Source organism: Lactuca serriola, chromosome 3, assembly GCF_051521515.1.
Source record: "Lactuca serriola cultivar US96UC23 chromosome 3, Lser_US96UC23_V15, whole genome shotgun sequence".
Classification (NCBI taxonomy): Eukaryota; Viridiplantae; Streptophyta; class Magnoliopsida; order Asterales; family Asteraceae; genus Lactuca; species Lactuca serriola.
In genome coordinates this window covers 77,569,133-77,641,221 of record NC_136410.1, presented here as the reverse complement: position 1 = coordinate 77,641,221, position 72,089 = coordinate 77,569,133, and positions in this window count along the sequence as shown.

Sequence of the window (72,089 nt, the reverse complement as noted above, 5' to 3'; positions counted from 1 at the left end):
GACTAAGGGAGTCATTTGACACGTTTAGACTCGCCGAGTCGCCTTAGTGCAATCGACGAGTCGGGTCAATGTTTGACCGTTGACTTTTGTTGACTTTTAGGGTTTGGTCAACAGTGAGGCCCTTAAGCCAAGAAAGGGGTAAAATGGTCTTTTACCCTTCTGAGGGTGTTAAGAAAGGTGAGTATAGTTATATTTACGAGAGTATTTACTTTATGTGATTAGGCAGAGGCTAGATCACATTTCTACCGAGTCAGAGACTTACCGAGACACCTGAGGTGAGTCTTCTCACTATACGTTACCTAGAGTGGTATTATGTGTTGACCAGAGGGTCTTATGTGTTATATATGAGATTATATGCTATGTGATATATGCATGTTATATGATGTTATAGACCGGACCGGAGGGTCCAACGAGCTATGACCAGACCAGCGGGTCCAACGAGCTACGGGACTAGAGGGTCCCGCTGAGACACATCGACCAGAGGGTCGTATTATAGCCTCGAGTGGCGTATGTATTGTATGCGGTATTTTGGGGGAACTCACTAAGAATTTATGCTTATAGTTGTTGTGTTTTGTGTTTCATGTACTAGCGAGGGCCGTGGGAAGGCACCGACGTGACTCATACACACTGGAGAGAGAGCTTGATTTTATGATCTTGGGATATGTTGTGTTTCAAAAACTAAATATTGGAAATATTTGAAAATGTTTTTTATGTGAACTTGGTTAATGAAAAATGAAAATTTTGTTTTTAAATTTACGTTGTTACACAAAGCACTCAAAAACACCTTCTTTTAGTATACAAGGCTTAACTAGGGTTAGGGTGTCATGGAAGCGGTGTTGGAGGGATGGAGGCTGAGAATGGAGTGCATTTGGGGGAGTTGAAGGACCTTAAATAGGGCTCAAACCACGAAAATAAGATTTGGGCACTGATCGCGTATGCCTAATGTACTCTTGGTACACCCATTGTACTCAGTGTGGCTCAAATACGCCTAGCGTACACCCCTCTGTATGCTCAACGTACTCAACATAACCCAAAACCGACCAAACTTCAAACGGGCATAAGTTCTTCGTTCAAACTCTGATTTTGACATTATTTATATCCACGGAAAGGTATTGAGGAGCTCTACGGTATTATTTAAATATCTTGGACTAAAAAATTCTTGAACAGAAATCCATATTTCATACAAGAACCCGACCTGTGACTTTTCATGTTTTACCTTTTGACTCCAAAACACAATTCAAAGGTTTAGATCTCTTAACCATCTTTACCACATTCTAAAACTCTAAGCATCGCCTCCTTAAGGCCTAAAGCCTTTACACAACCAACTTCCGGCCCACGACCCTAAATTACAAAATGATCCCGAACAGGGTGTTACACTATGTACTCACCAGGTTTCCCAACCTAACCCACTCAATTTATTGTATCACAGGTAGTGGTATTAAAGATATATTTTGCAGAAAGATTGAAGGGGTATTAGTCCACTAGTTTAACTACTATAATGCTTGTAATATTTCATTATGCGTATGTTTATGTATTGACGATGACATCCCAATGTTTTAATCTAAATAAAATATGTTTCTTCAGAAATGCTTTGATAATATCATTATCATGTTTTCTGTGAATAAATTCCACAATAATATTCTTCAAAAGGATACTCTAATTTTTAAATGAACATAAACAAAACGGTCTTTTATGGCTGTGAAATTAGGGATGTCATAGGTTCTGTAGCAATATAAAGCAACCTTGAGGGTGATATAGTACCCAAATGAACATCTTTTCTTTTTCGTAGAAAAGTATGATCATTAACACCCCCAATTGGTGTTCCACCGGACTACCTAGAATATTTAGTGATTGTCATCTATACTTTGTTAGATGACTTGTCCCGTTAATATAGATAGACAATGCATGGCCTCTCACCATTATTTTATTCCATAAAACCTTCACTACCCCAATGCAATTTAAATATGATAAAGTAACTTATATGAGTAAAATCATATTATAGCACAAATAATAAATACATAGATAGCAAGCACATATAACATTCAATATACAATCTTAGTCTAATGATCCTGGTGACAAATAGTAGTCTAGATTCCTCACCGATCCCAATGCCTACATAAAAATCTATCAAGTAAGGATTAGTCATGCAGGACAGTTAGGAGGCAGAATCATTTCAACATATAGCCTTTCTAAAATCCAACAACCAAGCCAACGCGACCATTCTAGACACTTCTCCCGTAAGTAGATCAGTCGTATAACGACTTGGAATTACTCATAAATCTTATTTATAGGTTCATAATAACGACTTATGACCGTAAATTTAAGTTACACTGAAAGCATAATAGTGTAGCTTCACTTATAGAAGTTTTAGCGAAAACCGGGAAAAACACGCAGACATAACTTCGAAACCGAAAGCTTCTATTTGTCGAATCCCTAGAGTTCCCGAGAATCTACTAAAATGTTCTTAGATGTTGCGAAAAACCGAATTCAAGGTGGGGAAGGGTTATATAGAGTTTTAGAATGAGTTGTGAGGAAATGAGAAGGAAATTCAAAAGTCATATATAGAGATTTGGGAGGCGCACTGTGCATGTGGGAGTGATGTGGCTCCTTTAATGGCCTGATATGTGTCATTGCTCGGTTCCTCCGCCTCTTATTCTTCTAGAATGTAACAAGTGTCACAAAATTGTGGTGCCACGTCACCTTGTATTGTGGGAGAGTCCAACCACAGACTATACCATGTATCGCCCCCAGAACCTACAACGTCATCGTGCACGCCGCGCACTCCATGCGTGCGATTTTCAAGATTTTCAAAATGGTGTAACTTCGTCAAACGAGCTCTAATTTTTATGTTATTTATATCCCCAGAAAGGTCTCGATGATATCTACAACTTTACTTTAGGCCCCAACAGCTAGTTCTTACTTTATCAAAAAATTATATTTTTGATAGGCTTGAGTTGTTAGAAATCGCTGCAGAAAGTATAAATCCTATATACGAACTCCATTCTTGATTGTCTTTATATCGTTGGGCTCCAACTAACGAGATCTTCAATTCTCATTTATATTGTTTTGGCTAACAATCAACCGATTAGCATTTCGATTTTTGTGTCCGCACTGCTATGCTAAAACTTCGAAAAATCATAACTTCCTCTTACGAAGTCGGATTTTGACGTTCCCTATAAGCATGCTCTCGGTTTAACGACTATTATGACTTTCGTTTGCATCACTTAGGCTAAAAAATATTTTATAAAAAAATCACTTTTTATGACACTTAGAGGCGTGCTGGTTAATCGAGAAACTTCAAAGAAGCATAACTTCTTCATATGAAGTCGGATTTCAACATTCCTTATATGTATGAAATCTTTGGCACATATACTATAACTTTTGTTAATATTATTTTTCCTAAATAATATTTTTTCAAAAAGTCATTTTTAATGCTTATTATCTCTAAATTAACTAGCCCGAATTCGCGGGCTTTACAATTATCTCCCCCTTAGAATGATTACGTCCCAGAATCATCAACAAAACAGGACTTGTATAATGACTCCACATGTTACCTTTCCATCCTAGGTAACAACCGTAACTCTTATGTATTTTTTATTGAGTTTCTAACTCCTTAGACTTCTTGACTGTTGACGATGCTCAATCTTGCATCCTCTCTTTCTAGAATAGACTTAACCTAAATTAAGGTCTTTACTTCGAATACCATAACAGACCGATGGGTCATGTTCTAATGACCTCTCATCGTATGATGCAATGGTTAGACACAGGTCTCTTTGAGTCAGACTCTAACACGAAGGCTAACTTCCTTCATGCTTTAATGTGATGTAATCACATTCTAGCATGTAGTACTTATAGCTACATGCTTCTTAAGTTTAGCGGCGATTATGATACTTCTATTGATTTCTTTGATTACTTTTTCCTTCGATCTTTTCACTAAAGTTGGATGCTACGTCGAACTTAATTTGTAGATTAGTCAGACTCGATTCGATATGACCACTAGGGTTGGAATAATATTTATGTTCATAGTCATTATCAAAACAAAGGTAATGATGGAAATGAACAAAATAGCTCAACTACTTAGAGACTTCGTAACCTTGCGACTTTCTCTGATCCAAGTGCGAGTCTCGTGCTTCCGGTAGTATAGGAATCTTCTACCTTTCACACCTACTCATACTTGTCCCAAGTATTGTCTCGTAGTCCACTAAGTTACCATTTCCTAAATTCACAAAAACAATTTAACACATACGAATGTGTCCAAATTTTTTCCCTAGACTCCACTAGGGTTTCTTCCATGCACATCTTCGAGCACAATTTTATTTCCCAACCTTTTGTATAAATTCGTTCTCATGTAGTGTCCTGCCTACAAGGCACACTATACCAGAATTTAACCAGTCAATTATGTCGAAAGCATAATTACTTATTGTCACACAATGAACAATGTAACATAATTAGGGGTTTCATTACTTCCTAAAAAGCGATTACAATAATTATTCATGTTATATGCATATCACATCAGAGTACACAATCTTATCCTATCTATATAGGATGTATGCTTCTTATCTTGGATCTTAGAGAAGTGATGTTTCTTCTCTTTTCCACAAGTATCTCCTTCTTCACCCTTTACTGCACCCAAGATCATATGGTATGCCCTCGCCTTTGGCTTTGGCGGGACATTTGGCCTTGCAGCTTCTTTCTTCTTTGGGCAATCATCTTTGAAATGCCTGGCTTCCCCACATTCAAAACATGCCTTTTGAGCATCAATACATTTGTTAGCATAGTGACCAGTTTTTCCATATCTGTAGCAGGTCAAGACCTCGTTGCAATGCCTTGCGTACTTCACCTTACATTTTTTGCACCACCTTGCCTCTTTTTATCTTCAGACTTATTGTTGGGGATGGACTTTTCTTCCCTTTGTTGTTTTCATTTTCTAAAGACCCATCAATTTTCCTCTTTTCTAAGACTTCATTCTTGTTGGTAGCCCTTACTCTAATCATGCTTTCAACAACGTTTTCAACCCAAACAACTGCCTCAAACGTAGAAGATTGTGTTAACTGGTGCATTGTACTCCCATCCCTTGGTGTACCTATCAATTTTGGCTAGTTCATCCGGGATAATGTGATGGGAAAACTCCATCTTTTCGGTGAAAGTATCGGTGTACTCATCAACGGTCATATTCCCCTTCTTCAAAGTTAGGAATTGGTTCTCCGGTTCTAGTACGTTCTGAGCAGAGAAATGCTTCCACTTGAAATGCACTAGTAACTCTTCCTATGTTAGATGCAATGGCTCATTTGGGCATGTTATTTTTGTTGGAATAGTGTCTAAGGCTGCAACTATATTAGGCACGTATTTGACCCGGTTGTGCATGGTCCTTTTGGGTTGCCTTCACCATAGCAACTTGATAGGATGATTTATTAAGAGAGAGTAAATATTATTAATATATTATGAGAATAATATAAAGAATAATATATTGTTATTTGATTAATATAAGTCATAGAATTAATTGGAATTAATTTGGTGACTTAAAGAGATTAATTAAATAAGAGGGTATAAACTGTCAATTGTTTGATAGTTAAACTTTAGACTGTAAATCCATATAGATATGCAATGGACGGATTCTAGAAGCTAGGATAGCTTCAAATCGTCCAAGCGGATATCTATGGAAAGGATTTGGATAGCCTTAAGAGAAGATTATCCAATTAGGGTTTAGGTTGTAACCCTTAAGGAGTCTACAAGTATAAATAGACCCTATGGCTAAGGGAAATCGACACTTCATCTAAAGTAAGAGAACCCTGGCCGATTTCCTCCCCTCTCCTCTCTCCCAAATCATCCTCCTTGCTATTTGGTGTTTGTAAGCCATTAGAGGAGTGACAATTGTGACTCTAGAAGCTCCAAGACAATAAGATCAACAAGGAATTCAAAGGTATGATTCTAGATCTGTTTCAATATTGTTATTATACCTAATTAGTCATTAGAAGTCTTGGATTCAAAGCATATTTAATTAGAAAGCCTAGATCCAAGCATTAGGGTTTTGCATGTGCACATAGGAAAGTTCTTATGGCTAAAACCCATCAGTGGTATCAGAGCGTAGCTTGGTTTTCATTAAATTGTTGCTTAATTGTATGAAACATAACTGCAAAATTCGATTTTTGTGTTTCTGAGTCATGGACTCGGCGAGTTCCAAAGTGGACTCGGCGAGTTGGCCTGACTCGGCGAGTCCCTTTGTGCACTCGGCGAGTCCAAGCGTCAGGAATGGCCATATTCGGGATTTCTTCATGATTATCTTATGGAAACTTACCTTAATCATATTAGATCAACCCTAATCCAATTTTTTGATATATATGACTATAATCTTGATCTAATTAAAGATATTTATCAACTAATAAAATATTTAATTTCCTTATATGATAATTAATTAATTATTTTGATTACTTTGGTAATTATCTAGAAATCTTGAATAAAATCAAATATAGATAATTAGGATATTAATTATTAATTGGAATTATTTGTTATTTGATCCTCCATGTTTTAAATGTTTAAAACTTGCCCTCAAGTTTTGAAATTTATATTTTGTGATTAAAAGTTTTAATTTAGATAATTTAAATTTCAAACCCTAAATTTTAAAAGGTTTAAAATACAACCCTATACTAATATGATATTACTAGAATAATATATATATATATATATATATATATATATATATATATATATATATATATATATGTATAACTAAATTCTAGTCTTACCGTTAGTAGGCCTCATTCACGAAGCCGATTTATAAGGTGGGTATAAGGTTGCGGCCTATAAAATGGCGCTTAATGGGTGTACACTCACACCCACCACTTGCTTGATTGGTGGAGGGTCGTTAGCCGAACGGGTAGGATAGGGGAACCTCATCCTCTCATTAAAAGTATAATAAGTAATACAAAGTAACTACACATATTTTAAAATTTTCCCAATCTTAGTTACTTTAGGAAAAGTGAATTGATGCAATCCCATGAAATTACACTTTGCATGCTTGCTAAGAAGTTAGTGGAGCGTGTGTGGTTTACCGGCACACTAATTGGTTCTAAGCAAAGGTGGCAAAGGGTGATTCATTGTTTATCATAGTTCGATGGAGCGTGTGTGGTTTACCGGCACATCGAATAGGTGATCGTTACAATGAAGGCTCCATGTGAATTTGCATGGTAATTCACACCCGCTTTGTGATCCTTGGTATCCCAGTCACAAACAAGAGGGGCATATCGAGATTTAAACATGCCATTGAATAGTTTCAATGAATCTCATCCGAACCTAGGAATTCTCAATATATTTAGGACTAATAGTTAGGTTTTGTGATGGAGAATTAGTGAATCGTCATTCACTTACCTTCAATTTATTTGCATATTAGATTACGGCATCCCTTTTCTAGTATGTAAATGTTATTGTTGGATCCTAGCCCTAATTTTTCTTATTGGGTGATAATTAGGGATTCTTATTCTAATCTATCTTTGTCCTTTCTTCCTTTTGTAGATGTCGAACGCAAACAACACTGCTGCTAGTTCTTTCACGTTGATGAGCCTTTGCCAAAAGGTCACTTTCGATGGAACGAACTTTAGCGAATGGATAAGATACATTCGCACCATTGCTCGCTATGAGGATAAGGAGTATGTCCTCGATGAGAAGCTCGAGAAGATCAACCCTGAAATCGCTACTCCGGCTGAAATCACCACTTTTGAAACTTATGAGCGAGATGCAACGAAGGTGCATTGCATCATGACTGCCACCATGAACTCCGAATTCCAAAAGTCCTACGAGGACATGTACCCGTACGAGATACATCAAGACTTATTGGAGAGATACCACCAAAACGCGAGACAAGAGCGTTATGAGATTTTCACCAACATGATTTCCGCTAAGATGGGTCATGGAGAATCTCTTACCGTGCACCTGCAAAAGATGCAAAGGTATGTCGACCGCCTTCGCAAGTTAAATGTTGACTTTGGGGAAGACTTGGCAATCGACATGGTGCTTCATTCTTTGCCTCCGATGTACAATCAATTTAGGATGACCTACCACATGAACAAAGAGGAGGTCACCCTAAGCAAACTCCAAGGTCTCTTGAGGGTCGCTGAGAGCAACTTCAAAGACAAGTCTGTTGCACCAACTCCCAATCCACCCGCTGCTCCTGTCTTGGTTATTGGTCAAGGAAAGGGAAAGAAGAGGAAGGCTTCGTCTAAGAACTATCGCAAGGTTAAAGCCCGAGATGGTGCCTCTTCTAGTGGGACCAAAGTTGATCCCGCTAAGCCCTGCCCTAACCCGAAGGAGGCAGAGTGCCACCACTGCCACAAGATAGGACATTGGAAGAGAAGCTGCTCAGAGTACCTGCAAGCCATCAAGGAAGGAAAGATCAAGCCATCTTTCGCAAGTATATACACAATTAAATATAACGATTCTAATCATGCTATTTCTTGGGTTCTTGATACCGGTTGTGGTTACCACATTTGTTCTAATGTGCAGGGACTAAGAAGAAGTAGGGATGTGGAGCAAGGAAGAATCAATCTAATCATGGGGAACAGAAGATCGTCGTCTGTGACCAAGATTGGAGTGTATTCTTTAGTGCTTAGGAATAATTTGTGTTTAGATTTGAACAATTGTTGTTATTCGCCAGAAATGGCTAGAAACATCATTTCATTTCATGGTTTATATAGACAAGGTTTTAGATTTTCTTTTAATAATGAGAATGGTTCTATTTTGGCTTATCTAAATGGTGTCTTTTACTTTGAAGCTATACCATGTAATGGAATTTATGAAACTGTTATGATTGTTGATAACTTAGGAAATGATGTTTTGAACATAGGTTCTTCCACTAGTATGGATAAAGCATCCTTGTGGCATTGTCGCCTTGGACATGTCAACAAGAAACGCATAGCCCAACTCCAAAAGGATGGAGTGTTGGAGTCATTCGACCTTAGGGAAGATGACACGTGCGAATCTTGTTTACTTGGAAAGATGACTAAGTCACCCTTCACAAGTACGTGTGAAAGGGGTGAGGGTCTATTGGACCTAATACATACCGATGTATGTGGGCCATTTAGATCAACCACGAAGGATGGGAACCGCTTCTACGTGACCTTTACCGATGATTATAGTAGATATGGGTACATCTATTTAATCAAGCAAAAGTCAGAAACCTTTGAAAAGTTCAAAGAGTTCAAGAATGAAGTGGAGAATCAATTGGGCAGGAAAATCAAGATGCTTCGATCCGATCGAGGAGGAGAGTACCTAAGTCTTGAATTTCACGATTATCTTAAGGAGTGTGGAATAGTTTCGCAATTGACGCCTCCTAGGACACCGCAGTTAAATGGTGTGGCAGAAAGGCGTAATCGAACCTTATTGGATATGGTTCGCTCTATGATGAGTCGTGCTTCACTACCTATCTCTTTCTGGGGGTATGCCTTAGAGACTGCCGCCCATATCCTTAACCGATTCCCTACTAAGAAGGTTGCCAAAACACCTCACGAGATGTGGACAGGGAAAGCTCCCTCGTTGGCACATATCAAGGTTTGGGGTTGCGAGGCTTTCGTAAGACGAGATACTCACGACAAGCTCGAACCTCGAAGTGAGCGATGTATTTTCATCGGCTACCCGCAAACATCCTTTGGATATCTCTTCTATAGACCGAAGGACAATGTTGTCTTCGTTGCGAGGAGAGGAGTTTTCCGAGAGCGAGAACTCATAGGCCAAGGAGACAGTGGGAGGAAAATCGAGCTTGAAGAGATTCAAGAGTCGATAGATGAAGGAACCTCTACCACTGGCGCTCAACCCGAGGAGGAAACTCCGGTTGAACCGATTGACGAGTCCTTACCTCTTAGACGTTCCGATAGAGTTAGAGTTCATCCCCAGTTTTATGGTTTTCATATTACTACCGAAGGGGACACGTATATTAGTGATGGTACACTAATAAATCTTGATGAACCTAATAGCTATAATGAAGCCATGGCAGGCCCGGAGTCTGCGAAATGGAAAGAGGCAATGGATAGCGAGATCCAATCCATGTATGATAACCAAGTTTGGAATTTGGTTGATTATGTGCCCGGACGTAAGACCGTTGGGTGCAAATGGATCTTCAAGAAGAAGACCGACGTGGATGGAAAAGTACACACATATAAAGTGCGATTGGTTGCGAAGGGCTTTACTCAAACTCCCGGAGTTGACTATGATGAGACCTTCTCACCAGTTGCAAAGATAAAATCTATTAGAGTGATGCTAGCAATTGCCGCATTTCATGATTATGAGATTTGGTAAATGGATGTCAAGACCGCTTTCCTTAACGGAAAGTTGGCTGAGGATGTTTACATGGCTCAGCCAAAGGGGTTTGTGGACCCGAAACATCCAAATAGAGTGTGTAAGCTTGAGAAGTCCATTTATGGACTTAAACAAGCGTCTCGCAGATGGAATCTTTGCTTCGATGAGAAAGTCAAAGAGTTTGGATTTGTACGAAGCGAAGACGAATCATGTGTATATGTCAAAGCCAGTGGGAGTATAGTAAGCTTCCTCGTTCTATATGTCGATGACATATTACTCATAGGAAACGACATACCGACTCTGCAGGAGGTTAAGTCCTGGCTCGGGATGTGCTTCGCTATGAAGGACCTCGGAGAGGCTTCCTACATTTTGGGAATAAGGATAGTAAGAGAAAGAAGTAAGAGACTAATTGGACTTAGTCAGAATACTTACTTAGAGAAGGTACTAAAACGTTTTAGCATGGAAAACTCGAAGAAGGGAGAATTACCGATACAAAGTAATGCCAAGTTGAGTAAGACTCAAAGTCCGAGTACCGAAGCTGAGATAGCAGAAATGAGCCAAGTACCATACGTTTCCGCAGTTGGCTCAATCATGTACGCTATGACTTGTACTCGCCCTGATGTAGCCTTCGCTTTGAGCATGGTTAGCAGATATTAAGGGAATCCTGGCAGAGCACATTGGATTGCGATGAAGAATATCCTTAAGTACCTTCGGAGGACGAAGGAATGGTTCTTAGTCCTCGGAGGGAGTGATGACTTGAAGGTGCGAGGGTATAGTGATGCCAGTTTTCAGACCGACAGGGACAACTACCGTTCGTAGTCGGGCTGGGTCTTTACCCTGAATGGAGGAGCAGTGACATGGAAGAGTTCCAAGCAGGAAACCGTAGCTGATTCAACGTGCGAATCAAATTACATTGCAGCGAGCGAAGCGTCGAAGGAGGCAATATGGCTGAAGAACTTCATCGGTGATCTTGGAGTTGTACCTGTCATAAAGGAGCCTATGGAGATTTTCTGTGATAACGAAGGAGCGGTTGCCTTGACCAAGGAACCGAGGGATCATGGTAGATCACAACATATCGACAGAAAATATCACTTCATCAGACATCGTGTAGAAGAAGGAAAACTCGTAGTGAAGAGGATATCATCGGAAGATAACCCAGCAGATCCGCTTACGAAGGGACTGAGTAGGGTTAAGCACTTGCAGCATGCTAGGAGTATTGGGCTGAAGGATGATATTAGCATAGATTAGATAGTATTAGAAACGTGTAATAGATAAATGTAATTAACATTTGATGATTAAATAAAGGAGTTTTATTTATGAGTAATGTTACTATCTTATGTTAATTGTTTAGCTATTGTTTCACTTTGCATGTTTTGACTTCCAGAATAATTGAATTTATTAGGAATAATCGAATTGTTCAAATTGTCCACAATCGTTCATATGTTGGAAGTAGATATGAATGAAGATTGTCATGAATTGGTGTGTAGATTGTCTAAATGGTGTTAGACATAACAAAGGGTTGCTGCAACATTCATGAGTGCTTATGAACTAGTTTTAAGCATTGGAAAAAACCCGCGCTTGCTGGAATCACCTTATGGAATATGATATAAAAGGGTGATCACAAGACGATAATATCATATAGTCTTAAAACCTAGATATATGGTTTATTATTTGTTAATTGATTGTACATTGATAATGCGAAAACGCATCAGTAACTCGGTGTTATAAAACGCATTGTTGTGTATAGTTGGTTAATGAATAAGTAAATGCATATAAGTCGAAGTTTATCTGTAACTTTTATCTAAGAAGGTAAAAACGATATCTCGGCCGCTCGATGATTTGATTTGACTTATGTGTCGGGCCCGATCAGAACTGAATTGATGTGTTCGATTAAGTTCTATGTCGAATAAATTAAAGATCGAGAAACCTAAATGCTTGACTAACTATTCCATAGGATTGTCAGCATGATATCTAACAGAGGATTGTACGATCCCTTATCTAAAGGACAAGATTGATTAGATCAGAGTTTGACAGCGTCTTTGAGAGCTACGATTGCAAACAAAATTGTACTTGTGGATATAGTTACTAGACTTATCCAAGTGGGAGACTGTTGGAATAGTGTCTAAGGCTGCAACTATATTAGGCACGTATTTGACCCGGTTGTGCATGGTCCTTTTGGGTTGCCTTCACCATAGCAACATGATAGGATGATTTATTAAGAGAGAGTAAATATTATTAATATATTATGAGAATAATATAAAGAATAATATATTGTTATTTGATTAATATAAGTCATAGAATTAATTGGAATTCATTTGGTGACTTAAAGAGATTAATTAAATAAGAGGGTATAAACTGTCAATTGTTTGATAGTTAAACTTTAGACTTTAAATCCATATAGATATGCTATGGACGGATTCTAGAAGCTAGGATAGCTTCAAATCGTCCAAGGGGATATCTATAGAAAGGATTTGGATAGCCTTAAGAGAAGATTATCCAATTAGGGTTTAGGTTGTAACCCTTAAGGTGTCTACAAGTATAAATAGACCCTATGGCTAAGGGAAATCGACACTTCATCTAAAGTAAGAGAACCCTGGCCGATTTCCTCCCCTCTCCTCTCTCCCAAATCATCCTCCTTGCTATTTGGTGTTTGTAAGCCATTAGATGTAACGCCTATGTTTCTGGGCTTGCCATTTTTAGCAATGTAATAGTCTAGGTTAACCTTTGTAACCCGTTTTGAAATAATAAGAATGTATTATTTGAGTATTATGTGTTTTGTGCTTAATTGCTTAATTATGTGGTTTGATTAATTAAGAATAAAAATAAGCGTCAAAATTTAAGTGTAAAATGAACTTAATATCTTTGAATAATGTTGTAGTAATTGAAACGAGGTTTCCGAATATATATACAACGCCCAAATCTGACTTCATATAAGGAAGTTATGATTTATCGAAGTTTCGACTTAGCGGTGTGCAGCCTGAAATACTCGATTTGAGATCGAGCGGTTTTTAGCCGAAGCAATCTAAATGAGAATCGAAGATCTCATTGTTGGTATTGAAGCGATACAAAGTTAGGCGAGAACGGACGTCAAACGAAGAAGTTATGAATTTATAACGAAGTTTTTCTGTCGCGGCCTATTAAAAATAAATAATAAAAATAAATTCAAAATTAGCCGACAGAGTATAAACGAAAGTTGTAGAGCGTAGTTTCACCTTTCCGTGGATATAAAGAACGTCGAAAACGGAGTTCGTATGAAGAAGATATGAATTTCCGAAGTTTATTAATTATTTTGGAATTAAATTAAATCATTAATTTGGAAGCCTTATCCGAAGAGTAGTCACCGATCCGATCCGAGGTACGCGCCGCGTACTCGTGTACGCCCCGCGTACTCCGAAGGTGTCGACATCGCAGCAAGTGGCTTCGAATACGTAAGTAGTGACGTTTCTCGGACCAGTACGCCCCGCGTACGTGCGAGGCTCAGCCTCTATAAAAGGCTTGCGAGGGCAGCCGAGAGTTTTGTTCATTTCTTCTCTTCTCTCTCCCATTTTGCATCGTTTTGCGTGCCAGAAATACCCCGAAGCCCCGGTATCATACTCTAGCCCCGAGGCAAGTCCCGAGATCCCGAAGATCCCAAGAAGTGCGGTTCCCGAGCCGAAGCTCTACCCGCGAGAAGTTCGATTTTTGTGGAGATCTTCCAGATCTGCTGTGGAATTACTACTTCTCCAAGTCGTAGTGCTGTCCGATCATCTTCTGATGAAGTGAGTGTATACTACCTTCCATAAACACGATAATAATACAAGTGCGGTTTGAGTGTATTAAGTAAATTGTGGTTTATATGTGTGAGGGTGCAGTTACTTTCTTCTAACAAGTAACTATGAAGTATTTTATGCGATATACTTGTTATGTGTATATTTTGTGATTGTATGAGTGAATGGATATTCACTTTATTCTATCTCATAGATTTGAATTGTTTTCTATGGAATATGTATTATGTGGTATGCCTCATCTGTTATGTGGAATATATATTGAATGAAAATGATATGCAGGTTTTAACTATGTATGAAAATATATATTCTTATCTACTAATATGTTGGGTAGAACATGGGTAGATAGTTGGTGTGTAACAAACAGATGAGAGGCCTCGATGTTGTTGTTGTTGTTGATCTAGTTATTCAGCGGAGTATGGATAACGACCACGGACTCCTTCTAGACAGTCCAGTGGGACGCTAGCAGGTTCATAACCTGTAGGTGTTGTGAACGATGTGTTCACCGGTGTACTCTATCCCCCTCATGGTTGCCTTTAGGATATCTATTGTTGAGGAAACCCCTTAGCAGTGATGTCCGTCCCGATGAAAATCCTAGATTAGGTCCCTTGAGATAGATGTTGTTTTAGGGACATAAAGTGAGGATAACGGGAATGGGTAATCGGGATAGTGATTGGTTGGTGAAATTAAATATAACTTATTTATTGTGGGTTGAAAACCCTATATGCTCACCAGGCTCCCAAGCCTGACCCACTCAGTTTTATTTGTATTACAGGAAGTGGCACAAGGGCGTAAGATGGATGGATCATCTTGTTGTTTTGTTTACAAGTCTGTATATGTATATATTTGTTGAATGACTTGTAATGTTATCGTTTATGCTTTATGGTCTGTATCGGAACATGACATCCCGAGTTTTGATTATATAATGAAAATGCATCTCTTGATGAAATGCTTTGATAAATATTATTTTATCATGTTTTGTTTGGGAACAAATTCCGCAACTCTTTCAAATCAAAAGGATTTACTCTGAAATTATTTAAAAGCATAAATGAAAATCGGTCTTTTCTGACCGAGATTTTGGGGATGTCACAGTTGGTATCAGAGTATTAGTTTATGCGAACTAGGAATTTGTAGGATTTCTAGACTTAAACTTAGAATGCTAAGTAGAATTTTAAGATGTGTGTCTGTTGGATTTTAGACACGAGCACTAGTTTATTTTAGGAAAGTTGCCTAAAATGCTTTTTGTGCTAAATGTTATATGTTGCCATATATGATATTATTTGTTCGGATCTACGGTCTGTTGCCGACCGGATCTAGAAACCTTATGTGTGTAGGATTCTAAGCGTGCGTCTACGTTATTAGAACTAGCATGTAATCGTTTGGAGTAATAAGGTGAAATTATTTGGTGTGTAGATCAAAATGGTGAGAACAAGGAGTGGCGTTGGAAACGCGGATGAAAACAGGAATCAACCGCCAGTGATTGAGCAGATACCTGTTGTAGCAGCAGCACCAGAACCAATAACAATGGATGCGGTGCAAGCCATGATTCGGGCTATGCTAGCCGAACAAAGGGAGGAGATGCGACAAATGTTGCATAATAATAGGGATGAACCTATCATACCTATTGAGGAACCCGAATTGATTCCCGAGCAATCGGAGGAAGGGAACAATAGTCGCATCATGAGTCAAGTTGGGACTCAAGGAGAACGAAGGAACGATCTAGAAAGGAGAAACAACAAGGATGGGCGAATGTACAAGAACTTCTTGGGCGCCAAACCGCCAAGTCTTTCTGGAAGCCCAAAGCCTGTTGAAATAATGGATTGGATCTCCGAAATGGAGATGGTATTTGAAAGTTGCGACTGTAGCAACAAACAGAAGACTGTCTTTGCAGTCAGACAACTGAAGACTGGAGTCTTAAGTTGGTGGAAGTTGTTGGCAGATACTATGCCACGAGGAGAAGCCCTGAAAATGTCATGGGAGGAGTTCTTGGAACAACTAAGGGTGCAATATTGTTCAGAGATAGATCTGATTGATCTGAACAATGAGTTCCAAAACTTGAAGAAGGTGAGGATGAGCATAGACGACTATGCTACTGCATTCACTGAGAAAATGAAGTTATTTCCGTACCTAGTGCCAACGGAACTCTCCAAGATTGAGAGGTTTGCTAATGGACTGCCTGCCGACTTTGGTCCGACAGTCAAAATGGCAACCACTCTGAAAAAGGTTGTTTGTGCAGCTAAGAATGTGGAGGCCCAGCAGAAGGAAAAGGGTCTGGAAAGAATAGATGTTGGTGAAAAGAGGAAGTTCGATGGAACTTCAGGGTCCAACAAGAACAACAAGTTCTCGAAGTCTGGTTCGAGGGGAAGTGGAGGTGAAGCGAAATGGTGCGACAAATGTAAGAAGAAGCATCATGGAAAATGTGAGGTGGCGAACACATGCTACAAGTGTGGAAAGCCAGGGCACTATGCCAATGAGTGTACCCTCACAAAGAAAGTTTGCTATGGTTGTGGTGAGGAGGGTCATATGTCGAGGGACTGCCCGAAGAAGAAGGAGGCAGCTAGACCCAACATTCCGCCAAAGCCAAAGGCAAGAGCATTCCAGATGACACTGGAAGCTGCTAAAGATGAAGCTGATGTCGCTTCAGGTACCTTTCTCGTTAACGAATTGCCTACCCAAATTTTATTTGATTCTGGAGTCAACTACTCCTTTATATCGCATGAATTTGGTAGAAAGCTAGCTTTGCCTGTTGTTAGACTAGATAATGCCTTATTAGTCGAAGTTGCTAGTGGCAAGTTTGTACCTGTTAGCTATCGCATGAAAAACATCTTAATTGATCTGAATGAGAATAAGTTCCACGAGGAATTATTGCCTATCGAACTTAATGGTTTCGACATCGTATTGGGAATGGATTGGCTTAGCGCCAACGACGCCGAAATTTTATGCAAGAAGAAAATAGTCAAAGTAAACCCGCCTGGGAAAGATTCGTTTATGGTGTATGGAGATAAACGCAGAGTGAATTCTGGAATCATTTCATTGATGAAAGCCAGAAAATGTTTGATCAAGGGGTGTACATCATATTTAGCATTCATGATTGATGCTAAGAAGGAAAAGAAGGTGATGCATAATATTCCAGTGGTGTGTGATTATCCGGAAGTATTTCCCGAAGATCTTCCTGGATTACCGCCTGATCGACAAGTGGAATTCCGTATTGACTTGTTGCCAGGAACGAAGCCAATTGCAAAAGCACCTTATCGATTAGCACCGACGGAGATGAAGGAGCTAATGATGCAACTTCAAGAGTTATTGGACAAAGGTTTCATTAGACCTAGTTCATCACCCTGGGGAGCTCCGGTGTTATTCGTGAAGAAGAAAGATGGAAGTATGAGAATGTGCATTGATTACCGAGAGCTGAACAAGGCAACAATAAAGAATAGATATCCGTTGTCGAGGATAGATGACCTGTTTGATCAATTGCAAGGTTCGAGCTATTTCTCGAAGATCGATCTAAGGTCAGGATATCATCAGCTAAAAGTAAGAGAGCAAGATATCAAGAAGACTGCATTCAGAACTAGATATGGACACTACGAGTTCTTGGTTATGTCGTTTGGACTAACCAATGCTCCGGCAGCGTTCATGGATTTGATGAATAGGATTTGCAATCCTTTCCTTGATAAATCCGTGATAGTGTTCATAGACGACATTCTGATTTACTCGAAAAGCCAGGAGGAGCATGGCAGACACTTGCGAGAAGTGTTAGAAGTTTTGAAGAAGGAGAAGTTGTATGTAAAGTTCTCAAAATGTGATTTTTGGATTCATGAAGTCCAATTCTTGGGTCACGTGGTCAACCAAGAAGGGATAATGGTTGATCCAGCAAAGATTGAAGCTGTAACGAAGTGGGAACAACCGAAAAGTCCCACGGAGATTCGATGCTTTTTAGGATTAGCTGGATATTACCGATGGTTTATCCAAGGCTTTTCTTCGATCGCTACTCCGTTGAAAGCTTTGACCCACAAAGGAGCTACTTATGCTTGGAGTGAGAAGCATAAGGAAGCATTTGGGAAGCTAAAGGAGAAGCTATGCGAGGCACCGATACTTTCTCTACCCGATGGAGTTGAAGACTTCGCTATTTATAGCGATGCGTCTGGGGTTGGATTGGGTTGTGTTTTGACCCAAAGAGAAAAGGTGATAGCATATGCGTCTCGACAGCTGAAAGAGCATGAAAAGAACTACCCAACTCATGATTTGGAGTTGGAAGCGGTAGTTTTCGCTTTGAAAATATGGAGGCATTACCTCTATGGCACGAAGTGCAAACTTTTCACTGATCATAAGAGTCTCCAATATCTCTTTAATCAGAAAGAATTGAATATGAGGCAACGACGCTGGCTAGAATTACTTAAGGACTACGACTGCGAGATACTTTACCACCCCGGTAAAGCTAATGTTGTTGCTGATGCTCTCAGTCGGAAAGTCAATCTTGAAAGGAAAAGGCCAAGAGCATTGAGAATTGAAGTTGTCTCGACTATTGTGGAAAGTATAAAGAAAGCTCAGAGCGAAGCTTCTGAGAAGAATGATAGAAAGGAGGAACGTTTGGGCAAAACGTTGGTGTTCGGTGTAAACAGTCATGGACTGAAGGTGTTCCAAGATCGGATTTGGATACCTAAGACAGGAGGAGTCAGAGATCTTCTGATGGAAGAAGCTCACAAGACCATGTACTCGATTCATCCGGGTAGCACTAAAATGTATAGGGACCTGAAACCCTACTACTGGTGGCCGACGATGAAGCTTGATGTTGCAAAGTATGTGGCCGAGTGTGTGACTTGTGCAAGAGTCAAGACACAACATCAGAAACCGTACGGGAGTTTAGAACCTTTACCTGTACCTATGGGTAAGTGGGAAGACATTGCTATGGATTTTGTCACTAAACTGCCCAGAACAAAGAATGGTCACGACATGATTTGGGTGGTCGTTGATCGATTCACTAAGAGTGCGCATTTCATAGCGGCCAAGGAGAAATGGTCTATGGAGAAGCTTGCGAATTCTTACGTGAAGGAAATTGTGAGGCTTCACGGTGTTCCGTTAACGATTGTGTCGGATCGTGATAGCCGTTTCACATCGAGGTTTTGGAAAAGTCTACAAGAGGAATTGGGTACCAAGTTGTGTTTAAGTACAGCTTACCATCCGCAGACTGATGGTCAGAGCGAACGAACGATACAAACACTTGAAGATATGCTGAGAGCATGTACTCTGGAATTCCTGGGTAATTGGGATGAACATTTACCGTTGGTAGAATTTTCCTATAATAATAGTTTCCACTCGAGCATTAAGATGGAACCTTACCAAGCTTTGTATGGACAGAAGTGTCGTACGCCGTCTTGTTGGCTTGAGGCTGGGGAAAAGCAGTTTATGGGACCGGAGATGGTTCATCAAACTGCTGAAAAGTTGAAAATAATTAGGGAAAGAATGTTAGCAGCTCAGGATCGTCAAAAGAGCTATGCTGACAAGAAGCGAAGACCGATGACTTTTGAGGTTGGGGATTCGGTTTTGCTTAAAGTCTCGCCGTGGAAGGGACTTATAAGATTTGGTAAAAGGGGAAAGTTGAGTCCAAGGTTTATTGGACCGTTTAAAGTTCTTCAGAGGATTGGGAACCAAGCTTACAAGCTCGAATTACCAGAAGAACTGAATGGAATTCATAACACTTTTCATGTGTGTTATTTGAGGAAGTTCACGGGAGAAGTTCCCGACATAATTCCAATCTCTGAATTGAGAATTGATGAGAACAAAAGGTTGATTGAAGAACCAGAGGCAATTGTTGACCGAAAGACTAAGAAATTGCGACGCAAGATGGTTGGGTTAGTGCTTGTCCAATGGAAACACACGAATGGGCCGAATCTCACCTAGGAGACGGAGAGTGACATGATGGGTCGCTATCCGCATTTGTTTGTTGATGTGTGATTCCGGGGACGGAATCATTCTAAGGTGGAGAGAATTGTAACGCCTATGTTTCCGGGCTTGCCATTTTTAGCAATGTAATAGTCTAGGTTAACCTTTGTAACCCATTTTGAAATAATAAGAATGTATTATTTGAGTATTATGTGTTTTGTGCTTAATTGCTTAATTATGTGGTTTGATTAATTAAGAATAAAAATAAGCGTCAAAATTTAAGTGTAAAATGAACTTAATATCTTTGAATAATGTTGTAGTAATTGAAACGAGGTTTCCTAATATATATAGAACGCCCAAATTTGACTTCGTATGAGGAAGTTATGATTTATCGAAGTTTCGACTTAGCGGTGTGCAGCCTGAAATACTCGATTTGAGATCAAGCGGTTTTTAGCCGAAGCAATCTAAATGAGAATCGAAGATCTCATTGTTGGTATCGAAGCGATAAAAAGTTAGGCGAGAACGGACGTCAAACGAAGAAGTTATGAATTTATAACAAAGTTTTTCTGTCGCGGCCTATTAAAAATAAATAATAAAAATAAATTCAAAATTAGCCGACGGAGTCTAAATGAAAGTTGTAGAGCGTAGTCTTACCTTTCCGTGGATATAAAGAACGTCGAAAACGGAGTTCGTATGAAGAAGATATGAATTTCCGAAGTTTATTAATTATTTTGGAATTAAATTAAATCATTAATTTGGAAGCCTTATCCGAAGAGTAGTCACCGATCTGATCCGAGGTACGCGCCGCGTACTCGTGTACGCCCCGCGTACTCCGAAGGTGTCGACATCGCAGCAAGTGGCTTCGGATACGTAATCAGTGACGTTTCTCGGACCAGTACGCCCCGCGTACGTGCGAGGCTCAGCCTCTATAAAAGGCTTGCGAGGGCAGCCGAGAGTTTTGTTCATTTCTTCTCTTCTCTCTCCCGTTTTGCATCGTTTTGCATGCCAGAAATACCCCGAAGCCCCAGTATCATACTCTAGCCCCGAGGCAAGTCCCGAGATTCCGAAGATCCCGAGAAGTGCGGTTCCCGAGCCGAAGCTCTGCCCGCGAGAAGTTCGATTTTTGTGGAGATCTTCCAGATCTGCTGTGGAATTACTACTTCTCCAAGTCGTAGTGCTTTCCGATCATCTTCTGATGAAGTGAGTGTATACTACCTTCCATAAACACGATAATAATACAAGTGCGGTTTGAGTGTATTAAGTAAATTGTGGTTTATATGTGTGAGGGTGCAGTTACTTTCTTCTAACAAGTAACTATGAAGTATTTTATGCGATATACTTGTTATGTGTATATTTTGTGATTGTATGAGTGAATGGATATTCACTTTATTCTATCTCATAGATTTGAATTGTTTTCTATGGAATATGTATTATGTGGTATGCCTCATCTGTTATGTGGAATATATATTGAATGAAAATGATATGCAGGTTTTAACTATGTATGAAAATATATATTCTTATCTACTAATATGTTGGGTAGAACATGGGTAGATAGTTGGTGTGTAACAAACAGATGAGAGGCCTCGATGTTGTTGTTGTTGTTGATCTAGTTATTCAGCGGAGTATGGATAACGACCACGGACTCCTTCTAGACAGTCCAGTGGGACGCTAGCAGGTTCATAACCTGTAGGTGTTGTGAACGATGTGTTCACCGGTGTACTCTATCCCCCTCATGGTTGCCTTTAGGATATCTATTGTTGAGGAAACCCCTTAGCAGTGATGTCCGTCCCGATGAAAATCCTAGATTAGGTCCCTTGAGATAGATGTTGTTTTAGGGACATAAAGTGAGGATAACGGGAATGGGTAATCGGGATAGTGATTGGTTGGTGAAATTAAATATAACTTATTTATTGTGGGTTGAAAACCCTATATGCTCACCAGGCTCCCAAGCCTGACCCACTCAGTTTTATTTGTATTACAGGAAGTGGCACAAGGGCGTAAGATGGATGGATCATCTTGTTGTTTTGTTTACAAGTCTGTATATGTATATATTTGTTGAATGACTTGTAATGTTATCGTTTATGCTTTATGGTCTGTATCGGAACATGACATCCCGAGTTTTGATTATATAATGAAAATGCATCTCTTGATGAAATGCTTTGATAAATATTATTTTATCATGTTTTGTTTGGGAACAAATTCCGCAACTCTTTCAAATCAAAAGGATTTACTCTGAAATTATTTAAAAGCATAAATGAAAATCGGTCTTTTCTGGCCGAGATTTTGGGGATGTCACATTAGAGGAGTGACAATTGTGACTCTAGAAGCTCCAAGACAACAAGATCAACAAGGAATTTAAAGGTATGATTCTAGATATGTTTCAATATTGTTATTACACCTAATTAGTCATTAGAAGTCTTGTATTCAAAGCATATTTAATTAGAAAGCCTAGATCCAAGCATTAGGGTTTTGCATGCGCACATAGGAAAGTTCTTATGGCTAAAACCCATCAATTTTTTCCAATGTGTTCAAACAACGAACAAATGAGCCTTTAAATTGTCTCATAACATAAGTGTTCTGCACTTTTCCTGTGCAACCACATGTGATGAAAGCTAGTTCCATTTCTGAAATCCAATCCGTAACTCCAGTTGGATCTTCTTTTCCATTGAAAGAAGATGGCTTGCAAGTCATGAAGTCATTATACTTGCAGTGACTTCGGGGTTCACCATTCCTTTGGACCTCTGGTTGCTCTGGTCCTTGATAACTTTCCAAGTGATCATTATTTCCTTCTTGAATTGTTGTTGCATGCAGAGGTATCGGCCCGTTGTTGACTTGTTCAACGACTATTGGTTCGTTAATCACTGACATATTGCCTCTAGCGTTTACTAGCTCATGATTCAAGAGATCCATAAACTCTTGCCTTTTCTGATCTAGTATGTTCTACATCATCAATCAAACTTCATCCATCGGGAGCTGAGCAGCTCCTGCTTTGACATTTTAAGGCGTTGTACCTCCTTCGGTATTGACGACTCTACCGCTCCTTGTAATAGAAAATCATGACATAAATTTGTTTTTAGATTAATAAATCGTTAATACATATCTTTCCTTTAAAATCAGAGTAACTAAGTTTTAGCAAAACATCAACAAATAAGAGTAATTCACAGAAGGCGGAAATATGTGGTGTGTGCTCTACAATCTTCCCGAGCTCTTCCATTTGAAAACCGGAGCACCTAAAACATAAACTAAAAACCGTAAGCACAAAGCTTAGTGGGATTCCCAAAATACCATACACATACATCCACAAATTATCATGTGACATACATATAGTTGCCATGGGATACCCCCATGGTCTTTACCGGGAATGCCATGGGCTCCCCTCATGGTCTGATATCCAAGTGCCATGGGCTCCCCCATGGTCTTCCATGCAAGCATCACAGAGACAACTAGCGTACCACATAACATGTAATGGGCCGACATTGGTTCCTTCGACCCATGGATATAGTGAGAAGACTCACCTTGCACTGCTGAATCATACAGAAAACCCTTGGCTGCTAACTGACAGATCCCCTAACTATCAAATACAAAAATAACACCCAATTAACAATTAGGTTCCAATCCAAAAAACAACTCCATACCTGGGGTAAAAAGACCATTTTAACCCTAACCTAGTCTTGTCCAAATCCATGACCCAAACTACAATCTGAAAGGCCCAAAGGCCAATTAATCAACCAATGGCCCAATTTTCCAAATTGGGCCCAAACCCTATACATGGGCCTTACCTTAAGGACTAACCTTTCTTTTTAGTCCAAAACACTTTGCATTCCGATGTCCCATTAATAACTCAAACACTCCAGCCCAAAATACCAAAAAAAACATGTGGCCCAAATCATGGCCCAATTTTCCAAATTGGGCCCAAATCCTTTCGTGGGCCTTCTCAAAATCACTATTAGACCAAAAACTATTGGCCCAAAAGGGCCCAAGACAAATAAGCCATATAGATTATCCACACAAATGTCCAATAAGCAAAACTCCCCCCTCCCCCCCCCCCCCCGACTGAGTACACAGGGCGTACTTAGTTGTATGTTAAGCGTACATGCTATTTGGCTTGTACGCTGCACGTACAGACCTATACACCTAACATACACCTCCATTGAGCCAAAACTTCATTAAGGTCTTAATGCTTGATCCCATAAGACCAAACCACAAATCCACTCCTAAATGAACACCTAGAACCATAAAGTCACTGACTTGGTGACTTTGCATGCCCCATGAAGACCCAATCTCAAAGTGTAGCATTCTACTTTTATGAAAAGGGCCCAAACTCGAACATGGATGATTTTAAACTCTAAAGGTGCCAAATTTATGGACCTTGAACCTCAGAAACACTAAGAGGGGCAACTCAAAGCTCCTGGTGTGGAATCAATACCACTAGATCTCATTCTTGGGATCAAAACGAACCAAAACTCATAAAGGATTAGATCTAATACATTAATGATCAAGTTCAAAGATTTTTACCTCCAACAAGCTGGAAATGAGACACATAAGCAAGATCCATAAGCTCTTCCTTGATTCCCATCCTTGCACCAAACTCCATCTTCCTGGAAATGGACCAAACGCACCAAAAATGGACACCATACGCTCAAAATGCCACCATGAAGGCTTAAGGACGTTTTATAGGGTTTTAGAGGGTGGGGGCTGACTTAGAAATGAAGAAAGAGGCTAACCTTATGCTTATATAGGGTACGACCCTAAAATTTGGGTTTTCAACCTAACCCTCATACGCCTAGCATACGAGGTCTCGCACCCCGACCCATCTTCGCACTACATCACACATTCCTCCAGCTATGCCTCGAGTAACTCCCTTTTCTTCGGTACACCCTGCGTACCAGGTTGGTACGCCCCCACATACTAGGGTTTTCCCTCAAACCCTAAATCATGTGAAGACCATAACTTTCTCAATACAACTCCACATCCGACCATCCATATATCCATGAAAAGGTATTGAGACGCTCAACACGATGATCAATTCATACTTTCCATAAGATATCCCGAACAAAAATCCACTTTCGAAAAAAGCCCGAGCTGACAAATTATCGAAATGCCCTTTGACCCAAAAACTCAAACTGAATAACCGTGCAACAAAGATACATTATCCAACTCCAACTGGGCCCCTAACCCAATTCCTCAAGGATCCGAAGCCTGATAATACTCAGTCCTTGATCACTATCCTGAAATGGGAACAATTCGAAACAAGATGTTACAGCTCTCCCCCACTTAAACTAGATTTTGTCCTCGAAATCTATCCTTACCTTTCTCAACACGCTAAACAATCTAAATAACACAACTGTAAGCCAAGAATACTACAACTTTCCCAAGGCAACCGAAACCAACCATAGCAAAACTTACCAACCTGAATAAGAACGAACCTTAAACCCCTTGTAGAAAACCACCTTTATCTTTCCTGAAACCCAAAATCTCAAATTGATCTGACTACCCGATAGACTACCTACACTAAACCACTATCATACCATTTCCTCATGAATACCAAATTACAAAAAAAAAGTTACAACCCTGATTATCTTATCTTGATGCATCCATAGGAACAAAATTATTGATCATGAACGGCTACAAAAACTATACCTGGCAGAAGGCTTAGATAATCCTTCAAGTATAAGATTCCTCTCTATAACAGTTAGACACATACAAGAGCTGCGTAACTGGGTCCAATCAACCACTCTGAGATTATGTAACATCCTAAATTTCGAGTCCAAAAATTTTGTTTTTTAATTAAGTAATTTATAAAATCGTTTACTGAAAACATTATCGATATCATATCAATGCATAAAACATCATGAACATGTCTCAAAATCAAAACATCGAACAGTAATAAAATCATAGTACAATCCCATGAATCACACAGTGCGGAAATCTGATGTGTTTGTGATGTGTAGCTATCGCGTCGGGTCCTTCACCTTCACTAAAGAGGTACCTGAAACAAAAACGAAAACTATAAGCACGAAGCTTAGTGAGTTCCCCCATCATACCACATACTGCCAGGCAATTTTGGGGTGCCCGACCTACCCAGTCCGACCATTCTGGGGTGCCGACCTACCCATGTCAAGCCGTTCTAGGGTGATGACCTACCCATGTCAAGGCATTCTGGGGTGATGACATACCATTCGGTCCTATCAACCGAACTCCGGGGACTATTTCACCCCCTACTACTACCACATATATCATAACATAAACATACTGTCAGGCATATTTGGGGTGCCCGACCTACCCTTCGGTCCTAACAACCAAACTTGGGGACTAGTCACCTCCTACTACCACAATCAAATATAACATAATCATGCTAGCACATAAACATATCAGGTAGTAGCAAACTAGACAATTATCAAAAAGATAATCATCTCGACTATAATCAACTACTAGTGGACCGGCCTTGGTGCCTTAGACCCACTTCTACTGGAAGGTAACTCACATCGATGTCGTGTAGTATCTGCACAATCCTCGGCACGTAAATCAACTCGTTCTACTCCTCAATCCCTACACCACGACCTTTCTCGATTACTATGACATACTTATAACCCCTACAAGGGTCAACCCAAATCCAAGTCAAAGTCAAGGTCAAAACCTGGTCAAAGTCAACTTCTGATTGACTCGACTCGTTGAGTTGGTCCACCAACTCGCCGAGTCCCCTTGTCCACATACTGCCATAATATCGTCCTTACTCGTCGAGTCTAGCAAGAGCTTGATGAGTTCATCTTCAACAACACCTTTTGACTATCTTCAACCTACTCACCGAGTTCGTTCTTGAACTCGCCGAGTTCATCTTCGTCTGAATGAATGAGTCTAGCCTCTGACTCGCCGAGTTGTCCATGAACTCGTCAAGTCCGTTTTCATGAGGTTGGGACATTTCCTTGGACTCACCGAGTCTGTTCATACACTCGCTGAGTCCTATGATTTCCAGGTCCAAAACAAACCCATAGCAGGCTGAGTGTTCCTTCCACTCAACCAAAACCATTTCCAGAAGACGTTTTGGGGGGGGGGGGGGGAAGCGACCAGACTCGACGAGTCCTTCTTTTTCCAAAACTATACAGTCGATTATAATGGGTCTTAATGCATCAAAACTATAGATCTGGCCTCCTTGGGTCCCTTTTTCACGTAAAGCTACAAACTTGATGTCTATGCATGGGGCTTTTGGCTCAAAAATCCATAAAAAGAGGTTTATATGATGCATGGGTCTCCCATGGCCATAAATTTGGCACCTTTATGCCATGGGAACCCTCAATGGTTCAAAATCTGAAGTCCTTATCCCAAAATCGTGGTTGCATCCAAGAATGGCTCCAAAATGGCTTCCAAAAACCCTAAGTTACTCCAAAAGAGTATCTAGTGAAAGGAGAAGAAAGGTCTGGACTTTTTACCTCCAATAAACAGGAAATGAAGCAAAACCTCTGGATTTCCTTGCTCATTCTTCTTCTCTTGAACCTTTTATCTTGCACAAAATGGCACAAAGAGCTCAAAATCACTCAAAAATGGCTAGGGTTTCGTGGGGATGGTCTTGGGGGTGTTGGAGGCTGCAAAGAGAACCACTTAAGGTGTTTAAATAGGGTGAAAACCCTAAATATTAGGGTTTTGTCTAGACAGCTCCTACTCGATGAGTCGGGAGAGCGCAAAATGTCGAGTCTACTCGACGAGTTGGGCTTTCAACTCGCCGATTCCCAGGGTAAATACAATAATACTTGGAATTAAATACGTACTAGGAACTGGGTGTTACAGATTGTTTAATCCAAATGCAAGCGACTTAACATATAGCCAAAAATATAAGCGACTCCTCACACGAATCCCAAATCACTGAAACCACAACGACTCATCTTGCTGCCACCTAGCTGCTTTTCGAAGGCAGCCGATACCTCCCTGGTCCCAACTTGTTTGCCAACTATCTGAATCACCAGACTCCTACCCGATTGTTGAGCCAAAAGAGACACTAACACACAGTAGCCCGACGCAACTCCCGAGAGCACCCTTATCTAGTGATAATACCCCAAACCACCTCGACACCAAACCTACTATTAAAAGAATGACACAAGACCAAATATAGTCTCACCTCATACCCGGTCTCCAACGAACAACCTTTTCCTGAATCGACACATGTTGTGGCCCTTTCGTAGACAGAACCTACCCAAGACACAACACAACAGCTTGATTGATATCAAAACTAAACCTATTCATCACCTTTGAACCCTATGGTTATTGCCCTTGGCATATAGATACCCTAATTCTTATTCCATTGGAACGCAGATCCTACACAAAACATGCACGATACCCGACTCGAGATCTTACCCAAAACCAATTCTATTTTCCACTTACAGCTCAAGATCCATGAAAATACACTTTCATTTCACACCACAACCTTCTGATTCCCGACGACCCTCGCCTGACCGATAAATAATTACTCCCAAATCATCTCTGAGACTACTAGTCTCGCACCTGGTCTAACCACCAGGTTCCAAAGAGTCCAAACAACAAAGCTACCCAGCCTAAAGCTCCTTTGCGTCACACAGTGATCCCTCACGTGATCCTGCAACTCAAGATCCAATACCTTGACCCACCAGTCTCTACCAGGACCCACCTGAACTACCATAATCGCACAGGCCTCACCCACGGATCCTACTCATCTAAAGCTATACATGCCCGAATCTGCCCCGGACCCCAAAGGTCCTCAACCCAAAATAGAGAATACTCCTCGATAATCCTGAACGATGTGTCCAGAGCACAAACTGATTCACTATCACACTCGACCAACTCCAATAGTAGTTTACCTCGAATTGGTGAATGTTATGATCCCATCGTAGTCTTACAACACTTTCAACCAATCATGATTACCACTCATGGCCTTACCACACCATCACAATACCACACATCATGAGTCGAATCTTGCAACCAATCAGGAGTTCGGGTCACGCATTCGAATCCGACGACCTAATAGAAATAACAATAGAGATGCTGACCTGCGATCAGGAGTTTCCTAAACTCCCTCCAACATACCCTCAATCTGAAAAACCACTTAATTCTCCCCCACTTGGACTCGACGAATGTCTCTTACCTCTTATTCCTTATAGATCTCCGACCATCTCACTCAAACAGAATGAACTACCCATACCTTGTGCTAAACAGTACTAGCGTTCCATTGCTAGCTAATTCTATGATCACCCAACTCCTGAAACCCTAAATAATTCTCCTTAAATTTTAACCAATCTAATAAACCAATTCACCTCCCATGACACAATTCCCGAGTCCTTATGTTGGCGACTAAAAATATAACCCTTTCCCTAAACCGAAGAATCTTTATCCTAACTTCCAATCTCGAAGAATCATTAAATTCTAATTGACTTCAACCCATGTGAATATAAAGCTCCTCTGACACTTCGAATGACCAACAACTCATGCAACGGACACTATAATCTTCCTGCTACCGCTCCCCTCCTAGCAACAACAGTACTTGAACACAATAGTTCTTCCATAGGCAACCGCCGCTCCTATCGAAGCAAATACTAGAACCATTGAGCCCTGACGGTTGCTAGAGTACTAAATCACTAAATCCTGACCATATACCTGTTGGATTTGGTATCTAAGCCTATAAATATAACTGAGATGTACTTGACCCGGATTGTAGCATGGTCCTTTTGGGTTGCCTTCACAGGTGCAGTTTGATAGGATGGACTTTTGAAAATAAGGTTATTTATGATTTATCAATATATTACAAGTATAACATATTAATATGAAATCATATTATGTAAATAGTACTGATCAAGAATTGATTTGGAATTAATTTTGTGGTAAAAAGAGAGTAATTAAACATATGGGGATTGATTATGTAAATCAATGATTCTTATAGTGTGGGCCAATGATCCATGATTATGTAGACGGGATAAACCAATGAGATAATCCATGGATAGTCCATGGAGGTTAAACCCATGGAGCATAAGAATGTGAAAGGTCATGGAACATTAGGGTTTACATGGATGTAACCCTAGCTTAACAACACTATAAAAGCATACCTCTAGAAGCCAAAATCGGTTACACCATACTTTCTAAGAGGGAAAAGTTGATTTTATGCAAGTAACCAATTCTCTCAAGCCTCCTCTTGCATATTGGTGTTTGTGAACCATTACAGGCATCACACTTGAGGTGCTCAAGCTTTCAAGGGTCAAGAACTACAAGTCCTTCTAAGAGGTAAGTCATCCAACTAGTTGTATCATTCAATTGTTCAAATTTATGCTAGTTAGGAAAATGCTTTGGAAAAATGAAAATATGCATGTATAATTAGAGAAAACATAGATCCAAAGCATTTAGGTTTGCATGTGCACCACAGGAGTGTTATAGTGCTCAAAACCCAACAGTGGTATCAGAGCCTAGGATTGTTTTCTATTATACTTGATGTTTGTTATTTTTCAAAGTTGAAAAAAGTTGAATTTTTGACCTCTAACTGATGAACTCGCCGAGTCCACTGGCTGACTCGATGAGTCCACTTAGTAACAAAGCAACTCGACGGGTTGGTTCATGCACTCGACGAGTTGCAGACCCTGTTTGTAGAAATTCGAGTTTCTTGGCCTGTTTTGGATTGCGAACACTACCACTAACTGTTTTGGATCATTAAAATTGTTTTTTTACTTGGTAGTGCTTCTACTCATCCAACCACAAGATAATTGTCAAAGTTTTAAGATAATTGTTGATTTATATGATAAACAAAGTTGCCTGCAAATTGTTGACTTGTATTATCTTGTTTATGAGTTTAGCTAGATCATTCTTGGATTATATGATAATTTTTGTTGTTGATAAATTGATCTAAATGAATTTTAATGACCTCCATAACTTGTCCTCAAGTTATGGAAAATGAAAGGTCTCCTCTTTAAAATTGCATTAAACTCATAAGTTATGAATATGAAGACTTTTGACGAGTTTCAAAACTTGCCCTCAAGCTTTGGAATTTGTAAAGTCTCACTAATGAAACTTTAATTCCAAACACTAGAGTTTTAAAAGTTAAAATTCAACCCTTATACTTTATAATATTATAAGTTTAATTATATATATATATATATATATATATATATATATATATATGTATATGTATATGTTAGACAAGTCGGTTAGGCCTCATTCACGAAGCTGGTCTATAAGGGGGTATAAGGTTAGTTCTTATAAAATGGCACTTTAATGGGTGTCCACTCTCACCCACCGCTTCCTTGACTAGTGGAGGGTCGTTAGTCGAACGGGTAGGATAGGACATTAATTCTCCCTCATTAAAATTATAATGATAAATATAAAGTAACTAAACTTTTATTAAATTCCCAATCTTAGTTACTTTAGGAAAATGTGAAAATGGTGTTAATCCATGAAATTACAATTTTAACATTGTTAAGTCATCAGTAGAGCGTGTATGGTTAACCGACACACTAATCTGGGACTGACAATGTGTGGCAAAGGATATCTTGATGTTAATCATAGATCAATCGAGCGTGTGTGGTTAACCGACACATTTATTAGGTGATATGTAACATTGGGTGTACCAAGCTAGTTCGCATGGTTATTCACACCTTGTTTGTGATCCTCTGCATCCCAGTCACAAACTTGAAGGGCACAATCGAGATTTAAACATGCCATTGAAAAGTTCAATGAATCTCAAAGGATCTAAGAATTTCAATCCAATTAAAACTTAATAATCTATTTCTTTTTTCATGGTGGAAATTGGTAAATCATCATTTACCTACCATCAATATTTTACAATTGGATTACGACATCCCTTTTCGTAATTGTAGAATATTGTGTTGGGTCCTAGACTTAATATTTCATTTAGGTGTAATATTAAGGATTATCATCTAACCTAAACTTTGTTTTTCTTTTTCAGATGTCTATCCTAAACAATGCTTCCAACCCAATTCCTTGAGGCTCTTTCTCCCTCATGAACCTTTTTGGGAGGGTCATTTTCGATGGCTCGAACTTCAATGACTGGATTCGAAACATAAAAATGGCTATTCGCTATGAGGAAAAAGAATATGTCCTACATAAAGAGCTTAAGGAGATTGATGTCACCACTGCTACTCCTAAACAAATCGCTGAACACACTACTCATGAGAAGGATGCGACAAAGATGTCATGACTGTTGAGTTGCATAAGTCCTATAAGGACTACTATCCCTTTTAAATGTATCAAGATTTGATGGAAAGACACCATCAAAGTGCTCGATAGGAGAGGTATGAGATCATTCCTCAATGATCACAACCAAAATGAAGGATGGTGAACCTATCACGACCTACTTGCAAAAGATGCAGAGATTTGTGGACCGCTTGCTTAAATTGAATGTCAATTTTGATGAAGAGTTGGCCATAGATATTATTCTACACTCTTTACCTTCTTGTTATGATCAGTTTCATATAACATATCATATGAACAAGGACGAGGTCACTCTTAGCAAGCTTCAAGGCCTTCTGAGGACTACAGAAAGCAACTTGAAAGGCAAATCAGTTGTGTCTACTCCTACTACTACTGTTGCCCCTGTTCTGGAAATTGGACATGGGAAGGGAAAGAAGAGGAAGGATCCTTACAAGAGTCGCAAGGGAAATTCTCTTGATGGATCCTCTTCAAGTGGGACCAAAGTTGGTTCTGCTAATCCCTCTTCCAATCTGAAGGATGCAGAGTGCTTCCACTGCCATGAAAAAGGCACTGGAAACAAAGCTTCCCCAAGTACTTGCAAGACATAAAGGATGGCAAGATCAAGCCCTCCTTTGCAGGTATTTACACTATTCAATCTAATAATTCATCACATGCTAATTCTTGGGTCCTTGATACAGGTTGTGGACTTCACATTTGTTCTGATTTCCTGGGACTAAAAAGTAGGGATGTGGAGCACGGGAAGATAAACTTAATCATGGGAAATAGGAAAGTGTTACCTGTAACCAAGATTGGAGTTTATTCTTTATTACTTAGTAATGGTTTAGATTTAGATTTGAATAATTGTTGTTACTCGGCCGATATGGCAAGAAATATTATTTCCTTTCACCATTTGTATAAACAAGGTTTTACCTTTTCTTTTAATAATGAAATTGGTGGTATTAATGCTTATTACAATGGTGTATTTTATTTTGAAGCATTACCTTGCAATGGTATATATGAAATTGTGATGGTTGTAGATAACTTAGGAAATAATGTGTTACACATTGATTTTTCTAATGATTTGGATAAGGCATGCTTGTGGTATTGTCGTCTTGGACATGTCAACAAGAAGTGCATAAGCCAACCCCAAAAGGATGGAGTTTTGGAGTCATTCGACTTAAAGTCAGATGACACTTGCAAATCTTGTTTCCTTGGAAAGATGACCAAGTCACCCTTCACTGGTACTTGTGAAAGAGGGGAAGGTATGTTGGATCTCATACACACGGATGTGTGTGGACCATTCAGAACCGCCACAAGGGATGCTAAACACTTCTATGTGACTTTTACTGATTATTACAGTAGGTATGGCTATATCTACTTAATCAAGCATAAGTCAGAAACTTTTGAAAAGTTCAAGGAGTTTAATCAGGAAGTGGATAATCACTTGGGCAGGAAGATAAAGATGTTGCGATCCGATCAATGAGGAGAGTATGTTAGTATCGAGTTCCTTGACTATCTTAAGGAATGTAGAATTGTTTGACAATTAACACCACCTAGGACACCATAGCTTAATGGTGTGGCTAAGAGGCACAATACAACCTTGCTAGACATGGTTTGTTCCATGTTGAGTCGACCTTCATTACCTATCTCATTCTGAGGGTATGCCTTAGAGACTGCTGTTGGATTAGTGTCTAAGTCCATAACTATTTTGGTATGTACTTGACCCGATGGTGCATGGTCCTTTTGGGTTGCCTTCACCAAAGCAACTTGATAGGATGAATTATGGAGAGAAAGGATTAAATATGATTTATTAATATATTATGAGAATAATATATTAAAGGAAAAATCATATTGTTTAATTAATATTAGTCAATAATTAATTGGTAATTAGTTTTGTGACTAAAAGAGATTAATTAAACTTAAGGGACTGGAATTGTAATTATAAGATAATTGCAATTTGGGCTATGGATTGCCTTATATTAAGGAGTGGATGAATTCTATGGGGAAACCCATGAGAAATCATACAAGGCCTTTAAGGAAAGGAGTCCATGGGTTGCTTAGGGCTTAAGCATCCAAATTAGGGTTTCCTTGATTAGATAACCCTAATAGCCTCATTATATATAGATCCCTTGTGAACCAAAAACGTGGCTAAGCATCCTTCTAGGGTTTCACATGTTTTAGGGCAGCCTCCATCCTCTCTCCTCTTCATCCTCTTGCTCTTGGTGTTTGTGAACCATTAGAGGAGTGACATTTGTGACTCTAAGCTTTCTAAAGTCAATACAAGAAGGATTTGAGATTGTTATTGCTACATAACAATCTAGGTATGATCTAAACCCTTATTTATATGTTATATTAATTATCATTCACTAGATCTAGGGTTTATAGTCTTGGATGAATTGCATGTACAATAGAGAAACCTAGATCCAAGCATTAGGGTTTGTATGAGCACATAGGATGTTCTTATGACCAAAACCCATCAGTGGTATCAGAGGCTAGATTGGTTTCTATTGTATTGATGCCTTGTATGTTGAAAAAATTCGATTTTTGTGGTTCTGCATGATGGACTCGGCGAGTCCCACTGTGGGCTCGGCGAGTTGCCCCCTACTCGGCGAGTCCATGGGGGTACTCGGCGAGTTCGAGCGTCAGATGGAGCTATTTTCGGGATTTCTTGCTTTTTATCTTTAAGATACTTGCCTTTATCATATTAGATCAATATAAATCCGATTTTGTGATATATATGACTATATTCTTGATCTAATTGAAGATATTTATCAATTAATAAAATATTTGTTTCCTTATATGATAATTGATTAATTATTTTGATTAAATTGGTAAATTGTTTTGCAAGAAATCATTAAATAAATCAAATATGGATAATTATGTGATTAAATGTTAATTAAGATTATTTGTTATTTGATCCTTGTGTTATGAAAAGTTTCACATTTTCCCCTTTAGGTTTTATAGTTTAAATTTGAACTCAAAAGTTTAGTTTTGAAATTTAAATAGTTGAAACCCTAATGTTTTGAAAAAGGTTTCAAAACTTGCCCTCAAGTTTTGGAATTTAAATTTTGATTAATAGTTTAATTTTGATGTATATTTAAATTCTAAACCCTAATGTTTTGAAATGTTTCAAAACTTGTCCTCAAGTTTTGGAATTTAAAAGTTGATTAAAAGTTTAATTAGGATTGTTAAATTCTAAAACCCTAGTATTGTTTTGAAAAGTTCAAATCACACCCTTATGGTTTTATTAATTAATTAAAGTGTATAATTATTAAATTAGACCACCTAGTATTTTAAAAGTGTAAAATACACCCTATACTATATATAACATTAAAAGTCTAACATTATATATATATATATATATATATATATATATATATATATATATATATATATATATATGTATGAGTAAAAGTCAGTCTTACCGTTAGTAGGCCTCATTCACAAAGATGGTCTATGAGGGGTGTTTAAGGAAATTGCCTATAAAATGGCAATTGAATGGGTATCTACTATTACCCACCGCACTCTTGACTAGTGGAGGGTCATTAGCCGAACGAGTAGGATAGGACGAAACCTTCCATTATAAGTATAATGAATTACAAAAGTAACTAAATGTTTTACAAATTCTCAATCTTAGTTACTTAGGCAAAAGTGAATTGATGCAATTCCATGAAATTACACTTTGTGCCCTTGCGAAGACGTTAGTGGAGCATGTGTGGTTTACCGGCACACTAAATGGTTCTAAGCAAAGGTAGCAAAGGGTGACTCAATGTTTGTCATAGTTCGGTGGAGCGTGCGTGGTTTACCGGCACATCGAATAGGTGACTGTAACATGTGGGGGCACCATGTAGTTTGCATGGTTATTCACACCCGCTTTCTGATCCTCGGCGTCCCAGTCACAAACAAGAGGGGCATATCGAGATTTAAACATGCCATTGAAATGTTGAATGAATCTCATAGAATCTAGGAGTTTTCATAGATTTAAAACTTAAATTTCTTTTTTCGTTTTTCATGGTGGAAATTAGTGAATCGTCATTCACTTACCTTCAAATGTTCTGCAATTTGGGTATGGCATCCCTCTCCTGAGTTGTAGAATATTGTGTTGGGTCCTAGCCTTAGTATCTCATTTGGGTGATTTACTAAGGACTCAATCAATCAACTAACTTGAATTCGTTTTCTCCTGTTTTGTAGATATCAAATTTTGGCAACTATGGTCTTCCCAAATCCCGTGGAACAAGCATTCCACATGAAGATGGTATTCCACAATTCGATCGAGGAACAAGAAATCATGCTTCACTTCCTCCACCTCCTCCAATTTTTCTCCCTAACCCACAAGATCGAAGAATTGAAAGGTTCAATATCACTAAAGCCCTATTGGAAATGAAACATGAAGATGGTAAACCCGTGTGTGCCCACGTTCTAGGAATGAAATCACACATTGATAGGTTGATAATGTTGGGTGTGTCATCTCGGATGATTTGGCTGTGAACTGGGTTTTGCAGTCACTCCCTGAATCATATAATGAGTTCAAAAGAAAGTATTATATGATGGATCATGACGATAACCTCATTGACCTAACTTACATGCTCATTGCTGCTGAATCAGAAACGATTTGGCGAAGCAATGGAGCGTATTTGTTGGGAAAGTCAACTGACCATGCTTCCGAGGACGTTCTAGGAGAACTGACCTGCGTTTGCTGCCAAGAGAAAGGGCGTTGGATACAAGTCTGCCCAAAGAGCCTGAAGAGTCCAAATGATGGGAGAGTCAAAGAGTATGGCTGCGCTTCAGGGAAAATCCACTATCTAACTCCGTCAAGTTCCCATTCATTGATTCTTAATACATGATGTGATAAGATTGCATTTGAATGTTTTGCAGGATCGGTGAAAAGAAAGGAAGCTTGGTAAGAGAGCAAGAAGAATCTAATCACAAAGAAATGGATCTAGATTGCATGGACTTGAAGATTAGATTTTGAGCTTAGATAGTTATGATAGAGTTGTTAGGAATTTTCTTTTTGAATACATAGTTTTCAGTTGATTTTGCATTGTAAGGACAAATGTTTTCCGCTGCTTTTATAAATAAAATAAATTTTGGTTTGACTTATTTATTTATTTGTTTATTTCCTTGCAATGAAACCATTATGAAAATTGATGTTTGCATATTTCTACAACAAGTGGATATGATTCTTGTTTAGGATGTTTATAGAAAGTCGAGAAGTTACCAAATAGGGAGAGTTTCTCATCGCCCAAGTTTCAATTGGACAGAAACTTGGAATCATGCAACTTGGTTACACGATGAATGAGAAATTTCATATTTGGAAATTAGACTAATTCATTGACAAAGTGTCAAGTGAAAGACTAGGAGATCGAGTACACAAAGTTGCGTGTTGATCAAGTCCACCATAAGAATAACAAAAATATTCATCATGATTTACTAAAGGTTTAGTAAATATGATTATACTTACAAAATTAAGTGTAATTCTGAATTGATTGAAAAAGTTTAAATCAATAGCAGAACGAATAAGAAGAATCAAGTACGCAGAAAGATAAAAGTTTCTCCATTCTAAGAAGAAGGGAGAGTACCTTTTATGTTTTATGATAGGTCTTAATGATTAAGAACCATATCTCAATTGATCCTCTAAGAGAGTCTTAGTACAATTGCATGTCTAAGAAGAGGATTCAAGAATTGAAGAAATGGTTAAATCAAGAAGTCAATCAAACTTCGTTCCAAAACAAGTCTTAGAGTTAAGATTGTGACATTGAGTGATAAGTATTAAGAAGGTTTATAACATTCATCAAATGCGGAAAGTTGTGATGTCTTGGATAAGACAAAGACCAACTAGGACCAATTTATGAAGTGTTTTGATAAAAACTATACTAACTCTTGAATATTTGTGTGTCAAGAAATGTTTATTGACAAGAGAATCTTATATGTCGAGGAGTCGGTGGGAGTCTTAATGGTCTTGAAAGGTTTCAAGAACAAATCAAAATAAACCTTATCGATCATCACTAGCACACGAGTTGAGGTTTACAACCTATCGTGTTGACACTATATTGTTTCTGTGCCGTTCCAATTGAGTTAATTATGCATGTGAGCCCTATGAGTCCTCATTTGAATGCATAAAAGGCAAGGACCTTGATCAATGAAAAGTACATTGATAGGAAAAGGTGAGCTGCCTAACTACTTGGAAGACATGGTGGGCAGCTGTGCTACCATAAGGCAAGAAATCAAGATTAAGAAAGTTCGATCCATATGAGTTTGAATTTGTCGTAAACTTTGGTTTTGACAAATTCACATGGATAGGAACACATACACCATTAAAATCTAAGTGTCATAAGATTTTCTCCTTCATGAAAATGACTGTGAGGAAATACTTTCACTAAGAAAGATTTTTAGAAGATAGTAATTGTGAAATTGTATTCTCGAATTCGATTATGGTTACGGTATCCCTCTCCATAATTTGAATTTTGAGATTTGATAATTAGTCTTAATTGTTTAGACACACATATGAGCTATCTAAGTGAAAGGTGCATAAGCTTAGATAAAGGATTATCAAAGTATTAGGTATTAGAAACAAGAACTTAAGAAATTCAATGAGTATTGTTTTTCTGGAAGTTAAGCTAGTTTCTGAATACATGTCAAAGCTAGTGGGAGCATAAGCGTTATGTTTATAATAATCATCATGATAGTGGGAGCATAAATGTTATGATTGTATGATTATTAAGGAAAGTATTTCAAGTTGGCAATATTAATTATAGAAAACAAGAGTTATACTTTGCAAAGTCGCAAGAGTTGTAAAGTTGTTTTGCTATAATTAAGGGAGAGAATATTATGCTTCATTTCAAATCTAAAGGCTTAGGTTGTGGAATGTTAATAAATTTAGTCAAAGGTAAATAGTGTGTTCTTAAAATTTCGATTATGATTACGACATTCCTCTTCACAATTCGAATTTTGAGAACATAGCAAATAAAATATTATGGCAGAAGATCGATGAAGTATCAAATCTTTATGTAAGACATTATGCATTGTGTCCCATACGCTTCAGGTATAGGATCGATTGCATAGGCTATAATATTTGACCATTCTAAAATTTTCCAAATGTCTAGCGCATTTAGAGGGAAAAAAGGACAAGAATCGGTTTTGACTAAGATAATTAAACAACTATCAAAGGACAATCCAAACTTCGCCGAGGATTGGTCGCTTGTGAGTAGTTGGAAGTATGATATTGGATGGACCATATCGACATTATGAATAGATAAGATTCTATTAAGAATGAGTTGTCATATGGAAAATATGGAAACGTGTCCATATTGAGAAATGAATATTGAAAATCCATGTGTAGATTAGAAACTTTTATGCAAAAGGATGTTCAAAGGAATGTTCTTTGAGTCAGAGACATCATATCTAAGAAATTATATTGTAACAATCTCCGATAGAGAACTTTGTAATATCATTGGCAATAGTCTTTGTGACTTTGGTGCAGTGATATTACGAAAGGATCATTGCATAAAATGTTAGAATCTAGCATATTCTATAAGTGACAAGAATTTGATATTCTTTCACTTATGAAAAAGGATTTGGAGTTGTGAAATGAGTATGATTGGAAATGTGTTCAATGTGATCTATTTCACAAAGTAAGAACCATAGGTAAACATTGTGTGCATGCTAGGAGCATGGGACAAGTGTAATAATTCAAGTAAGAAGTTGATTACCCGAAACGAAAAATAATGAGTAATCGATATGGTGATAAATAAAAGGTGTTTTATTTATGCTCAAAGGTTTGAGGCCATATGGGATTAGTATTATTCTTGTGTTTCACTTTGCATGTTTTGACTTCCTGAATAATTTAATTGGTTAAGAACAGTCAAATTATTCGAACGGGCCACAGTCGTTCATATGTTGGAAGTAGGTATGAATGAAGACTGTCTTGAATTGGTGTGTGGAATGTCTAAAAGAGTATTAGACATAAGCAAATGTTTGCTGCAACGTTCATGAGTGCTTATGAATATGAATTTGAGCATTGGATTAAACCCACGCTCACTTGGATCACTCCATGGATTGTGTCACGAGTGATTGGTGAAATGATAACATTTTATATTCTTGAAACCGAGATGTGTGAGTTGTATCTTGCAAATTGGTTGCACATTGATAATATGTAAACGCACCAGTAACTTGGTGTTATAAAACATATTGTTGTGTGTAATTCGGTGAGTGAGTGCAAGCAAGCATTGTATCAAAGTTTATCCGTTCCTTTTATCCAAAGTAGGATAAAAGCGATATCTTTGGGCCCCTCGATGATTTAGTGATGACAAACGTAAATGCTCGGCCGGGCTAGGGCTAATTTGATTTGTTCAATTAGTCAGTCGTCATAAATCGGAAGTCGAGAAATAGTACAAAGAGAATGATTTGAAATCATGTCTCATATGATATCTAGAATGGAGGAATATATCATCCCTTATCTAAAGGACACGCGTATCTGATAGGATCATAGTTGAAAGTGGCTTTGGAAAGCTACTATTGCAGATCAGGATCTGAAGTCATACGCATAATAGTTATTAGACTTATCCAAGTGGGAGACTGTTGGATTAGTGTCTAAGTCCATAACTATTTTGGTATGTACTTGACCCGATGGTGCATGGTCCTTTTGGGTTGCCTTCACCAAAGCAACTTGATAGGATGAATTATGGAGAGAAAGGATTAAATATGATTTATTAATATTTTATGAGAATAATATATTAAAGGAGAAATCATATTGTTTAATTAATATTAGTCAATAATTAATTGGTAATTAGTTTTTTGACTAAAAGAGATTAATTAAACTTAAGGGACTGGAATTGTAATTATAAGATAACTGCAATTTGGGCTATGGATTGCCTTATATTAAGGAGTGGACGAATTCTATGGGGAAACCCATGAGAAATCGTCCAAGTCCTTTAAGGAAAGGAGTCCATGGGTTGCTTAGGGCTTAAGCATCCAAATTAGGGTTTCCTTGATTAGATAACCCCAATAGCCTCATTATATATAGATCCCTTGTGAACCAAAAACGTGGCTAAGCATCCTTCTAGGGTTTCACACGTTTTAGGGCAGCCTCCATCCTCTCTCCTCTTCATCCTCTTGCTCTTGGTTTTTATGAACCATTAGAGGAGTGACATTTGTGACTCTAGGCTTTCTAAAGTCAATACAAGAAGGATTTGAGATTGTTATTGCTACATAACAATCAAGGTATGATCTAAACCCTTATTTATATGTTATATTGATTATCATTCACTAGATCTAGGGTTTATAGTCTTGGATGAATTGCATGTACAATAGAGAAACCTAGAAACAAGCATTAGGGTTTGTATGAGCACATAGGATGTTCTTATGACCAAAACCCATCAACTGCCGCCCATATCCTTAATCTAGTTTCTACCAAAAAGGTTTCCAAAACACCTCACAAGATATGGACAGGTAAGGTTCCCTTGTTACACCACATCAAAGTTTGGGGTTGTGAGGCTTTCGTGACATGCGAGAATCATGATAAGCTCGTACCTCTGAGTGAGCGATGTATTTTCATCGCCTACCCGCAAAAGTCCTTTGGATATCTCTTCTATAGACCGAGTGACAATGTTGTCTTCGTCGAGAAAAGAGGAGTCTTTCGTGAGAGAGAGATCACATGCCAAAGGGACCGTGGGAGGTAAATTAACCTTGAAGAGCTTCATGATTCAAGCGGTGAAGGAACCTCAAACACTAGCAATCAACCCAAGGAGAAAACTCTGGTTGAACCGATTAACGAGTCCGTACCTCTGGGACGTTCCGGTAGAGTTAGTGTTCCACCATTGTTATATGGTTTTCATATAACAGCTGAAGGTGATACATTTATCAGTGATAGCACATTGGTAAATCTAGATGAACCTAACAATTAAAAGGAAGCCATGGCAGGCCCCGAGTCTGCAAAATAGAACGAGGCTATGGACATCGAGATTCAGTCCATGTATGATAATCAAGTTTGGAACTTGGTTGACAATGTACAGGGTCGTAAGACAGTCGGGTGAAAATGGCTCTTCAAGAAGAAGACCGACATGGATGGGAAAGTACACACATATAAAGCGCGATTGGTTGCGAAGGGCTTTACTCAAACTCCAGGAGTTGACTTTGATGAGACCTTCACACCAGTAGCGAAGATAAAATCTATAAGGGTTATGCTAACCATAGCTGCATTTCATGATTATGAAATATGGCAAATGGATGTCAAAAACACTTTCCTTAATGGAAAGTTGGCTGAAGATTTTTACATGAGTTAGCCAGAGGGTTTTGTCAATACAAAGTTCCCTAATAAAGTATGTAAGCTTAATGAATCCATTTGTGGATTAAAACAAGCATCTCACAGATGGAATCTTTGTTTTGATGAGAAAGTCAAAGAGTTTGGATTTTCAAGAAGCAAGGATGAGTCATGTGTATATGTCAAAGCTAGTGGGAGTATATTGAGCTTCATGGTGTTGTATCTAGATTACATACTACTCATAGGAAATGACATCCCAACCTTGCAGGAGGTTAAGTCCTGGCTTGGGAAGTGTTTCATTATGAAGGACCTCAGTGAAGTTGCTTATATTCTAGGGATAAGGATATTGAGAGATAAGAGTAAAAGACTAATATGACTTAGTCAAAGTACCTACTTGGACAAAGTGTTGAAGCGTTTCAGCATGGAGAACTCCAAGAAAGGTGACCTACCTATCCAAAGTAATACCAAACTGAGTAAGACTCAAAGCCCGAGTATAGAGGCTGAAATAGCATAAATGATTCGAATACTATATATGCTTCCGCAGTTGGCTCGATCATGTATGCTATGACTTGTACTCGCCATGATGTGGCCTTTGCTTTGAACATGGTTAGCAGATTTCAAGGGAATCCTGATATCATGTATCCTATGACTTGTACTCGCCCTGATGTGGCTGTTGCTTTCAACATGGTTAGCAGATATCAAGGGAATCCTGGTAAAGGTCATTGGACTGCGGTTAAGAACATTCATAAGTACCTGCGAAGAACCAAGGATTGGATCCTTATCCTCGGTGGGAGTGATGACTTGAGAGTAACAGGGTATAGCGACGCCAGCATTCAAAGATAATTTCCGCTCTTAGTCGGGATGGGTGTTTACCCTCAACGGAGGAGAAGTGACATGGAAAAGTTCCAAACAGAAGTCTGTAGTTGATTAATGTGCGAATCAAAGTACATAGCAGCAAGCGAAACATCGAAGGAGGCGATATGGTTGAAAAACTTCATCGGAGACCTTGGAGTCATTCCATCCATAAAGGAGCCTATGGAGATTTTCTACGATAATGAAGGTGCGGTTGACTTAACCAAGGAACCAATAGATCATGGTAGATCCAAACATATCGACAGAAAATACCACTTCATAAGACATGAAGTAGAAGAAAGTCACCACGTGGTAAAGGGGATATCGTCAGAGGACAACCCAACAGATCCACTTACAAAGGGACTGACTCGTGTTAAGCACTTGCAACATGCAAGGGGCATTGGGCTACCGGACGATATTAGTTTTAGCCGTCATATAAATAGAAACTTGTAATAGCTAAATTGTAATTGACATATGATGATTAAATAAAAGGGTTTTTATTTATAAGTAAAGTTATTGTCTTGTGCCAATTATTTACGATTGTTTCACTTTGCATATATTGACTTCCAACATAATAAAATTATTATTTAAACCATCCACAATCGATCATACATTGGAAGTAAGCATGAAAGGAGACTGTCACGAGTTGGCTTGTATATTGTCTAAGGTGTTATACATATCAAAAGTTTTCTACACCATTCATGAGTGCTCCTGAAATAAGATTTGAATATTGAATTCAACCCATGCTCACCTGAATTACTTCATGGAATTTATCACGAGTAATTGTGAGATAATAATTTCATATAGTCTTCAACCCAAGATATATGAGTTGTTGACTATGAGTTGGTTGTGTATTGATGGCACAAAAATACATCAGTAACATGGTGTTATAAAACATGTCGTTATGAATGATTTGATGAGTATATAGTACAAGCATACCAGAACTTGACCAGAGTTTTTCGCTTCAGAGCAGGTGTAGATGTCGTGATACTTGAGTATGCTCATGACATAGGTTTGAGAGTTCGTTTCGACTCAACCATACCGGACCTTGACCGAGTTACAGTCGAAACTCCAGGAGGTAGGAGATCGATTTGGAGATCCAGAAGAATGAGGAGAGGACAACTTTAACATAGTTGCAGCCGGTGGCCAAGCGGTTTAAGTCTGTTGACTCGAGATCAAGACTGTTAAAGCAAGCAAGTTTCGTGTGTGTTAGATGTGGGAGGTTTTATGATGGGAGGTGATGATCTTCTGCGTGTCGCATGTATGGAAATGATGGGAATTTTAGCAGGGATTGTAGGCAGAGTGTGCGGGTTTGTTTCCAGTGCGATCAGGAGGGCCACATCAGAGCTCATTTCCCCCTCTTCATGTTCGGTGAAGTGAAGGATCCCACACCTTTAGCATGACATATGCAAGATGGACGCCAGGGGAGAAATGATGTGTGACGACCTAGGAAATACGTACCCAACCGCCATCAAAATTCAAATGACAAAACAGATAATACAATCTTGTAAACGCCAAAAATTTCAACCATCACTCTTATTATCGTCAAACCATAGACTCAAAAATAAGTGCGCCAAAAGTCATGTCACTTTGCGAGTAAGTTAAAATATTTTCATTCTACACGCTACCACAATTCCATCAATGTAAATTTCGCAAGAATCTGACACGGTATGAGCGAGATACGACATTTATAGTAAATAAATGTCAGTCGTATTTAAAAATTTACAATGAGGAAAACTACAAAGAGAGTGGTCGACTTTCGGTAAAAGTCGCCAAGTAGAAAAACATAGTACTACTTAAAGTAGGAATTATGGAGCAAATACACTTAAGAAGGAAGTCATTTGAGGGAATGATTTTTAGCAATAATAAAAACTAGTCGACAAATAAAAGTCAAAACCAACAAAAGCGACCAAAAGGAAATTTGTAAAGAACAAAGAGATCTACAAGAATACATAAAATTTGTAGGAAATGGAATTCGTACATTAGAGTTACAAAGTTTCAAAGTTTAACATTACCGTCATGCGCGCTCACACGCACTGATACCCGATTGCGTCAAGATACGAGATTATGTGTCACGTTGAGATGAGGAAACATGTCATCATCGTATAGTTCACACACATTTGCGCAACGTGCATCTCAAAACCCCTATAAACAACAAGTCTCGGTTGATCCTTTCTCACACCTCAACAAACACCTCTTTCTTTCTCTCTCTCTCTCTCTCTATCTCTCTCTCTCTGTCTCTCTCTTTCTCTCTAAAAATTATGTGCCAAACGACTCCCGACCATCAGTCTAGTTTCGGACTTGTGGATCTTCTACCCTACATCAACGGTTTCATAACTCACGGGTGAGTTTCACAGCCCCATTTTCCAACTCTTTTTAGAGGGAATACATGTCGAAAATACAAATGTACGTAGTTATCACTAATTATAGCTAGATAATTATGCTCATAGCATTAGGATGATATTATTCCCGGTAGTTACTCTGCCCAAGCTCTTTAGCTAATATTATGTCTAGTTTTTATGCTGAACCACTATGATAGATAAAATCATACCTAGTTGTCACGCTGGCCAGTTGCCAAGAAACGTTGAAACTCATTATTACAACCACCTTTTTGATAAGCTTAGTACATGGTGTTACTCTGCCCAAATTCTTGGCTGCACAAAACACTATATATATATATATATATATATATATATATATATATATATATATATATATAATAAGAATACCATATAAATTCAACGTGAATAACAACACGACCGACCAGGGGTGGCCCCCACAACAAGAGTAAGATGAGACACAATTCATCAACATGTTGATAGATTTTCAGCTAGCGCCTGACCAATAATCTTTAATTCTTAAGTGGGCTAGAGATATATGTATAGATCTATACATGATTGACACCCTCGCATGTGTTTCCTAGCTACAACCCGACGACAAGTCAAAGCATGTATAACTTTCTAAACTCGGCGACGTGCGACGAAGCATTGTGGTATTTGTAGGAACAAAAGTTATAGCTCGATTACAGGAACTCATTGTAACTTTCGTAAACTAAAACAAGCTATCGCAAAATACTATTAAGAATTAATTAAGTAGTGATAGTATACACAAACTCGAGGAAGTGAGTTTAGGTCAAACTAAAATTAAAATATCATAGTCTACTAAAACATCCACTATTCTTGAGGAACGCCTTGAGAAGCAGTGCCTACAACACGACAAAAATAAATATTAGGAGAATATTATCAAAACACTAAACCTTGAGTTAAGGCAAGAAGTTAAATATACACCTTCTATCCAAATCATGATTCAGATTTAGTCACTAAACTATCTGAATCCTACTACAAAAAAAACCAGAAATTACGCTCACACATTAACATAGGTTGCGATTTCAATGAGTGCTAACCTAAGAACATCGAAAAAGTGTTTTTATACTTACCAAACCTGTGCACTCACCAACATTATGTTGACCAATCAAAATAACAAGTATTCCTAGGTCAACCAACTGAGGTAAAAGTCTAACCATACGTTACAGACGACCCTCAGGCTATCAAAGAAGATGGAGATTTAGGGTGAAACTCAACACAAAGACCTTTTCCATAAGCCAACAACTTCGAAAGTCGCACCGCTCAGTGTTTCTGCCACCAAGCCGAGGGAGTAACAGATTGGTATCAGAGTTTAGGGTTATAGCGATTTAGTAATTCTTTACGAAATACAATTATAACCTTGGGACATATACTCTATAAAGATCTATCCTTAGATCTACAACTAAAGTATTATTAAAATATACTATTGATAGACTAATTACGGGAGAGGTGACTAGTTTCGAGTATCGCCTAGGTTGCTAGATTTCAGAACAACTATATGCTAAAATGATCCTTCCCTCTGGTACTTCTCATATGGCTAATCCATATTTGATGGTCTTGAAGTACTAACCAAAACTTAATGCATGAGAAATCAAGATTTTAGGTTAAGTACCCTAGATAAGTTTAATAGTACATTGGCCAACCAGAGACTAGACATATAATTGATCGGTTATGTTTTATTTTGGAAGTGTCTAATCCACTACTAAACCTAAATATAGTAATTAATAAATTAAAATCTTGAGTAAACCAAAAAGGCATAAAGCAAAAACAATGATAAACCGACAAAGATATAAAATGAATATACAATGCCAAAAAGAGATCTTCATAGATACATCGTAGAGTTGTTTACCAAAAATAGATTTGTATATGCCCATACATCACCAATACATACAAAATAAAAGGAAGTCTACATGCCCAAAAAGTAACAACAAATAAACATAACTAACCAACATATTCCTCGTCGTCCGCATCACCACCATCGCCATCATCATCATCATCATCATCATCATCATCATCATCGGCATCATGATGCGTCCCTGACGTGCCCGACCCATCTCTCGGTCGCTGATAAGGGGAAAATCCATGAAAAGTGAACCAATAACTCATATCCCCCACTATCCGTTACTGGCAATGACGAACATCATGAACCTCCCTAATCAACTCATCTATGCACCTAGAAAGATGGGCTATATCAATCTCAGGTTGCAGAACTCATTAAGCAGCAGGGGGGAGCACGTTGAACATGCTACTGACAATAAACCTGCTCAAACTCTCTCTCCTCTCTGTGCTTCGGATCCACCTGACGGATGGGCACAACAACATTGTTAGGGGGAATCCTCAAAACCCGATATGACCCATGAATAACCACTCATAACCACGTCAGAGCCGCCCCGTCCAACTCTCGAAGGGGATAATAAGTCATCCCATGAGTATCAACCCCATACAACTGAGCCAATCGACAGATAAAATGGCCACCACAGATCTTGCTCCGTAGCAGAGAGCCTAGAGCTAGACTGGAGAAAAAGAAGGAAGCAATGGTGTAAGGGATGTGGAGGTGAACATCGGTATAAAGGAGGCACCACATCGGGAAAAGGTCACCTAAAGGGAACTTATCGTGTTCCTCACGATGATGAATAGTGGATACGATAAGGTGGTGCGTGAACCGGTGCAAATGAGACCCGAAGCTGCTCTCCTTCGCCGACCTCGACATGTACTCTCCGATAACAAGGGACTAGAAATTTATATAATTGAATTCTCTTAGCTCCGAGAGAATAAAATTGTCTAAGTATGCCTCCAAGAAAGGATAATCAATATCCTCGACATAGTATATCTCCAAACGATGCCCTATCTCTAACAGACTGTAAGATCGAGCAACTCCACCCAACCAAAAAGACAAGGTTGAGTTCTCCAACCAAACCATGGTATCCTGGTTGAACCGGACAGTAAAAAGGAACTCTATAACGAGCTCCCTGAAGACGACCTCCTAGAATCCCAAAATGTGACGCCAAGCATGACTGATGTAGGTTACCAGACCTATCTCATTGCGAAGAGATCGCGTGAGAAGCGGCTCTAATAACACCGTCAAACCCAAATCACTTGCAACGGCCAGTCCAAAGACTGCGAGATGTTGATCTACTTAGTCAACAACTCTGAACTCCGCCTAATGTAAGAATCTCAGTCGGGAAGAGTGGTCAAGAACGATAAAAACGGGTGCGTGGGCCAGTCATGAGGAAACAACTCGGCTTGTTGTCATCTATTGATCGTGGAACCTGAGAAAATTAATTAGGAACATTAGTAAATTGAAATAAAATTTGAAAATAGAAAAATCTAGGAAATTTTGAACCTCACGCCCATTTCTTCATGCACTACGTGCATATAAAGATGTGTCCCAGACATCTTGATATGTGCCGCACGCCTCAAGAACATGATGACGAACCATGTCAAAATTTGACCCGATTTCATCCAAATTTCAGTCTAGGAAGCATAGGGATTTGATAATCAGTACCCCCACAAGCAAATTACACCACCAATTCGACTTAAAACACAATAGAAACTTATATTCAACCAAAACCCTAAGTTTTTCCGAAAACTTGAAAAGCTCCAAATTAGAGCAGTATAACAAGTTTTTAACAATAATAAACTATATAGCTGCTAGAATCGGTCAATATAGTGTCTATCTAACCCATCAATTTCACATTATCACACGAAAATTTGAAAAATCCCAAAATTATTAAAAAAAACTTAAAAACGGGAAAATTGAACCCATTGTCGATGGAAAGATGTTAGGGTGTAGGACATGTGTACCTAGAAGGAAAGAGAAATGGATGGAGGAAAACGACAAAACACGAAAAGCAGAGCTTGCAAACCTCATGTGGGGCACATAAATCTCGAAGAGTGGAAATGGAATCAGAAGTGCACGTCGACAAGGTGGGGTGGGGTAGGGCGGGGGGGAACGCACTTATTTTGTACCTTCCACTCTGAAAACCCTAGACATTTACCTAGAATACTCATCCTTCAAATTTTAAATGAGCTCTAGATGCACAAAAAGAGCCATAAACCAACAAAAAAAATACAAACCTACTTGGAAAGCGATAAGCAGACAGGTTGCTAAGAAATTAAATTAACACAAATACAAACCCGTAAATTTAAGCCCAACATCAGATTTTTAGGAAAATATCTTCACCAAATTAGCAACTAAGAAATGTCTACCATAAATTCATTAGCAGCCAGTCAGAATCCGTCCACAAGGACAAAAGAGCAACTAGTTTAAACCCTTAGGCAAAGGAAATAGAAGCCATCTTATGAACCTACAACAGTATTAAGAAAGAGTTATGTAAGATTATCACCTATAGTATATCACTCAATTGGTATAATAATAAGATCTAAATCTTAGGGATAAATACTCCACCTCCAGCTTCTAGAAAAGTATGAATGGTTGGATAATATTAGAACTCTACCCATAAAATTAACCCCAAGACAGAAACACATGTCAGACCCAGTGTAAGTATAAACGTCACCTACTCAACGATACTAGGAAACTGGGGAACAAAAAAAGGCACACAAAAATATAGAACCCTAATGGGCTTGAATACCTCTTAGGATTAGGAAGCTCCTAACCATTTAGGACAAAACATGCCATTTTAGGGAAATACACACTATAACCCTAGAAACCATAGAAATCCATGCCCACACAACTATACGAAGAAGATAGAAAATGGAAATCCAAATACCTATGACACGAAAGTCCATACAATTACAAACTGTAGAAATTTGACCCTCGTAATAACATTTACTACCCATAGACCTGGTTAAGAAATGTATCTGATTAATAATTTAGGACAAGCTTAGAAATTCTTGAAAAACCATTAGGTTAAGTAAGTGCCCAACATTTTAAGAGAACTTCCAACTTTTAGTTAGAAGTAGAAACCGACTAAGACAAGTCAAGAGTCCAAATGCAAGGTAACATAGTAAGAAGAATCACCACATTTAACACAAAACTATTTATAAAAGAAACCAAAAACTACAACTCAAAGAAAACACGTAAACACTCCAAAAATAGAAATGACGAGGTCGCGAAACGAAAAAGTGGGGGTTCAAGGCAACCTTAGCATGATTGATCAGTAGAAACTTTAGGTTTTCTAGTGTAAAACAAAATAGGAATGGATTTACTATTAGTGTGAAACAAAATAAGAATGGATTTCCACTTGATGTAAAACAAAACAGAAGTAGGAATACACTTCCAACTACTTCACAACCCTTCACTAATCAACAAATACCTGACAGAACTCAAATGGATCCCAACCTCATTGCAAAAAGAAACCTTAAATTGAAGATAACACTCCTCTAAGACTGCGTCATAGCAATAATTTCCGAAAACTAAATTAAGGTACTCCCAACCAAATGCCTTTACGTCAAGCACTACAAGTTAAATTTCGAGGACAAAATTTCCTTCAACAGGGGGAGGGTGTGACAACCCAGGAAATACGCCCCCAACGGCCATCGATAGTCAAACGACAAAACACGATAATACAATCTTGTAAACTCCAAGAAATTTCAAACATCACTCTTATTAACATCAAACCATTGGCTCAAAAATAAGTGTGCAAAAAGTCATGCCAGTTTGAGAGCATTTTAACTTATTTAGATTCTACATGCTACCACAATTGCACAAATATAAATTTCGCTAGAATCTAAAACGGTATGAGCGAGCCACGACATTTATAGTAAATAAATTTATGTCATACTTAAAGAGTTACAATAGCAAAAACTACAAAGAGAGGGGTTGACTTTTGGGAAAAGTCGCCAACTAGACAAACCTAGTACTAGTTAAAATAGGAATTATGGAGCAAAGAACGCTTAAGACGGAAGTCATATGAGGGATATATTATTTTTATCAATAATAAAAAACAAGTTGACAAATGAAAGTCAAAACCAACAAAAGCGACCAAAAGGAAAGTTGTAGAGAACAAAGAGATCTACAAGAATATATAAAAGTCGTAGGAAAAAGAATACGTACGTGATAGTTATGAAATTTCAAAGTTTAATATTCCCATCATGTGTGCTTGAGTGCAATACGCTGCGCGCACTGTCACCCGATTGCATCGAGATATGAGATGGCGTGGCACGTTGAGATGAGGACACATGGCATCATCGTAAGTTCCACGCGTATTTGTGCAACATGCAACTCAAACCGCCTATAAATAGCAAGTCTCTGTTGATCCTTTCTCACACCTCAACCTCTCTCTCTCTCTCTCTCTCTCTCTCTCTCTTTCTTTCTCTTTTAAAATTCCATGCCAAACAACTCCCGAGCATCTCTCTAGTGTTGGACATATGGATCTTCTACCCTACATCAATGGTTTTATAACTCATAGGTGAGTTTCACATTCCCATTTTCCAACTCTTCTCCAGGGGAGTGGGAATACATGTCTAAAATACAATTTTACGTAGTTATCGATAATTATAGTTTGATAATTATGCCCATAGCATTAGGATGATATTATGCTCGATAGTTATTCTACTCAAACTCTTTAGCTAATATTATGCCTAGTTTTTATGTTGAACCACTATGATAGATAAGATAATACCTAGTTGTCATGCTAGTCAGTTGCAAGGAAACGTTGAAACGCGTTATTATAGCCACCTTTAGAAAAACTTAATACCTAGTGTTACTCTACCCAAATTCTCTGCTATGCAAAACACATTTTATATATATATATATATATATATATATATATATATATAATATATATATATATATATATATGATAGGTATACTATATAAATACAATGTGAATAACAAAATAACCGACTAGGGGAGACCCCCATGACAAGAGTTAGATGAGACACAATTCATCAACATGCTGATATATTTTCAGCTAGCACCCGACCTATAACCTTTAATTCTTATGTGAGTGAGAGAGATATGTACATATCTATATGGGATTGACACACTCACCTGTGTGTGCTAGCTACAACCCGACGACAAGTCGAAGCATCCATAACTTTCTAAAGACAACGACGTCCAATGAAGCGTCATGGTATATTCAGGATCAACAGTCATAGCTCGATTATAGGAACTCATCCTAACTTTGTCAAACTAAAACCGGCTCTCACAAACTACTATTAAGAATTAATTAAGTAGTGATAGTACACACAAACTCGAGGAAGTGAGTTTAGGCCAAACTAAAACTAAACTATCATAGACTACTAAACTATATGTAGTGATAGTTCACAAAAACTCGAGGAAAAGAGTTTGAATAAGTTCATTAAACTAAACATCCACTATTCTTTAGGAACACCTTGAGAGGCAGTGCCTACAACACGGCAAAAATAAATATTAGGAGAATATTATCAAAACACTACACCTTGAGTTAAGGCAACAAGTAAAATATTCTCCTATCCAAATCAGGATTCAGATTTAGTCACTAAACTATCTGAATGCTACTACCAAAACACTAGAAATTATGATAACACACTAATATAGGTTGAGATTTCAATGAGTGCTAACTAAGGACATCGACAAAGTGTTTTCATACATACCAAACCTGTGAACTCACCAACATTATGTTGACCTCTCAAAATAAAATGTATTTCTAGGTCAACCAATAGAGTTAAGAGTCTATCCACAGAGTACAGACAACCCTCAAGTTGTCAAAGAAGATGGAGATTTAGGGAGCAACTCAACACGAAGACCTTATCCATAAGCCAACATCTTCGAAAGTTATATCGTTCTATGTTTCTGCCACCAAGCTGAGGGCATGACATGAGGTGCTTAGTGCTGAAGAAAGAGCCTACAAGTTTTATTGCAGGGGATCCGGGTGTGGCGACCATGTCGACTGCGGGTATGTTTTCCATTAATTTTATTCATTTCTTGCATTTATGAATTGGGTTTTACTTTTGGAAGTTGTCTTGTGCATGCTTTTTTGTTAGTAGTATTTTGAGGTCCTTTGTGGATTGCATTATTGGGATGGTTTAAACCCAGGGATATCTTCACCTTTCGGGTTATTCCCTAGAGTATAGTATAGATAGTGCTTCCATTAGTTCGAGCTAGATATTTTTTTTGCTCCGTATTGGCCGCGTTTGAGTGATTTGTATAATCCAAGTCGGGGAGAGTGGAGATCGTAGAGGAAAGAATTTGTGCCACGGTGCAATTCTGAGTCGGATTGCTCAACTTCAAGACTTCCGTGAAATTGTTTAATCTTTAGATTCTGCATCGGGGTCATCGTCAGTTGATTGAATTTCCTTTTCAAATTGTCTTATTTGCGGTTGTATTAGTAGTCTATAGGGCGTCCTCGTGATTTAGGATTCTAGGGTGTTAGGAGCTTAGGTTAAGGGTTGTGAGGAGGACTTCCTTGTATGTTCTTGTTTGATTAGGACCTGGAAGTTTGAGTCACGACCCAAAGGCCTGATCATAATAATTAAGTTTTTAAAGGTTTAGTGTGTGCCTATGTTAAACTGCGAGTGTTGGTGGTGGTTAGCAGATTGGAGGTAAGCCCGAGTATTGTTAGTGGTTAATGAATCAGGGGTAAGCCCGAGTGTTGTTAGTGGTTAGTATATCATGGATAAGCCCGAGTGTTGTTGGTGGTTGGTAGATCGGGGGTAAGCCCGAGTGATGTTAGTGGATAGCAGGGCAGGGTTGTTTGAGCCAAGTAAGTAAATGGTTTAGTTTAGTATGTGGTCCACTAGTTCTTTTAGGTTTCATTAGTGCATTTATATGCGTCTTTATCGTTGACAACGGTCGACTGTGTATTAAATAATCCATTTTATATGTCCGACGACGAGGGGCCGGAAGATCTCGGACAGATCGAATATGCAAATTATTGGTTCGCATGTTGGTTGTATAGAATGTAGTTACTCGGTGGGTTGTTAGGCACAACCTTAGAGTCCTCAAAGTTTGAGGTAGGGGAATTGTTTCTCTCAAGGATGGTTTGTTGTGAGATGTGAGTGATCATCCCTTCGATGGATCAAAGTCGTGAGTTTTTGGTCAGTATGGTTGAGATTCGGGTGGCTCTTTCTATCTGGAGGTCATACATGGTCTTGAAGTCTTCGACTCATGCATAAGGTGTGGTCTTACTCGATTATTGTTAGTGGTGATGGTTTTGGCATTCGTTTCTTTGCTGGTTTGCATGTTTATCGTGGAGATTAGGTTCGACTTCTGGTGTTGGTAGGAATTTGTTTGGTTAAGTTTTGTTCCAAAGTTGCAGAGGATGTGGTATTGACATTTGGAAGTTTCTGCTCGGATAAGGTTTGTGCACTTCGTTTTAGAAATCCTGATGATTATTGTCGCAGTTTCGGGCATTCATAGTTTTGGGAGTGGAATTGGAGAAACCACAAGGGGTTGAAGGGTGTTTTTGGAGTAAAGGGAAAATTTCAAGGATGAAATATAGCTTACGTGGGGGAGAGTTGTAACCCATTTACCGAAGAAGGTTGGCTAAAGACTTAAGGAATCAAAAATAGGATTTTGGAGAAAACCCTCTGCCACGACGTGGTTCATGGATTCCTACGACATGGCGTGTCCTAAATGAAACCCGTTTTTTAGGAATACACCATGATGTGGCATAAACATGGCCACATCATGCCAGACGTTGCAGCTTAAACCCGGGATTTTTTAGGGTTTTCCTCATATATAAACAACTTAACTCCCATTCTAGGTCATCTTGTTTAGCCTCCACATCCCCATCTCAAAACCCTATCCCCCTTTCCATGATGTTGACTTTGGTATCTTGATCTTAATGATTGTTTCCTTGATTTGGTGAAGCTTGTGAAAGAAGGAAGTCCATCTTGGTGCAAGAAGCAAAAGAGCAAGCCTAGATCCATCATCTTCTTCAACTTTCTGGACCTTTGGAGGTAAAAAGCTTGCACCTTGACCTTGTTCTTTTGAGAATCATGTTGTTCGTCATTATTAGTTGGTTTTGGTCCCATTATTGGATGCTCTTGGAGTTTGAGGAACTCCGGAGCTTAATATAACATTCTTTCTTTCACGAAATTCTATTAATGGAGAAAAAGGTCTTAGCTTGAGTGCTCTCAGTCCCATGGTTAAGTTTTGGTCATATTAAGATCTTAAAGGACTTAGGGCCATAGATCTTGCCTCGATGAGAGGTCTAAATGGATAAAGTTGGAAACTTTATGTATTACGTCATTGAGAAGATTTAGATCTAAAGTTTTGGGATTATATCTTTAAGGAGTAAGTTCTTAAGGAAGAAAATGACACTTAAGATAGTTCCCACGACATAGAAAAAGAAGGCCTACGTCGCGGTTGAGTCCAAAGTCGTGACTCTTTTATCCTAACTTTAACACGACGTGGCCTATGAGGGCCCTTGACTTTGCAATGTCCTGAATGCTGACTTTTGTCCTTGCATTCCCATGGTGTGGCCAATAAGGGGACACGACATGGCATTGACTTTGACCATGTTGACCGTTGACTTTTGACAAGTTTTACTTGGAGTCAAACTTAGAGGATTTGGGTTGCTGATGGAGGATTTATATGTCTGGGATTTAGTCGGTTCGTGGGATTGAGTAGTGCAAGGTATGAGAGTGTTCATATGCATCCTCGGTCCTCTAATTTAGGTGAGTATCCTCACTATACTATGTGTTGTAGTATATATCCTTGTATGTTAGGATATAGGAGTAATGGTATGTTGGTTAGAGTATCAGTAGGCTGGCTATCGTCTAAAGGAGTACCTTAAGGGTTTTACATAGTCACATAGGATAGCCTAAGAACACTTGATCAAGGCTTTCTTGCATGTTCCTTATTTGGTTGTGGATCAGAGTAGCATCATCTGTTCAGATGTCTATCTCACCTTTGGTTACATATAGTTATGCATTCCTTAGAGATTTGTCGGTAGTGATGTAGTGTTATAGGAGAATCCTAGTGTGGTAGTGAGTTGTTAGATAGGTAGATGCGGGTAGATAGTTGCATATTGGTTGACTTGGTTACTTGTTTTATTATATATGTCAACATAATGTGGCGAATCAGGTTGAGGCGGTCATGGTTTATGTTGTAGACCAAGACACCAGTTGTGGGCCGGCAAGATGTCGTAGGCATGGGAGAGGAACCAGGTGTGGGCTACAGGCTCAGATGAGCGGTTGGGTTGAGGCGGTAGGGAAACATGCCCGGCGGTAATCTAGTCTTTGTTCTTCATTGTTTGTTCTTCATCCTACTTCTTTCCCACAAGTCTTCTTTATAAGAACTTGATGATTCACTATGTAAAACAACACACTAATAAAAGTTCGAAAGTCTTTACCGATGGTTAAGCTATGTATTGTAGCTTATCACACGCACCAATCCATTCTTGCCTTACAGTCTTCTTTAGAATTTTTATGATTTAGCATGTGAAGCCAGACGCTGATGAAAATTGAAAAAATATGTGTCGATGGGTATATCATTATCCGTGATATATTACACGCGGCTACCCATTCTCTCCCAACATATCTTCTATTATAGAAGTTAATGATTCAGCATATAAAACCATATGTTGATGAGACTTCACAATAGTGTGATACACCTATTTTATCCTCTAAATTTATTTGATTTTTTCTTTTTATTTTATAGTTACTTTTTGCCTTTAAAAAAATAAAAAAGAAGGCAGTGTTTATTGAAGCTGTCAAAAAAGGGGAGAAAAGTCTAGCTCCACTATGTTGTCTCTTAATCATTCCTTGACTAGAAGACACTACTAGAAAACAGCCTTTTAAGACGCTCATTGTGCGTCGTAAAGGGCTCAGACGACGCGCAAATGCGCGTCAAGGAAGGCCCTGTCATAAAGAGAGACGACGCGCATTTACGACGCGCATTTATGACGCGCATTTACGACGTGCGGTTATGACACGCAATGCGTATCAAGGAAGGTCCTGTCATAAAGGAAGACGACACGCATTTGCGTGTCGTAACCTTACGACGCGCATGTTTATGACATGAAATGCGTATCAAGGAAACCCCTGTCAAGAAAGGCCATGTCATAAATAAAGATGACACACATTAATGCGTATCATAATTTTAAATGTTAAAAACAATATTATTTACAGATTTACTAATTTTCAAATTAAATTTGCGTTTAATGTCTCATAACAGAATTTAAAATACCATATACAAAAATACAATCCATTGCATAAAATTTATTGTCATACAAATAACAAACTTTATTTCATATTCATACATATGATTACATTATTCATTAAAAAAAACATATACCTACATCTTCCCCTAAAATGTTATTACATGATGTTGGCCACTTCATTGATGGATCACCAAGAGGAAAACCAACAACTGCCCTAAAATGTTCCATGATGTGCCGATACTCATGTCCTGTAACTTTCAATATTTAAGAAAGTAAAATACCTCCTAAAAATAAAAATGCACAAGAAACAACACATCATAATGAGAAATTACTAACATGGATGGAAGAAGTACACTATAAATTTGTTTTACCAGGAGTGGCATGGACGATCAGGTGCTACAAATTTTGTCCAAGCTGCCAAACAAAGACTGCATGCAAACCAAAACATACATACACTATAAATTTAATTACCATACAAATCATATTCATACATACGAGTTTGTTTTACCTTTTTTTCCTCATATCTTTATTTTTTTTTATTCTTATTAGCCATGGAGTGTTGGTGTTTTCTTTTCTCTCGTTCAATTGAAGTACTTTGGTCTAATACCTCCATTTCTACTAAGTGTCCAATCATTGTTTGTGAAGGTTGAAGACCTTCAAACAAAAAACTACCAGCAATGTCATTAATGTGCATCTTAAGAACAGAAAACTATTGTAGTCCATGCACTACACAACTATGGGTGATCTGAAATATTTCCCAAATATTTATTTATTATGAATTATAAAAAAAGAAAAAGAAAAAGAAAAAAAGATAATACCTTTACTAATTCATTGTATACAAGTCTAGCACATTGAAGAAATGATCCAACAACCGAGCTATTTGTCTTCGAACCAAAACTTGAAGTGGAACCTATATATATATATATATATATATATATATATATATATATATATATATATATATATATATATGTATTAAAGGGTTAAATTATTAATATAAATAAATAAATAAATAAAAATTTAAACCTCTGTCATGAATAAAGCGGATCTAGGACCAGTTGCATGGTGGATTGTAGTGCGGATGTCTTGATCAGTTAATCTCTCAAATGGATCTACTTCCTGTGACAAGGACATATGATATATATATATATATATATATATATATATATATATATATATATATATATATATATATAGAGAGAGAGAGAGAGAGAGAAATAATAATGAACGCGTTTGCACCTGCCATTCGGACCACAGACATCATCTGCGTTTGCTCCTGAAATCAATAACATAAGAATTAATAGTAAGTCAACATTTAACTATTATTTTAATTATTGATGTGAAAGAGCTCACTCACATGCTAGAATTTAAAAGCCCAACGCCCAATACCATTTTGTTGCTCAAAGGATAAAGCCCAAGCATTCAGGTCCCCACCGTGTTCTTGGGAAAATTCATCAGCCTAACCATCTGCACGGGGCCCGGGCCCCATGACTTGCGACTCCCCCCAATATTGATCCAGCTCTGCGTATCTACTAGGCATGTGCTCCCTAACCAACCCCTCATGATTATCGATCTCTAAATAAGATAACAAAGCATTCACCTGAACAAGTATTAATATATGTATTCAGTTCATCTATCAAGATTGTATCTTAGGTAGGTCAATAGAGTAGTTGTACCGGCTATTTCTAAGAAGTTCTAGTGGGATTCATTGAGTCAATTCCAGTGGCCTAAGCCCTTTAGATGTTTATTAGCAACAAAAGAGACTGCCTTCAGATGAGTTGAGTTATTTTAAGCGGAATACATTTAAACAACACTACATTCTCATCTGTTTTCATCTCCCTCAACTTGGCAACAAAATTAGTAGGTTCTGAATAAAGTACACGTGGATCTGCCAAAACATGTCATACATACATACCTCCAGTTAAAAAATACATTAGATATAATCAATAAAATGATATTGGCACAAATTACCAAATAAAAAAAAGTAAACACTACAATATGTCACTGTTGTCATCTTCTGGAAAGGACAACCTACCATTATTCCAGCAGTAACAAGTATGGCTGGATAATTCTAAGCTTTTACCTATTCAAAATAGACACCCATCAGTAATTAACTTCAACATTTTCATTTGATGATCTGTCAGATGGATTTATGTCAGTTAAACTGAAACAAGATACATTGGCACTCACATTGTCAACTGGTGAATATGATTTCATGTAAAAGTAGAACTCTTCTTTCTGAGGATCACCCCATTCCTGCAATAGAGCAAGTCATTCACATTTAGAAAGAAACATACTAATATTATCATAGCATCCTGCATTGAGTTTCCAAAACAAAAAAAATATTATATATAAATCACCTCCCATTCTGCAGTTGTAAGAGAAATAGTTGGACCAAGCATTGTAGTCACAACAACTACAAATGGTACTCCAGCTACAGTAGCCTTAAATAAATCAGGTCTCATGTTCACAACAGCACCAATAAGCAAGCCCCTTGCACTTCTTCCATTAATGGACAGTTTTTCTTTCGTACAATATTTCTTTTGGTCTGAGAAGTTTGAGTTTCACCTATGTCGTTGGGTGATTGAAGGCGACGAGGCTGCGTTTTCTTCTTAGAGAGAGGGAGGGCGAGAAAGTAAACACAAACCTCACAAATTAGAGAGGTTATCGAAACCAGTAAGGGGAACACCAATGAAAAATCCAACAGATTATTGAGAGAAAAACTGATTTTTGTTTGTTTAAAAGCTATCGAAGTATCAAGAAATTTCCAATCCAGGAGAATTCAGAAATCAGATAGATAGGTACCTGATTTGACTAGAAGCGCAACTGGACTAGGGTTTGTAAATTTGAGGAGTCGTTGTAGATGGAGTAGGGTAGAGGTGAAGAGGAGTTCAGTTACGAATTTTATGTTGAGATTATTGTGTCTAAATTTCGCCATAAAGATACGATCGAGAGAGAATGGTCTTCGATTTTTGGAAGGAAGCGAGGGTGTTACAGAGAGGGGGGATCAGACTCGCATGGAAATCTAAGGAGAAAGTGAGCGGTCTTCGATCCGATCGAGAGAGAATCGTCGCCATAAAGATACGATCGAGGAAAATCGTCTTGAGAGGGGAAATTATTTGGGAAGAACTTGAAGCATTTGAAACCCTAGACCTTGATTCGATGTAACTTGACAGTGGCCATTGTGGATTGATAGATTGAAGACCTGGAGCGATCCATTGTGAAGAAAGTTGCGCGATTACAGAGAGTCCTTGTTGACCGGATCCAAAGATTTCGTCAATGGCTCTATCGGGTTTGGTTAAATCCCCAGTTTGGAATGTGCTACATCTGGTTCATGAACTTGCCAAGTCAATTAGGGTTTTTTTTAATGAAAAATCAAAGGGGTTAATGGATTAGGATGATGTCGTACCTGAGAAAACAAAGAAAAAGAAGGAGACCTCGCAAATCAATTACGATTCACCTTCGAGGTTTAGAGAGAGATGGGAGGTAGAGAATGAAGGGAGATCTAGAGGAGAGAGTATCAGAGAGGGGAGAGTGGATTGCAAGGATGAAAAATAGATAGAAGATAGAAAAAACAAGACGGGTTTTCAAAATTTTGGAGATTTCGTTTCCCCCTTCATTAACTAAAAGCGCGTTTCATTAAAATTATAAAGCGACATGTACAGACGACGCGCGTTTAAGATAAAGCGCTCTCCGTGTTTCTAATTTTTTTTCTTGAGACACTAAATTAAGGGCACGCAATAATGCGTGACATAAATCCTTAAATTTTTTGGAGAGATAACACTATTTTAAGGGCACGTCCTATTGCGTATCGTTAATCAGCGTGTTGTAAAAAGCGCGTCATTAAAGGTCTATTTTCTAGTAGTGAGACACTCCTAAAAGAAGAATATTGTTTATCTAAGGGGGTTCTATATCTAAGGGGGAGCTGATATCAACATTCTAACAGCTCCTTATCATCTATCATTCCGCTGCAATTCATGATATGCTGATTGTTTCCGTTGCTCTTACTTCTTCTACTATTGATAACCAAAATTGCGAAGTCATGCACTTTCTCACGGGAAGCATTCGTTAAAGTTAAGGAACTTGTTATAAATTAGTTTTGACATCCACATATAGGGAAGATTGTAAGGTCACACTTTATGATCTGATGAACCAAACACATTACACGCTGATCACCAGCGCCAACACCAACTCCATAATGATCAGTGCCAGCGTGAACTCCATGATCCTAGTGATCTTTGTATATTAGGCAGTTATATGTTGTATATATAGAATAGATATCTAATTTGTAATCTTGGTGATTAGGATCAAAGGCTTAAATAGATCAGCTTATATTTAGAATAGTATTAAATCCTTGGTTGAAGGGATTCTCTAGAATAGTTAGTCTATAGTAAACATAAGGGTGAAACCGTAATGTATGGCTTGGTGTCGTTAATGTCTTTGCGACCGTCTTGGTGACCTTCGTTCTCTTGGTGAGAACATCCTTTCTTAGTGAAATCATCTTTTTGATAATCATGTTCTTTTGTTCTTCATTGTTTATACTTGAGTGTATCCGATCGATACAAACATTAATATGTATATTGTCGTGTGTGGTATTTTGGGGGAACTCACTAAGCTTTGGATTACGGTTGTAGATTAAACGTTTTTTAGGTACCAATGATGTTTGTGGGAAGCCAAATGCGTGACTGTACACATTCATCATCAGCCGTGGAGATTATGTGTTATTATCATACTCTTATTTTTAAACAAATTTACTTTGGAATAAATGGTTTTCTTAACTTGGTTTCTATAATTGTGAATTTTACCTTAGTTAAAAATGAAAATTTTTGCTGTGGAAACAGGATGTTAAATATGAAATCATATATATGAATAACAAACTTATTTCAAGATTTATACCACATAGTAATCCATTAAAAGTTATGCATTAGTGGAGTAAACTTGCAAGGCCATGGACAAACACATTTCATATATAAAATATTTGTTATCGTATGTGTTAATTTATATATATATATATATATATATATATATATATATATATATATATGTGTGTGTGTGTGTGTGTGTGTGTGTGAACATGTTTAAATGAAGACAAAATAAAGTGAAGAAGTGAAGACCCTTTTTTATGTTATTATTCTATAATCAATATATGGATAATAATACGTTAATATTCACATTAGAAATTACTACAAATAAATATATGAATAACTATACTTTAATATTCATACTATAATTTATTACAATACTACACATATGTAAAATTCATAGTAGGAAAATAACATAAAAATAGTGTCTTTGCGTCTTCACTTTATTTAGCATCTTCATTTAAACCATCCCATATATATATATATATATATATATATATATATATATATATATATATATATATATATATATATATATATATATATATATATATATATATATACTAAAAAAAAGTCTGGAGAAAAAAGCAAAGTCATGTTTTAGCCCGTTTTTGTGGCCACAGTGCTGTTTTAGGGCGTTTTGCTCATTGACTCGCCTAACCCACCTAACTCTTTTGTTTAAAAATTTAAATAACTTTAAAGTTTACTCATATCTCGTTATGGTCCTGCTTGGTTATGCTATCAGAGCCATGGAGTACTATGTGATATTACCTCGATTTACTGTTTATGAATATATTCAGCATATTCAAAACAGTAATAAACAATTGATAAAAAATAAGTTAATAGAAGAATATGAAGTACCAAAAAATTTAGACCTTCTTAATAAATGGACTATTCCTAGTATCAAACCTAAATTCATATATGAATTAGGAACTTTTGAAAAATTAGGTTTTATCCAAACTGTTAAAAATATAGAAAAAAATCTAACTATGAACGAAGATGACATGACAATTTAGTTAATAACTCCACGATATATTGATAGATATAAATATATTTATAATTACTTGCATATTGGTTTGGTGCAAAAGTCTTTTAAACCATTAACATTACAGGGATTACCTGAAAGTTTTTTAGCAGTTCTTAGGGATGCTAGAAATAAAAATTGGAAACAATCTTTAATGGGTATAATAGAATCTAGTTTGTCTCATGAACCGGTATATTTTAATGTTTACCCAAATTTACAACTTTCTTTGTCTGATAAAAATATTTTTCAAGCTTTAACATTAAATGTCAAAACTCATGGTTATAATTATTTACCAGGATCAGAAGTAATATGTATATGTTATCGTATATATTTTAAACCATTAATAACTATGAATCCTAAATGTAAGAGAGTTAACAAAACCTATAAATGAAACGATTTTAATAGAAAGTAATTTTGATATGTCAAAAATTATAACTAGAAAAGCTATAAAATGGGATGAAATAAAATTTCCCCAACACTGGATTTTAGAAAATAATATACCACCCACACCTTTAATAAATAATAATATAGGAAGTATTATACAAACTTCTGATGGTGTCATTATTATTGAGTTTAACAAAAAAAAACAGAGTATGAAAACGACCTAATAAAACGAACAAGATCTGCAAGATCTTCACATTCATATATATCACCACTAGATTATAAGGTAGAAGTCCCCTCTACTCGTGCTTCTGTTGATATTAGAAAGATAAGCAATTTAAATATACATGATGATATTGTGTATGAGGCGGAGGCATCTACTCCTTCTGAAATGAATTTTACAGTTTAAGGGATTTAAAAGAAAAAATAGATTTTAGCCCTGGTTCTCAGGCAAGACAAATTATTTCAAAGGAATTTTATTCAACTAAATGGACATTTTTTAAAGAATGGTTATGTAAAAATTATTTTAAAGAGGAGTTACAAGAAATACAAAATAAATTTTATGAATATTTATTCTCTATAAATCAGATTATACATTTTATTCCTTGGTTTACTTATACTTTTTTACATAATATTCACAACATAGAAAGAGATTATACTCTATCAGGAGACAAGATAATAACAAGTATATTTCCACCTCAAATCCCTTTTACAATCACAAATAACAATGTTACTATAAAATTTTCGGTTTATCAAAAACTTTTTGAAGAAAAGACTCTTACAGTAGATGTAAATCATATTAACAGTATGATTCAACAATTAAATTTCCATAATTTATATTCTATAATATTAGGAGAACAATTAATGGATTTACATAAAAAAAATAGAAAAAATAAATAGTCAAAAAGATATAATAATACAGAAAAAAGACAAAGAAAAACAAATAAATGCTACTATTCAACCACCACCAAATATTATTGGTTATAAATTAAAAAATTACGATTATATGCTAGACATTATACAAGAACAAATAAAAAAATTACATATTAATACCATAAATAAAGACTCGGATGATGACTCGGATATAAATGATGCCCAAATAAATAAAATTAATAATTACGATAGTAAATTTGCTAAAAAGTCTGTTCAAAGATTATATTATTATCCAAGACCAAGCCCTCAAGATGTCCAACATGAGGAACAAGAATATGAAATTAATGATAGTTATAGTGGTAAAAATGTTTATGAATGGAATCTAGATGGATGTACGGAAAGACAAATATATAATATGATTTATAGAATGTTAATGTATAGTACAATTGCTAAAAATACATGTAATAGTGATAAACAAGTAGCTAACATGCTAATTGCCGGATTTACTGGCCAATTAAAAGGCTGGTGGGACAACTATGTCGATGAAAAAACTCAACAAACTATTCTTAATACAGTTAAAACAGAAAATGGAATAACTACTCCCAATGTGGTTTATACTCTTACTTGTACTATAATAAAACATTTTACAAGACGATGATCAGATAATTCTGAAAACATTCGTACTTTATTAAATGGATTATTTTGTAAAACTCTTACATCCTTTCGATGGTATAAGGATACTTTTTTAAGAAGAGTAATGGAGCTTAATGATTGTAATAATGTTTATTGGAAATCCAAATTCATAGATGGTTTGCCAAATCTTTTTGCTGAAAGAGTTAAAACCCAACTAAGAATAGATAATATACATATGGAAAATTAATAGGAACTTGTATACAGGAAGGTTTGACCCTATGTAGTGAGATAAAACATAACCATCAAATTAAAACCCAACATCTTAATGAAAAAAGACAATTAGGAGAATTTTGTGATCAGTTCGGAATAGAGACTAGTAGAAATAAGAAGAAACAGAAAAAAGAGTTTCAACAAAAGAAAAAAATTTATAAAAGAAAACATAATGATTTTAATAGAAAAGATAAACACATAAAAAAAGAAATTTATTAAAAAGGAAAATAAAAAACCTCCTACTTGCTTTTCATATGGAAAAATCGGTCATTATGCTAATAAATGCAGAAATAAAAAAATAAAAAAACAAATTAATAATATGGATATAAGTGAGGATATAAAACTTCAATTAATAAATTTAATAGATAATTCATCAGACGAGGAGGAAATCTCAGACAATAATTCTGATATTAATATGATAGATTACGACTCTGATTACGAGTCAGATTCTGAAGAAGTTGAATGTAATTGTGATAATTTAGGACAATGTTCATGTAACATAGATCATCAATTATACTTAATCCAGTCTCAATTTAAAGAAGATTTAACCATAAATGTAATCAGTAATGATATTGCAAACTTATTAAAAGAAATTAATGATCCAGAAATAAGGCAAAAAATAATAGAAAATTTAAATACCAAAGAATAGAGTATAAAACAAGAAGGGATATATTCAATGAAAAATGTACATGATATGTTAAAAGAAAGGTGAAATAAAAATTCTACTAATATACCTACAGTACAAAATTTACAGGTTGAAGTTCAATCTTTAAAACAGGATATATCTAAGATAAAAAAATGATCAATTAGTAAACAATCAACGAATTAATAAATTAGAAAAACTACAAAATAACCAAGATATTGGTACTAGCAATAATATTGATAATAATTTTCTTCAGTCTATCAAACTAGTAATCTCTAGAAAATGGCATGATACAATTAATTTATTTATTACTTACAATTATCAAAGAAATTTTGTTGCCCTAATAGACAGCGGAGCATATCTAAATTGCATACGAGAAGGATTAATATCTACTAAATATTTTCAAAAATCAACACATACGTTAAGGGAAGTATCAGGTTCTAAATTGGATATTAGATATAAATTAACAGATGCAAAAATTTGTACAGAAAATTTTTGCATACCTATTAATTTCACAATAATTAAAAATATGACTAGTAATACAATGATTCTGGGAAATCCTTTTTTGGAAATGATATTACCACTAACTATTGATAAAAATAAAATTATAGGATCCTATAAGAATCAACATGTTATATTAAATTTTGTCTCTGACCCTTATTCTATCTGGGTTAATGAGTTGAATTTAAAGAAAAACCAAATAAATTTTCTTAAAGGAGAAATTAGGACAGTTCAGATAGATGAACAATTAGAATAACCTAAATTACAGGAAAATTTTAAACTTTTAACAAACCAATTATCCTTAAACATTTGTAATGATCATCCTAATGCTTTTTGGGAAAGGAAAAAACATATAGTTATGCTTCCCTATGAGGAAGATTTCAATGAAAAACAAATTCCTACCAAGGCAAGACCATGTCAAATGAATTTTGAATATTTAAATATATGTAAAAAAGAAATAACTTCCTTATTAGATAAAAAAAATTAATACAACCTTCTAAATCTCCATGGTCATGTACTGCGTTTTATGTTAACAAACATTCAGAACAAGAAAGAGAAATACCGAGACTAGTTATAAATTATAAGCCACTTAATAAGGTTTTAAAATGGATTAGATATCATATTCCTAATAAAAAGGATTTATTAGATCGTTTACATGACTCTTTGATATCTTCAAAATTCAACTTAAAATCAACATATTGGCAAATTCAAATTGATAACAAAGATAGATATAAGACTGCCTTCAATGTTCCTTTTGGACAATACGAATGGAATGTTATGACATTCGGCCTAAAAAATGCCCCTTCAGAATTTCAATGATATATTTAATCCTTATAGCAATTTTATTATTGTTTATATAGATGATATTTTAGTATTTTCAAAAAATATTCAAGATCATTTTGATCATTTGCATACTTTTGAAAAAATAATAATAAACAATGGTCTAGTAATATCACAATCTAAAATGTCTTTATTTCAAACAAAGGTAAGATTTTTAGGTCATAATATTGAAAAGGGACAAGTCATTCCTATACAAAGAAGTATAGATTTTGCTGTAAAATTCCCAGATGAGATAAAAGATAAAACTCAGCTACAAAGATTTTTAGGTAGCCTAAATTATATATCACCCTTTTATAAAGATTTATCAATTGATAGTGCAATTCTATATGACATATTGAAAAAGAACCCTGGTGCTTGGACTGATAGTCATACCCAAGCAGTTAAAAGAATAAAAGATAAAGTCAAAAGTCTACCATGTTTATCTTTGGCTAATCCTAATTGGGAAAAGATAGTTGAAACAGATGCCTCTGAAATAGGGTTTGGAGGAATTTTAAAACAAATTCACCCTAACAATAAGTAAGAATTCTTAGTCAGATTTTGTTTTGGAAAACGGACTCCTAGTCAAAAGATTTATTCTACTACTACAAAAGAAATTTTGGCATTAGTAAAATGTATTCTTAAATTTCAAGACGATTTATATAATCAACATTTCATTAAAAAAACAGATTGTCAGGCAGCTAAATTCGTGTTTAATAAAGACTTTAAACATGATGTTTCTAAACAAATGTTTACTAGGTGGCAAGCTACATTAGCATGTTTTGATTTTGAAATTCAGTATAAAAAGGAAGTGATAATAGTCTTCCCGATTTTTTAACTAGATAATTTCTAGATGAGTTATAACCAGCTAAGACAATTATCTCATGATATCATTAATATAAAAAATTTAATTAATGAAGCAGAAGTTGAATTAACCAACTTAACAAATGAACCATATTTTAAGAGAACAGTAATTAAATTAAGATTGATTGGATTAAGAATTCAACTCAAGAATCTTGAGAACAAACTTATATTACTCTTAAATTGACATTTTCAGGTAAAATTCTTATGGGTGACTCAAGATTACAAGTAAAGAATAATCTTCATTGTAAACATATCAGGGTCTTAGAATCGTTTATCAAACGAAATAAAAAAGATAGACCAATAACAAGAATTGACATGCAACGATATAACATTATGTTCAAATATCTTCATAAGAAAATCTCAGAAACCACATGCTAATTTGCAGGATGAATTCCAATCGTGGAAATCCTATGGCTTCAAGCAGTTCTTATAGAACTGGAAATTCGTCACAAGCAAATGATCAGTCTCTTCCAGTTCCTGGAAACCCATTATATGAGGAGTTTAAAGCATTTTTAGAATCAAAAAGGGAAAATACTCGTAGTTTCGCCCAAATGATCACAGATGGTGAAACCATCAACGATAATTTTGAATACAAAGAATCATCTCATAAAGATAATATTATTATTTTAGAACATAAAGATATAATGCTTTATTTTGAAAACAATGATGATCCATGGTTTTTAATGACCAGATACTTGGATACAACGACATACACTGGATCTTCTTATAAACAAAGATTATATTATGAGAATATTTTGAAAATATCCGGATCAGTTGAATTTTCTCATTTTACATCCGGAGGTAATACCAGTGTTTACAATTTCAGCAAAGCCATTATCAAAAAGATCATATCACCTGAGGAATGGGGTTTAAGTACCCTCAAGGAAAAAGAGTTTATACTCCCTCCTTCGTAGATACCGATGAAATTTACATACTGGGATTATATTGAAAGTTTTCATAAAGCCTTCTTATATGAGAACCCTTAAAGAAAACATACTTGGTTCTTTAAAGTATGAAAAGGTTTATAACGAAAGTAAAGATATACCAAATTGGTTCACCAATTGGTGGATCTCATATGGCCCAAGTATAGATATTCTCCCTGAGGAACCATTAAGAAAATTATATGGGGAATGGTTACCTATCTCTCCAAGATGTCGAAACCAAGCGATTCCTTTGAAATCAGAAGGATTAGAAGCAATATGTTCTATGCATTTTTTTATGGAATTTTCTATTCCTTGGATTTGGAAATGGTCCCCACATGTGGATTATACTCCCTCTAAATTTCCTTCTCTACAAAGGTTATACTTTACCAAATTTTGTCCTAAAATGCTTCATAGGAATCCAGAAAAAAAAATTCTTAATGCCCAGGAAACAATTGATCATATCAATCAGCAAATTAAGAAATACCAAGACCAGAAAAATTTCTCGGAAATAGCCTCCTCAACTCCTCAAAAAGTTAATCTAACTAAAGCAGAAATGATCAAGTCATTTAGGTTATACTATTCTGAATTGAAAGAAAACCTTAAACGGTTTACAAAACATGAAAATGTAAAAGATGAAGGTTCAAGTGAAGATATTTCAGTATGTTCATTGATAACCAAAGCCAATCATAATGTTTAGCGGGGGAATCCCAGCCAGATGATGAAGAAATTCCAGATGGAGACCTCCCCATTGATTGCATGATTGACATGATTGAGGAGTCAATCACTCAAAAAAGAATCTTTCCAAAACAAAAAGGACATCACCACAATAGACTTAGGGTGACAAGTGGATGAACCAAAATAAAAGAGGATAATATTCTTCAGGAATTATTGAAGACAAAGAATAATATTCGTCAGATATTATTAAATCCAGAAGAATCAAACAAAGAGTCATTTCTACTCTTCTTAAAGTTGTTTACTAATGCTAAATGCAATAATTTAGGTTTTGTTTGTTTTTAAGGCCTCCTAATCTATTTAAGAAGCCTCTTTCTTATGTTTTAGACATGCTTGGAGCCATTTTTATCTTTCTCTCTTGTAATCTCCCCTGTAAAAAAATCTTTCTGCAATAAATAGTTTGAAATAAGTTTGGAGTATCAAAGTTTTACTATACAGCAATCTTGGATTCACCTTTCTGGTTAGTCTACTTCCCTATACTTCATTTTATTTTTAAGCCTAATGCAAGGCTAATTCGTTAATATCACATAGTGTTCTCATGGAAGCAGTATTATGATCAGCAAATCATAATCAGATATGAGTAAAAAAAAGAGTCTGGAGAAAATGGCAAAGTCATGTTTTAGCTCGCTTTTGTGGTCACAGTGCTGTTTTAGGGCGTTTTACTCATTGACTCGCCTAACCCGCCTGACTCTTTTGTTTAAAAATTTAAATAACTTTAAAGTTTACTCATATCACGTTATGGTCCTGCTTGGTTATTCTATATATATATATATATATATATATATATATATATATATATATATATATATATATATATATATATATAATAATTTAATGTTGATGCATTAATGTTTGACTAAACTTATAATGTTAAGGACAAAATATTAGTATAAATGAATACATTTCTTAATCCTTAAATAGTATTGATTTTATTTATAGGGTCATTCATACTTCAATCACCAAAATAAATACGTTCAAAACCCAAAAAATGAAATATATTTTTAATGTCCATTTATGCATGAACTTATGTATGTAAAGATCATAATTTTTAAAACAAAACTACATAACTATTCCACAATAAATCGTCTTGTCTTCTTTTTTATAATTCTTCTTTGTAGGTCTTCAGATTGTCAATGGCATAAAGATGACAGTTATTACACCTTGTTTTTTGATTTTATGATTATATGATGGTATTTTCTTTTTCTCTTGTCTGTCTTCAGTAGTATCATAATCTTTGTTTCTTGATTTTATTAGATCTGTAATTTATTACATCAATAAAAGTTCTCATTATGTCAATATTATCTTTAGGATCTTTACTTTAAATTCTTTCACCAACCTTCTTTTCCTATTCTTTTTCTAATTAAAGGTAATCATATTGATTTAAAGGTAGCATAATTCAATCCATGTTTCGCAGTGGTATGTGCACAAACTTGGTATGGCACTACCACCCTAGAGTATGTTCTACTTAATAGCATATATAGTTGTTTGATTAAGCTCTTGTTTTGTTATTCCTAATCTACTTGCTTACCTATAATTACAACATACTCGTATTTATGTACTAGCGATAACTATATACTTTATTTTTTACCTATAATTGCAATATACTTATATTTTGTTACCAATATAGGTTTTGTGTTTTGTTACATATTGGTATTATCAGTAATACATCTATTACCAATAAAAAAATATATTGACTAAATTAGTAAAAAGTGTAGAGTATGTAGCTATTGTAGATACAAATAAAAGTATATTGATACAATAGACAAAAATTTAAGTATGCTGCTATTATGGATAAGAGCAAAGTATGATGTTGTTGTGGTTTAAAATAGTAACTTTGTTGCTACTCTACATTAAATATCAAGTATGTTGCTTCTATTGGTATAATGAGTAAAATGTATTGCTATGATGGATTAAAAAAACGTTTATATTATGGATACAAAATTTAAGTATGTTGCTA